This window comes from Monodon monoceros, unplaced genomic scaffold, assembly GCF_005190385.1.
Source record: "Monodon monoceros isolate NGI ecotype Baffin Bay Population unplaced genomic scaffold, NGI_Narwhal_1 Super_Scaffold_16, whole genome shotgun sequence".
In the NCBI taxonomy this organism is placed as follows: Eukaryota; Metazoa; Chordata; class Mammalia; order Artiodactyla; family Monodontidae; genus Monodon; species Monodon monoceros.
The window spans coordinates 3,153,659-3,225,747 of NW_021703772.1; the positions used below are offsets into that span (position 1 = coordinate 3,153,659).

General features: G+C 41.9%; 2 protein-coding genes across 11 annotated transcripts in view; both read right to left on the bottom strand.

The window, feature by feature from the left end:
- Positions 1 to 16,100: 16,100 nt before the first annotated feature.
- RBM44 (RNA binding motif protein 44) lies at positions 16,101 to 35,366 on the bottom strand. Its single transcript, XM_029225599.1, has 14 exons — positions 35,297 to 35,366; positions 30,876 to 32,461; positions 30,528 to 30,586; positions 28,897 to 29,073; positions 28,080 to 28,263; positions 27,962 to 27,984; positions 27,746 to 27,830; positions 25,065 to 25,179; positions 24,356 to 24,484; positions 23,603 to 23,682; positions 23,426 to 23,499; positions 21,191 to 21,482; positions 16,360 to 16,505; positions 16,101 to 16,224 (listed from the first exon to the last, which is right to left on the bottom strand). Exons 1-14 carry the CDS (start codon positions 35,364 to 35,366, stop codon positions 16,101 to 16,103), a joined length of 3,144 nt encoding a protein of 1,047 aa, XP_029081432.1.
- Positions 35,367 to 55,882: 20,516 nt separating this feature from the next.
- The window catches only part of LRRFIP1 (LRR binding FLII interacting protein 1), a 142,430-nt gene continuing 126,223 nt past the window's right edge, over positions 55,883 to 72,089 (bottom strand). For 8 of the 10 annotated variants that reach the window (XM_029225252.1, XM_029225254.1, XM_029225256.1 and 5 more), the window contains 2 exons: positions 71,714 to 71,855; positions 66,841 to 69,826 (listed from right to left, as the gene is read on the bottom strand). In XM_029225252.1, coding sequence (XP_029081085.1) covers positions 68,127 to 69,826; positions 71,714 to 71,855 — 1,842 coding nt within the window. In that variant the 3' untranslated portion in view covers positions 66,841 to 68,126. Of the gene's footprint in view, positions 56,744 to 58,368; positions 58,474 to 59,564; positions 59,645 to 60,262; positions 60,381 to 61,935; positions 61,986 to 66,840; positions 69,827 to 71,713; positions 71,856 to 72,089 lie in introns of those variants that run through there. The other 2 variants (XM_029225261.1, XM_029225262.1) reach the window with 1 other exon arrangement.

The window sequence follows — 72,089 nt, forward strand, 5'->3', positions numbered from 1 at the left end:
CTTGGCTGTGATGCGCCGCTCGGGCCCACGGGGTCCCCTGCTCCCCTGCCGGGACTTGGCAGTGGATCCTGCTTGAATGAAGCTGCTTAGCGTCTGTGTTTTGAACGATGACTGAAGTGATGTCTTAGAAAACACTAAAATAAAACAATCTTAGGGAAAAAACTTCTTTCTCCACCGACAACAATACCGTCATTATGTTACAAAGAATAAGTTCTTGTTTAGGTTGGGAGCCTCCTCTTGCTGCTGTGTTGACATAACCCTCCTCGCTAAGAACAAACGCGTTCTCTAGAAATGTTACCCAGACCCAAGGTCATCCATCCTGGAGCAGGGAGGGCTGGTGCCAAGGACATCCCTGTAGGGGCTCCGTGTGTGGTGGTGGTGGTGGTGGTGGTGGTGGTGTGTGTGTGTGTGTGTGTGTGTGGTGTGTGTGTGTGTGTGTGTGTGTGTGTGTGTGTGTGTGTGTGTGTGTAGGGCTGGTGGCTGGTGGCTGGGCCTGGCGACAGGACAGAGCCCCAGCAGCATCGTGATTTTCTCCATCTGCCAGGAAGAAAGTGAAGAGCCAGGGGCGGGCGGGGCACAGGGCCAGGATAGGCGCTAAGGCCAGAGCAGCCGCCCCATCTCCCCTTCACCCCTCCTAAGGCTGCAGCGTCTCCTCCTCGGGTCTTCCCGGAGTCCCCAGCAGAGCAAGAGGCTCTTGGGCAGGGATCCCACAGCCCTCAGGCGTGTGCCCTTCTCAGAGCCCCGTGAGCCTCTGCCACATATCAGGCACTGTTCTGCAAGGGACACGGCTGGCTCAGATGTGATGGGGTTACAGGATTGAAAAGTTCACCTCTCGGGGCTCAATCTAGGCTCAGTCAGGCTCAGTGAGAAGAGGTCCTGCCTGCCTCTGTCAGCTTGGACAGGTGCCCTACGCCCAGTCCCCCGAGGTTCCTGGGATGCGATCTGGCACCCGGCACTCACATCCAGCCGAGAGGAGAGAGTGAGAAGGCTCCAGGAGAAGACGGATCGCTCAGTCTGGGTCCCGTGCTCCTCCCTGAGATGAGCCTGGGGGGGCGGGCTGGGGCCGGGGCCCTCTGAGTGGGGAGCCCTCCGTGCCAGGTGGACCTTGGGAAAGACGGGCTCTGTGCCCGAAGGAGTGGGATGCTGGTGGGCAAACCCGCGGGGCTGCACGGTCGGTAGCTCAGCATCTTCACACCGCATGGGGCGCCCACATCGCACACTCTGCCAGACAGCACGTCTGAGTAGAAGCTGTGAAACTGCTTCATCCTGGGAGAAAAAAATCAGGAGGAACAGACTTTCCGAACTAGCTGTTTGCCTTAAGTAAGGATTCCACCTACAACATTTCCTTGACGTGTTGCTACCACCACTTCCAATGAGGGCATAAACATCTCTCAACAGCCCTGGCCTGGGACTGACACTACGCACACCGACTGGCATGCACCTATGGAAGTAAGACAAAACCCAGAAACTTCTCCCTGCACCTAAATAGAATAGAGAGGGTAATAAACAAACACACCAGGTCGATTAGCAAAAAGAATCCTTCCGATTTGGACTCCAGGATTAGAACCGCCTCCAGACGTCAAACAGCACGGTAACCTGCAGTTGTCACATCGACTGCATTTCCTGTGACGCCCCGGTCGGTTCCAAACAGTTATACTTGCATTTATACAGAGCCACATATTTCAATAAATATAGCAGCCTTGCAAGAAAAACCCCAACCGCCCCCAGCATGCCAGGGAAGGTGCGTGTTTCCCAGGACAGATGACAGATGAGTTCATAGAGGACAGTGTCAGCCAGCCCTCCTGAGTAAAGGTGGACTCATAAAAACAGGAGCTTACAATGAAGTCATCATAGACTAACTCTGGGTCCTCTGGAAACGCCCTTCGTTTCTGATTGATGAAAAACAAGAAATGCCACCTTGCTTTTCTGGGTAGCAAAATCTTCATCACCATGGAGATCTAGCTCACGTCACCACTTGGGAAGAAAACTGTGTGCTCCTGTAATTCTTCTAATTACCGCTGGGCTCCAATGACACTAATTAACGGATAACCTCATAAAGCTGTGTTTCTTTTTCCAAGATGTAACATTAGCCAGACCTCTCAGAATAATGCTAAGATTCTAGGATTTTAAACTTCCACCAGAACATGTATTATTTTCTTGGTAAGCAAGGAAGGTCTTTATGTGTGACCGTGAAATAGTGTTTTATTTATACAAGCTTTAGAGGGTGCAGTTTCTGGACAGCTGTAAAGAACATTTATTTATTTTAAGAAATGAGCCAACACGGCTCTCTAACTTGCTAAAACATAAATGTTCATTTCTTAGGAAACTAAAACGGTGAGTTCCACATCAAGCCCATAGATCCTAATGCAAAAGAAGAGAATAATGTTATTATAAGACTGGGCTTTTCACATAGCTTCAGCCAAAACACTTAGGTGGCAAGATCAGCTTTCAGATTACACTCTACTGAAGCAGATACTAAGGGTTTTAGGCAGATCCAACAGTCCTTGGCGAGGTGTGCGAATAGGGAGATCGGAATTGCAGCCCCTCTCGTCCCAGACAAGCCCCACGGCCCCAAGCTGCTTCTCCAGCAGCTACAAGGCAGTGTGGTGTCACCCCTTCACCGAGAGGCACCTCGCAGCAGGTGCTTCAGACCAGCGTCATCTGTGCGGCAGCCAGGACACAGGTTTCCCGGGGCCACTGGATTCTTTCACTTTAAAAGACCTATTTAGTTTTTATTAAAAGGTAACTAACTAAATACACGAAATGAGTCCAGCAGTTAAAGCAGTTTAGGAAGGTTTCTCAGCATTTTGTGAGAACATTTTGGACAGGGAAGTGAAGATGACAATTTCTCGTGAAATTTTGCTAAGGCTGGTGCAGGTTCCTGTCACCACGGGGTTTCCATCTAGTCCCTCAAAACAGAAAGCCGAGCGCGTCCCGCCCCCTCACCAAGGGTCCCTCTTTGAACTTCTATTAGCCAGAAGTGACAAGTCAACAACAAACATCAACAAGCTGTGGCGATGTCCCCGAAGAGAACAGAGAACATCTGCAAAGGAGGCTTTACTGGCAGATCAGCAACTGCTGCCTGTGACAGTCAGATTCTCAGTTTTAACTGAGTTTCTAGGTCAATGGCCCGTGGTCTGATTCCGAAACCCTGAAACGGCCGCACCCGCAGGGCAGAGCCGGGAGCAGAGGTGCGGGAAGGGGGGCCGCGCGGCCGCTGTTTCCTCCTGAGCCGAGAGCTCCCGTGGGGCCGGGGTGGGGGGGGAAGCGCCCGCCCCTCCAGAGCCCACGACGCCTCCGAAGCCGCCCCTTCCCCCGAGGGAGGCGCCGCCCGCGGCCGCGTCCCGAGCCGGAGCCGGGGTGGCCGGGACCCCCGCCCTACTCACCCAGGAGCAGCCAGAGGCCGCGCCGCGGGAGGCCGCGCAGGCCCCGGGCCATGTCCGCAGCCGAGTCCGCCCGTCGCGCGCCCCGCCGAGGACTGAGCCCGCCGGGCGGCGCGCCGGGGGCGGGGGCGGGAGCGGAGCGGGCGGGAGGGAGGCGGCGGCAGTGCGGCCCGCCGGGGATGGGGGGCGGGGGCGCCGGGACCCAAAGGGAGGGCCGACAGCGGGGGAGCCGGGCTGGCCAGCACCTGCCACTGGGGCGCCGGGGCAGAGGCTGAACCTGCGAGGCGACCCGGCCCTCGGCGAGTAGCCCTGAGAGCGCGGAGCGAGCGCCGGGCCGGGATCTTTCCCGGGCGAGCGCACACTCGGGCTCCGGGGAACGCTCAAGTGTTTGACAAACAGACACTTGTTTAACTAGGGCGGCTCTTCTAGACAGGGCATCTCCATGTCAACCCGGGCACCATCCCTCCTCCTCTCCCTGGGTTACAACCGCCCACTCCTACCTCGGGGGTGTGCTCTGCAAAAGGCCAAGGTGCAGGCACTGGGGATCCTGAGAGGACAAAACCAGTCCCGGGGCCTGAGGAGACTCAGAGTAACCAAAAAAGGACCCATAGGTCCAATGAGGAACTGGAAAGACAAGATGAGGAACAGGGTGCGGGCGCAGGGGAGGAGGTGCACGAAGGTCCTGGGGCTGGAGGGAAGAGGGCTCTTTGGGGTGACAGAAAGGTGGCCCTGGTGGACTTGCTGCCGAGAATGGGTGGTGAGAGGCAGAGGAGGCTGGGAAGGCCTCATTCTGACTCTGAACTTGTGTAGAAAGAGAAAGGGCTCCCTAGGGTGACACATGAGAGACCCGGGAAGCCTGAGGAAGCACAGATTTCCCCAGCTTGCTTGCTCAGACCTGACCTGGGAAGCATCAGCCCAGCATAGCTGAGCTGACCTGGGCTCTCTAAGCTCTTCTGGCGGCTGGAATTCACCTTGCAGTGGTTCCTTCTTGTAACAAACTCTTCCAAGAACTCTGAGCAACTGAGTAAACTTACGCTCACGCTAAGGAATCAGCCACCGCCCTAGGGAGGAGGAGAATCACCACCCCAAGAGCAACTCACACCTCCGTGGCTGAAGCTTCATACACGTAGCAGAGCGCCCCGTGAAGGATTCTGTGGCCAGTCCGTGTGGGCGGACTCAACACTTCCCTCCGCTGAATGAAAGGGAACAGGGCCACCTGCTGTCCGCTCAGAGAACAGGCAGCAGCTGACAGCCAGGTGGTTGGGAAGGCACTCAGGGCCAGCAAGCCTACAACCTGGGGGTCCCAAGTGTCCTGATAGGGGTCTGTGTCAGATAGTGGCGGAGGCCACATGCACTCTTGAGTAGCCCCTCTTCCCAGACCTTAGGAAGATACACCCCAGCGGGTGGCCTGGCCTCTCACTTTATTCATTTAAGAAACATCTGAGTCCCAACTGTGTGCAAGACTGTGCTGCATAAACAAGGCAGGTCCTGCGCTTCAGATGGTGGATCTAGTGAGGAACGTCCAGATCTAAGTAACGTGAATGCTGTGACACAGGAACCACACGTATGGGGCCTGGTGCGCCTGGCTCAGCTGCAGTGTAAGAAGCCTTGAGGGCTGGGTGGAGGAGTGTGTGAGGGGCTGCAGGCCAGAGTAAAGAGCCAGTGACCGGGGACCAGGCCAGGTGGGAAAGGCGCGGTTACAGGAGATGAGTGGGGCCCAGCCCAAGCCTGTGAACCCTATACTGGGGACAGCCAGTCACTGGTTAGGGAGAAGAGTGGGCATCTCTGCTGCTCTCAGACTCGCCCTCCGCTCACCCTTTTGAGTCACCCTTTCCACCCTTGGCCTGCGGGCCTCCCTGCATCATCTTCTGGTCAGCTCCTTCTTCATTACCCCAGGTACCTTCATTAACCTGGGACCCCACTGGGGTCAGCAGGAACCATTCTTTGCAACATATTCTTTGAGGCTCAACTGCAACAGGAGGCGTGGGCTGAGCAGGGGAAGCCCTCTGCCTTTTCTCCTCCATTTTCTCACACTCACCACCCTAACAGACACATGTACCTAGCAAGACAAAGTGTTATTTCTCAAGTTCATGTACTTAGGAAGTTCACAGTTCTCTTGGGAATGCCAAAGTCAAGAGGTATACACACCATGGCGCTTTCTCCCCTAATGGTTTTCTTTTCTGCACCTTGGGTCTGGGTAAAAGATGTCCCAGTAATTACGATGGGTTTTCCCTTCTGCAGAGGTAGGAAAGTGGGACAAACTCTTTAACACTTGTTCCTGTAGCTGTGACACGTATCTAAGAGTTGACAATTTTGCCCTGGCTAGATTTTGTCTGATGTATCTGTATTTCTAGCTGGTAGCATGGAAAATCATTCCTCTCCCTGGGCACCTCCATCTATATGGATGTTAGGTTAAACAATGGAAGAGTTGAGAAAATGGCCAAGTGCTTTACTGTGTGCACAGTAGGGTTAAAGACACAATCTAGATAGTTCAAAAAGACCTGGTCAACTTCACTAAAAATCCAAAATTAAAGAAGGCTTCTGTTTCCAGCCATGATGAAATAAGAGGGACTGGATTTACCCTCCCCACTTCAACTAAACAACTGGACAAAACAGATCTGGACCACAGGAGAGGGATCCCTATGAGATGGGAAACAGCTCTATTACAAATACATAACACAACCACACTGAAGGCGATCAGGAATAAAAGACAGAACCTAAGTAAGTTTAGAGAATGATATTCTGACTGCACACTCTAAGGATAAAGACAAAAAGAACTTTACACAAATGCTGTACTCCAGGTAGTAAATGTTTCTCCCAGGGTCTGACTTAGCAATGCTGTCATGATTCGGTGTGTATGCTAGGTCTGAATAAACAACTACAGGTGTGTCTGGGTGCACAGAACCCAACCCAAAGAAGCTCCTAACGCCTACAGCTGGAATCATTTGAGCGACAAAATAAGCAATGCTAGTGCTGTAGCTCACAGAACAAAATGAACGTCACTGAGTCCATATTGAAATAAGTAACTGAATAAATACGTGGGGGAGAAAGGACAGGTTTTCCTTACGGAACAATTCTAAGTAATAAATGTAGAAGGAAAGAAAGACATACAAAATCATCACTAGACAAACACCACAAGAATAACTGTTTCAGGCAAGATTGGCTGATGGATGCTAAACCAGTGAGCAAAAGTTTTAGGAGAAACAGATACTGACATACTATCAAAGATCTCTCTCAATTACGAAGGAAAAATAGTAATACAAATAAAATACAGTGGAGGAACCCAACAGAGGCCGCCATAACCAAGTGATGAAGGATAATATCACCTGCAGGAGATGGATCATGTACCCCAGATATGAAGTACTGAAGACCTCTTCTGTGGTATTCTTTATCAAAAAATGCATAACCTCAATCTCATCAGGAGAAAACAGCTGATAAATCAAAATTGACAGGCATTTTATAAAAATAGCTAATCAAATACTCATCAGAAGTGTCAAGGTCATGGAAGACAGGAAAATAACAGGAACTGTCCCAGACTGGAGGGGATGGAGAAAACACAATAACTAAATACAATGTGGGACACTGGAGTGGGTCCTGAAGCAGAAAAAGAACATTAGGGGTTAAAATTGGTGAAATCTTAAGATCTGTGGTGAGTAGTATTGCACCAATGTTAATTTCCCAGTTTTGATAATTTTACTGTGGTTATGTAAACTGTTAACATTACAGGAAGCCCAACCAAGGGCATACATGAACTCTCTGTACTATTTTTGCAACTTTTCTGTAAATCTAAAATTGTTGCTAAGTAAAAAGAGCGTATAACAAACACTTAATCTGAACACTGCTTGTGTGCCTATTTCCCAGAAGTTCTCAGTGAACACTGTAACCATCCCTACTTAGGAGAGAGAGTGTGTGTGTGTGTGTGTGTGTGTGTGTGTTTGGCGGGGGAGGGAATCAGGGAGGGAGAGGTAGGAAGAGAGAAAAAAAAAGAGAGAAAGAGAAAAAGAAGCAAGCAGCAGGCTCTTGATCCAGTTATATCTGAATTAATTTCTGGAAGTGTCACTTATGTGAGTTAAGTTTACTTTTTTTGTGCTTTGGCTAGTTTGATTTGTGTTTCTATCATGTGTAATCAAGTGCCCCCTAACACAGCAACTTACGGCCTGCTTCATTCTAAGAAATTTTCAGGCAGGTTATAGACATTCATAGAAGAGAAAAAAAAGATAATCAAGAAAGGAGAATGAAAGCAAAACAGCAAGATACTACAACAAAGTCAGGGTAAAGTTACAACACAGAAAGATGCATCACTGCACACTGCTTGATGACTGCACTACCGGAAGCAGCAACCCTTGACGCGCTCTTATATTGTAACAAGTACTGTGGCAAACGCTTTACTTTACTCCATGCCTAGGAGGGCAGATGCTTCTTGTATCTCCATTTTACACACCAGACAACTGAGGCACAGGGAAATTATATAACTTGTCCAAGGCTAAACACAGCAGACAAACTTGGGGCAGGAATCTGAAACAAGAAAATCTGGCTTCAGAACCTGCCTTCTTAAACAGTAAACTGTTAGAAATGATGCGCAAGTCTGGCCCTCAGCTTCCTCGCAGGAACACCGAAGTTGTTTATAACGATGTCCATAATATACATAATAATGACATTAATATACATAATAATGACATTCTCTGATCTGTCAGGGGACTATCGCTATCAACCCTAAGTATCACGATGTTATTAAGATAAAAGTTCTATATAAATACGAAGAGGTGGTGGTTTATTTAATACTCATAGCTCACACCTACTTTATCCCCAAGAAACAAAATTCAGGCAAAGATACACTGAACCTATAAGCAATCTTATATTGTTCCTAGCAGTTCCCTAGAGGTAACAATTATAGCTTTATTAGTTTTCTATTGCTGATGTAACAGATCACCACAAGCTTGGTGGCTGAAACAATACAGATTTATTATCTCATACTTCTGTAAGTCAGAAGTCAGAGACAGGTTTCACCAGGCTAAAATCAACATGTCGGCAGGGCTGCACTGCTGCTGGTAGCTCTAGGGGACAATGTTCCCTTGCCTTTTCCAGCTGCTAGAGTCCACTTGCAATCCTTGGCTCCTAGCCACCTTCCTCCATCTTCAAAGCCAGTAACAGTGGGTGAAGCCCTTCTCGAAATGCCATTTCTCCGGTTCTCTCTTCTGCCCACCCAGATAATCCAGGATCATCTTCCCATCTCAAGGTCAGCTGATTAGCAACCTTACTTGCTTCTGTACCCTTAACTCCCTTTTGCCATGTGACGCATTCACAGGTTTGGGCATGAAGACTGGTCAGCTTGGAGGGCCATTGCTTTGCTGACCACAGGAGCTAACACTTATTAAACATTTTACTATATGCCAGATAGATACTTTGCAATAAGTAACAATGATCAATAATGAAAAAAAGTTAAGTCAATATATGCAGAACTCTGGCTGAAGAACTATTTTTTAAAAAAGAAACTACCTGTAATATTGAGCTTCTCAGTTACACATATTATCTCTTTGGACTAGAATTAACATTGGCATTAGGCAGAGCCAACTGGGAATTTTTAGTCCCACTTTTTTGGTGATAGTCTCAGGGTATTCTACAACATTCCAGGTCTCTGGTTATCTGCAAACACAATTACCTGTATATTCTATTTGGTACAGCTAAAGTGCTCTTTGGTGTCCCAGTAATACAGTATGAAAGAAAAATGCTTCTGAGCAATAATTAAGTCTGCTAAAATTATCTGAAACTTTGCTGGCTGAAGATATTTGGAAACCTGGATAATTTGACCAGTCTTTTAAATTCTATAACGATTTAATATAATTAACCAATGTCAAATTAGAGATCTTAGAGAATAAGATAAATATTGCTTTTTCACTTGCAGTTCCAAAGATTCATGAATTTCTCCAGTTTCTACATTTTACTTGGGAAGCTTAATAACAGTGATCAATTTACATGGTCATGGCTAAAATCCTTTTGATCTTAAAGTTGCCTGATCTTTACATACCTTTAGGTTTTGAAGAGGACATCTTTATTTCAAAAAACCTCAGTTATAATTTCATATGATCCTTTCTATATTTTCAATTACTAAATTGAATTCAGTAATTTGGTCTCCATGTATTCTAAAAGAGAATTCCACTGAATTAAATCCTTTTAGAGACAAACGACTAGAGGTATACTTCTCATGGCTGCTAGTATGTTAAAAATAATGTCTAATCCATGTTTCAACTTTATTAAAAAAGGTTACTCTGAATGTAGCCTTTTAATATAAATAACCGTATGATTTAACAGATAGGAAGCAATCTCCATAATTCTAGGATTCTACTAACTTGATGTATGGCCAAAACTAGAGAATCATCTACTAATTTGATGATTTTCAAGTTTCATTTAATCGAGTCCTTTAAAAAAAATTTTTTTAATTAATTAATTTATTTTTGGCTGCCCTGAGTCTTTGTTGCTGCACACGGGCTTTCCCTAGTTGTGGTGAGCGGGGGCTACTCTTCGTTGTGGTGCCCGGGCTTCTCATTGCGGTGGCTTCTCTTGTTGCGGAGCACAGGCTCTAGGCGCGCGTGCTCAGTAGTTGTGGTGCATGGGCTTAGCTGCTCCGCAGCATGTGGGATCTTCCAGGACCAGGGCTTGAACCCATGTTCCCTGCATTGGCAGGTGGATTCTTAACCACTGTGCCACCAGGGAAGTCCCCCCTCAATTTTTTTTTAACATCCTGGAACCCAATTTCTGCTAGACGTTTGGACTGGGTCTGGTAATAACCGGAGACAAATTAATATATGAAATAAGCCTAAAAAGTCCATGAAAGAGGAAAAATTTGAAATGCAATAGTTTGATCTATAGCCTTACTGTCCATTCGTATTCCATATAAACACTGGTAGGTAATTTACACTTGGAAAATGCCACCAAACCTGCAGAAAGTATTAAATTTTACTATAGATTCTACCTTTATTAAATATAAGTACACCAAATATAAATGTTAAATGGGTAACTTTTAATCAAGCAATACCAACTAAATATTGAATGCTCTAAACATTGTAAACATCTGAAGAAGAAAATGCACATTTGTTCATCTTACTACTAGTAAAACTCCAACTTTAAGCAGTATGTTACTTTTAAAAGTAAAGCAATTAAAGAAATTTATGTCATCAGATAAAGCATAAAATTAGGTCTTGAAAAGTGTTCCAATTTACACTCTAACCTAATATAACAGAACTTATTACAAAATGAACATAACATGGTGACCATTTAAATTTAAGTACTTTACCAAAGTTCACTCTTCCTAGTGAAAGCAGGGAAAATACATCTAAATGTTTAATACTAAAGTCATAAAAATGCATTAAATGTATCACAACAGTAATTTAATCATTTTGGAAACTTAAAAATATACATATTCCAAAATGTATATCTATAGACTCAGTTTATTTGCTATCCTATGGTCCAATATAAGAGTCTTAAGACAACTGAAAAGTGGAACTAAGAACTTCAGGTAAATTATATTTTTCATGTATGAAATAATAATAAACCTTTTCTTGGTCAATATTTAAAAAACTGATTTAACACAAAGTTTTAAAAATGACACCATTTCTGTTTCTGATCCAAAACATACTGCTTTAAGTCTCTAAGTAACAAGTTTGAAATATAAAGTTTATAAACATTAAAAATTATCTTTTAATTATATATAGAGAGATCTTTATATTGTAGAAACAACAGTTGCTAGATTTTAAGAGAGGGCTATATAAAGTAGAATATTATAAACAGCTAAACCCATTTACCAAGCCTATTCAATTGCATCATTTTGCTGTTACCACAATTTTTTCCTAAGTGCTGGAGAACATTCTCTGCAGGAGGGAACTCATGCTTTCCAAAGAAATTCTATAGGTGAAGAAAAGAAGGAAGAAATCAACAATAAAATGTGCTATGCTAAATCTAAAATTCCAGAAAAGTATATAGTTATCAGTACATTCTACTACGAAACCAACCATTGTAATTAAACCGATTTATCATATAAACAAACATCATATATACTTATTTACCATTAAGTTCTACCCCTTGACTAAGCATATCACTAAACTCAGTAAATACTCAGGGAAGTGCAACTGTTGGATCATGTGATAATTCTAGTTTAATATTTTGAGGAAGTGTCATACCATTTTCCACAGTGGCTGCACTATTTTACATTCCCATCAGCAATGCACAAAGTTCCCAATTTCTCCACATCCTCACCAACATTTGTTATTTTCTGGTTTTTTGCGGGGATACCAGCCGTCCTAATGGGTATGAAGTGGGTATCCCATTGGGGTTTTTTTGTTTTTTTTTTAATAAATTTATTTTTGGCTGTGTTGGGTCTTCGTTGTCGCGTGTGGGCTTTCTCTAGTTGCGGCGAGCAGGGGCTACTCTTCGTTGCGGTGCGTGGGCTTCTCATTGCGGTAGCTTCTCTTGTTGCGGGGCACACAGGCTTTAGTAGTTGTGGCACGTGGGCTCAGCTGTTGTGGCTTGCGGGCTCTAGAGTACAGACTGAGTAGTTGTGGCGCATAGGCTTAGTTCCTCCACGGCATGTGGGATCTTCCCGGACCTGGGCTCGAACCCGTGTCCCCTGCATTGGCAGGCAGATTTTCAACCACTGCGCCACCAGGGAAGCCCCCCCACAATGTGGTTCTGATTGCATTTCCTTAGTGACTAGTGATAATGAGCCTATTTTCCTGTGTTTATTGGCCATTTGCATTTCTTTGGAGAAATGTCTATTCAAATCCTTTGTCTATTTTTAAATTGGGTTTTTGTTTTTGTTGTTGAATTGCATTTATTTATTTATTTATGGCTGTGTTGGGTCTTTGTTGTTGCGCGTGGGCTGTCTCTAGTTGTGGCGAGCAGGGGCTACTCTTGGTTGCAGTGCGTGTGCTTCTCATTGCAGTGGCTTCTCCGGTTGTGAAGCACGGGCTCTAGGCACGTGGGCTTCAGTAGTTGCGGCATGTGGGCTCAGTAGTTGTGGTGCACGGGCTTAGTTGCTCCGTGGCATGTGGGATCTTCCCGGACCTGGGCTCGAACCCGTGTCCCCCGAATTGGCAGGCGGATTCTTAACCCCTGTATCCTTTCATTGCCGTAAGTCATAGCCATGAGTAAAACTATATACTGAGTCATGTGAGTTCTCCTAATGAATCACTAAGCCTAGGGGGTGGTCAATTTATATGCTACTATTGTCATACATGTTAATTATATTAGACCCTATAAAATACCATTATTCTTGTTTTATACAGTATTAGTTGATATAAACATTTTGATCTTCAGTACACCTGCATCTCTGACCTTTCATCTAAAATCACTTTCCTTCTTCCTAGAAAACACTGTTTAGTATTTTCTTTAATACAATGGGTCTTCTAAGTAACAAATTATCTTAGTTTTTAATTGGGTAAAAATATATTTATTTCATTTATTCTTGAAGGTTCTTTTCCTGAGTATAGAATCCTAGTTGGTAGAATTATTTGGTGGCTTCTGTTGAGAATCAGGTGTCAGTTTAATTGTTGCACTCTTAACGTAATTTTTTTTCCCTCTAGCTGCTTTATAGATTTTCTTTTTGCTTTGAGTTTTCAAGAAGTTTTTTGTGTGTGTGTGTGTGCATGTATTGCCTTTTATTTCTCTTGTGTATCCCTTATTCATAAAGCTTTGGGGCTCAATACATGGTTTTGATTGACTTTCAGCAGCTTTGCATGGTGGTCACAAGGACCATATTCAGGCAGTTTTTCTAATGCACTGAAGCCTTACCTTCCCTGCTTGGGATTTGAAAGGGCTTTACTACATTTCTGGCTTAATTTTTTTCATCATTCAAAATTGTTTTTCAAATATTGTATCTGACCAATTTTCTCCCTCTTCTTTTTTTGGTTAAAACTCCAAGTTGCACAAATAATTAGGCTTTCTTGGTATGTCTTTATGTTTCTTGCATTCTCTTTTGTGTTTTCCATCCTTTTACCTCTGTGTGTCATTCCATAATTTTTCTGACCTTTCTGATTCTCTAATTTGTCTAATATGCTGTAGAACCTATTAACTGAGTTATTCATTTAAGTAATTCTATTTTTTATTAATGGAATTTCCATTTTAAAAATATTTCCAGTTCTATACTAGAATTCTCAATCCTGTCTTTTGTCTCCTTGAGCATAATACATCTGAATTAATTAGCTTTTGCTGTGTAACAAATCACCTTCAAAATTTAGTGGCTTGAAACAATGACCACCTACTATTTAGCCTCTAATTCTGCCAGTTAGCAATGGGCTGGACTCATTTTGGTGATCTGTCTTATCTTGGTCGGGCTCACTCACGCATCTGTGGGCAGCTGCCAGGCTGGGTAGGCTATGTGCTCATCTACGCTAGACTCTGTCACATATATGGGCAGCTGGCTGTAGGCTGGAATGTCTTTGCTATCCTCCAGGTACAGTTGGTCCTCCATATCCGTGAGTTCTGCATCTGCAGATTCAACCAACCTTGGATTGAAAATATTTGAAAAAAAAAATTCCAAAAGGCAAAACTTGAATTTGCTGTGTTCTGGCAACTGTTTACAGCATTTATATTGTATTTACAACTATTCACATAGTATCTACAATTGCATTAGGTATTACAAATAACCTAGAGATGGTGTGAAGTATACGGGAGGATGTGTGTGGGTTATATGCAAATATTAAGCCATACTACATAAGATATTTGGGCAACCTCAAATTTTGGTACCCGTGGTGGGTGGGTGTGGGGGGAGGTCCTGAAACCAATCCCCCACGGATGCTGAGGGGTGACTGTAGCCTCTTATCCTCTAGCAGGCACCCTGGGTGTCTCTATGTGGCTGTAGCAAATTTCCAAGAGAGCAGAATGATCAAGGGCTCTTGAGGACCAGGCTTGGGAATGGTATAACTTGTCAAAGCAAGTGAAAAGGTCGGCCCAGATTCAGGGGGTGGGAAAACAGACTCCACTTCTTGATCAGAGGAGCTTCCAAGACACACTGCAAAGGGGCATGGTTATAGGGAAAGGAATAATTGTGGCTGTTTTTGCAAACAATCTATCACATACAAGTATGGTTTTTAAAAGTGTGTCTGGGGGATTCCCTGGTGGCACAGTTTAAGAATCCGCCTGCCAATGCAGGGGACACTGGTTCGAGCCCTGGTCCGGGAAGATCCCACGTGCTATGGAGCAACTAAGCCCGTGCACCACAACTACTGAAGCCCGTGCGCCTAGAGCCCGTGCGCCACAACAAGAGAAGCCACCGCAATGAGAAGCCCGTGCACCACAACAAAAGAAAGCCCACGCGCAGCAACGAAGACCCAACATGGCCAAAACTAAGTAAATAAAATAAATTTATTTTTAAAAAAAAGTTTGATAACTCAATTAGCTGGAGTCCCTGTGGGTAATTTCTATTACCTGGTGTTCATGCTAGTTTTCATTCATGTGGTCTTATTTCATTTATGATAAGGTATTTTTGATTGTATACTCTTATTTACAAAATTATTAGTATATGCAAAAATTTTGGTAGAAACAATTTGAGGCCTAAAATGATACTACCTTCTTCCAGAGGATTCTTACCTTCATTTCTTCTAGGTGCATGGCAGAACTAGTAACCCCAGATCATCTCAATCTAACTTAGGTTCTGAAGCTGACTTACAGTCCCTCAGAGGAACTATCTACTTCTGGTTCAAAGTTACTCCTGGAGTAGAGTAACCCATTGGTGTCCCAACTCTACTGCTGAGGCCCCACCCCCCTGGCTTCAGTGCTATCAGAAGGGTCCCTTTAAACTCCTAGCTGCCCCGCCTGCAAACAGTATTGGGGGAAAGTGGTCCCAAACAATGGGCATATTTCCCTGAGACTAATCTTCTCTTACACTGGCCAGATAGTTTATGGTATCTTGACAGTTCTCCAGTGCCTTCAAGCAGATGTCTTTATATTTATTCAGCTTTTCTAACTGTTCTCCATGGAAAGTTGGTTTTACTCACCTGGACAGCTATAACTGGAAACAAATCCCCAACCATTATTTTATAAACAGGGATTCTATGTTTGTGTGTGGTAATTTAAAAATACATACACAAATTCTTTGATACACCTTTCTTCAAAAGCGTGGGCTGCACGTAGTGACTTGCATCTGATGGAATGTGGCAGAAACGACAGAGTGTGACTCCTGAAGTTAGGTCACAGAAAATACTGCAGCTTCCATCTTGCTCTCTCTCTCTCTCTGATGGCTCTTGCTGTGAAGAAGCCAGGTGTCATGTTGTAAAGACACTCAAGCAGCCCTATGGCAAGGCCCATGTGGTGAGAAACAGAGGCCTCCTGCCAACAGCCATGGGAATGAGCCGTCTTACAAACAGGTCTTCCAGTCCCAATCAAGCCTCCTGATGACCACAGCCCAGGCCAACATCTTGACTGCAACATCACGAGAATCGCTAAACTAAAACCACCCAGCTACGCCATTCCTGAATCCTGACCTGTGAACTCTGAGATGATAAATGTTGCTTAAGCCCAATAATTTTGGGGTAATTTAACATTACCCCAAATAGTTTTGCATTAATAGTTTACAAATACAGTATGCTTGTTTTTAGCTTTTACGTTACTTTATTATTTTCAATATAGTATTTTTATTTGAAAAGAAAATGGAATCCATAGCTTAAAATGTTTACTATTTAAATATGAAAGGTATGACTGACTTACCTCTTGTTGCTTCTTTTACACCTAACAGGAAGCAGAGTTTTCCAAAACACAGGAAGTCATTCTCACAATAGCATTAACAGACAGGCCACTGAGAGAGCCTTTATGATGCATTCTAACCTCCTGAAGAGCGTTTCTAATGTGATCTCTGTGCCAAAGGAAGACACGCATGAGCATCTGCCCTCTCCAAAGCAGCACATTCTAGATATGGCTAAGGTACTGAAAGGAACGGTAGTTTACTTACAACTTATAAAACCACTTAAAACGCAATTGTAGTCACTACCTGCCAGCTTTCGGATGTAGTTCAGCCAGTCTCTCCATGATCTTGGTAAAGCTACGCAGGTTCGATGTATTTGGAGGTACAAATTGAATAGGTGCATCAGGTAGTAATTTAGTGGATCCAATATGTTTACAATTCTTCTTGACACCCTAAATAAACATTTTTAAAGTTTTATTTAAGTCAGTAACGATTACATAGAAATAATCCAGCTTATTCTCAATTAAAAAATTACAAATAGTAAAATCAAAATTCCTAAGATATTTATGTTGATTTGGGATTAGTTTTTCTACCAAGTAATTTTACTTGAGATGTATTCAGGGCCATTTATTTAAAAAATGCCAAATACATGATGAAGTATAATATATGGGCTATGTCGAAATTAGCTTTTCTCAAACAGGATTCTCATCTGATCCACAGAACACAAAAAATGATGTTAACTATTTTCTCAATTTTCCCTAAGATAGGACATAACTATTCCATTCTAGATGCGTAGGAGAGAGAGTCATTTGCTATATACAATGGATATCTTAGGCTTAGGACATGAAGGCTGAATTCTCTTACCCAACCTGACAGAGAAAGGCTGGTCTACATAGTAATTATATGTACATATTTATATCATATATTCTATCTTATTTACTAAATGTTCAATGTACACAAACTATATGCCCAGAACATGCTGGAGTGGGGGTGGGGAAACTAGTGCTATAAAAAAGAACCTCCATCACTTATGTATCTTATAATTCAACTGAAGAGAAATGATCAATTAATTACTATTAGCCATGCAAGTAGGATATAAATTATATGAAACCACTGTACATCCCATAAAAGTTCAACAAAGGAGGAGCGGATACTTTCAAACCTAGATGAAACGTCAGGGTGAGATATACAAAATATTAGATCTACATCAGAATAGTACATATTTTACTTATTTGCTTATTGCCTTATCTCCTTCATTAGATTTAAGCTCTGTAACAGCACAGATTTTTGTCTGTTTTGTTCATTGCCACTTTCCCAGTGCCTACAATAGTGTACACAGTTGGTATACTGTTTATTGAATAAATAATTTTGGGATACAATAAGTTTAAATAGTAGTTGGAACCACAGAGAGGATGGGTTTCCCAAGAAAGAGCCAAACTGCTAGTAAATAACAGTAGCTACTATTTACGGAGTACATTCTCCATGACAGGCACTGTTCCAAAGAATTTTCTGAATTAAACTCATTTAAAGCTCACAACATTTGTGAGGCAGGAACACTTACCCCCATTTTATTTTTTATTCTTTTAAGATGACTTTATTTATTTTATTTATTTATGGCTGCATTGGGTCTTCGTTGCTGCATGTGGGCTTTCTCTAGTTGTGGTGAGTGGGGGCTACTCTTCGTTGCAGAGCATAGGCTTCTCAATGTGGTGGCTTCCCTTGTTGCAGAGCACGGGCTCTAGGAGCGCAGGCTTCAGTAGTTGTGGCACTCGGGCTCAGTAGTTGTGGCTTGCGGGCTCTAGAGCGCAGGCTCAGTAGTTGTGGCGCACGGGCTTAGTTGCTCCGTGGCACGAGGGATCCTCCTGGATCAAGGCTCGAACCTGTGTCCCCTGCATTGGCAGGCGGGTTCTTAGCCACTGTGCCACCAGGGAAGTGCCTATCCCCATTTTAAAATAAGGAAGCTCAGACACAGGGGGCAGTAACTCGCCCAGCCCATGAGTAGGTAGCAAAGCCAGGTTATGAATCTGTTGTTCTTAATCATCACTACCTCTTATTATAGATGATATTTTCTAAATGAATGAACATAATGAAAAAATGTTGAGAATCTGAGAAGAAAGGTGACAATAAACTGCTAGAAAAGTAAGAGTATAGTTTAACAAAGACAGCAGTTAAGAGCTGCCCTGTCCACACACTCTAAGACAACATACTCCTACCCTAGCCCACGGTGCCCTATTTATTTATGACACATAACCTTCCCTCTACCAACTCCATGACCTGCTTCCTCAGCTAACAAGACCAAGAGTGGTGTTACCTGAACTCATGAACACCAAAATCATGGGCTGGATCAGATTTCCTGTCTAAAGAATGTGGAATTGGAACAGAGCAAATGAGTTAGTCAAATGATGACAGGAGCTTCAACTGGAAAGTACTGTAGAGTTAGAGTTTAGCAAAATAAAGCCTAATGGAGGAAGAGAGAAGTCACGAGCAGACAGAGAAAGCCAGTGTGCAGAGAGAAACAGGAGGATGGAGCTTACAGGCATGCAGAGGCAAGAAACCAGGGGCACTACCTGAGAGAGGCAGGGAGGAGGCACAGCTCCCAAATTTCCAGCTCAAGCGCCCGTAGCCTGACTACAGTTTGTTTCCTTCCTTCCTATTGTGGATTGAGGTTATGCACCAAAAAACCCATCCTAAACACAAAGTGTCACTGAGATGAAAGGAAAAGAGATGAAAGGAAAAGAGTTGAAAGAAAGGAATGACCGGCACCAAATAGGCTAAGTGGTCAAAAAGAAGGTAGACAGGGCGAAAGACCAATAAAAACGTCATTAGTGACTATAGAAAGAGCACTGTAAATAAAATTTTAGAGACTTGGGTCAGATTATTAGGATGAAGAAGAGAAACAATCAAAGAAGCCCAGACATTGGGTATAAACTACTTGGTTGGGAAGTTTGGCAGGAAAAACACAGAACAAATAAGGACGGTAACTTCAAAAGAATGAAAAGTCAAGTGAAAATGTGGTTCGGATTAAGAAGAGTTGTGCATAACTGTGAGTGGAGAAAGGTCTGTGAGTACAGAAATGGCACTAATGGTACAGAAAAATAATGGGATAACTCCAGGAATTAGGAAAGGATGGGGTAAAGGACATAGGGAAAAGAGATCCCTTTATCTTATTCTTATGGAAAAAACCAAAATTCATTTATTCAACAAATATTTATTCTTTCATCCATTTATTAAAAAGGAATTTTCTCTGATCTGTAGAGTCAAACTAATTCCAGTAAAAATCCAAGGACTTTTCTAATAGATAGTGACAAGCAGAATTATGAAATTTATACAGAAAGGCAAAGAGACTAGAATAGCCAAAATAAATTTTGAAGAAGAATGAAGTTGGACTTCCTATTTCAAGACTTACTATATAGCTATTATGATCAAGATAGTGTAGTACTGGTGGAAAGTTTAAGAGATAGAAGAGAACAGAGAGTCTAGAAATAGATCCACACAAATATGGTCAACTGATTTTTGACAAAGGCACAAAGATAGTTCAGTGGAGACAGGATAGGCTTTTCAACAATGATGCTGGAACAATTCCATACACAACACAAAAACACAACCAAAAAACCAAAACCACCTCAATTCATATCCCACACATTATAAAATTAACTCAAAAGCTTTGTGACAATGGGTTATGCAAAGGTTTCTTAGATACAACATTAAAAACACAAGTTAAGGGACTTCCCTGGTGGTGTGGTGGTTAAGAATCTGCCTGCCAATGCAGGGGACATGGGTTCGATCCCTGGTCCAGGAAGATCCCACATGCTGCAGAACAACTAAGCCCGTGTGCCACAACTACTGGACATGTGCTCTAGAGCCCGCGAGCCACGACTACTGAGCCCGTAAGCCACAACTACTGAGCCCGTAAGCCACAACTACTGAAGCCTGTGCACTGCAATTACCAAGCCCATGTGCTGCAGCTACTGAAGCCCATGCGCTCTAGGGTCCTCATGCCGCAACTACTGAGCCAGCATGCTGCAACTACTGCAGCCCGCGCACCTAGAGCCCGTGCTCCACAACGAGAAGCCACCGCAACGAGAAGCCCACGCACTGCAACAAAGAGTAGCCCCCACTCGCCACAACTAGAGAAAGCCCGTGCGCAGCAACGAAGACCCAACACAGCCAAAAAAACCAACAAAAAACCCCCCACAAGTTAAAAAACAAAACAGCGACAAACTGCAATTGGTTAAAAATTAAAACTCCTGCTCTGAGAATGACACTATTAAAAGAATGAAAAGACAAAGTACAGGCTGGGAAAACGTATTTGCAAAGTACATACCTATCTGATAAATGACTTATATTCAGAATATTAAAAAACTCACAGAACTCAGTAAGAAAATGCATAAAGCTAAGTGAAAGAAGCCAGACTAATAAGGCTATATAATATTCTACTCACAGGAGATTCTGGAAAAGGTAAAATTATAAGAACAGAAAACAGAGCAGAGCACAAGAGAATGTTTTGGGAAGATGGAACTGTTCTATACCTTGATTGTGATGATGGTTACATGCCTGTGGCATATGTCTAAACTCATAGACAGCAAAAAGAGCGAATTTTACTATATGTAAATTTTAAAAAATCTATGGAATGCCTATAGGATGCCAGGCATTTTGCTGCGCAGTGGGGAGACAAGAGTGAATAAGCCAACTTTATCACCTTCCATGTGGCATTTAAAACTTCAATGTGGTAAAGATGAGAGCATGCATAATAAAATGACTATATTTTATGGTTTAAATAATTATGAGATGAGGTTAGCTGTGAAAAAAAGAATGATGAAAGTGTTAAGTAGCTACTTATAGAGTAACACTATCCAAGAATAAAGAGATACAAAGACTGAAAAGCACTGGCAGAGGGCCTAGTTACAGAGAAACGTTGTCTCTGCGGCTAGGCCTGTAAAGATCTGTGCTTCCTCCAGGGACAACTGGGGTTGTACAAGAGCAGGTTAGGGCGGATCCAATGTTAGGCACAATTCAGACTAATGTCCTTATTCCCACTTCAAGACTGCTGTCCTGGAGTTATCTGTCCTACAAAGCTACTTATCGCAGTATAGTGGATATATGAAGACCATTTAAGGGCTTGATCAAGAAAACTAACCTTTTGGTCAAAAGCGAAAAACTCACTGTCTTGCTCAGATCCCAGCTGCTGCCTCGGCCTAGTTCTAGGCAATCTAGAAACAGAGGAGGCTGAGTTGACTTCTTTGCTGATGTTTTTCTCCAAATTACTGAAACTAACTTTATTTCCACTTTTGGACGAAAGTGGTGATGTATATTCTCCAGGAGTTTTGACAAGCCGCACATTTACTGATTTCCCATTTATTTCTGTACCATTCATTTCCTTCACAGCCAGCTTTGCATCATTGTTTTTTTTTAAAGCAAGAGATGCATATCTAAAATATAAAAGCAGAAAACCAAAAGGTTCTTTGTTAATGACTTTAAATGGCCTCAAACTTCATTGTGTAACTACTGGCTAGCATATACCTTTTATAAGAATAACTGCTCTTAAAAATAAGTTACTATACTTACCTTGGGATCAGGAAGAATATTAAGATAACTAAATACAAAAAATTAAAGATGGGAAATAAAAGGTAGTTAGTATTTCTTCTGAATTATCACCTGTTAATTTTATATTAAAATGTAATGTAGGGCTTCCCTGGTGGTGCAATGGTTGGGAGTCCGCCTGCCAATGCAGGGGACGCGGGTTCGTGGCCCGGTCCGGGAAGATCCCACGTGCCGCGGAGCGGCTGGGCCCGTGAGCCATGGCCGCTGGGCCTGTGCGTCCGGAGCCTGTGCTCTGCAACTGGAGAGGCCAAAACAGCGAGAGGCCCGCGTAACCAAAAAAAAAAAAAAAAAAAAAAAGTAACATTTGCAAAGCTGATATATGACACAGTTGTACAGATTAGTGTTCTCGGGACAACTGGTTATCCATACCAAAAAATTAAAATTAATCCCTATACACAAACATAACCTCCAGATACAGAGAAGACATAAAGGTGAAAGGCAAAATTTAAAAACATTTAGCAGAACACAGGAGAGAATGTCCTTATGACCTTGTAGTGAAAACATATGCAGTCCAAACAGAGTTGGAAAATCTAACCAGAATTTTAGCCATAAAATTGAGAAAGCTGGGCAAGAGCCATCCTTCTGAAAGTGCCAGCTCCAGATAGTGCCAATGGAAGGCTATACACCAAATCTGAAGAGCAGCTGCCTCCAAAGGATTGGACTATGGATCAATTTTTATAACCTCCTTACACTTTTGTATTTAACTGTACTTCCTAAATTTCCACACAGAATGTATAATACTTCAAAGTAATAAAGAACCATAAAGTTTCTTTTTTTCCAAAGGATTCAACAAGACACTAAAAGAATCTTTCACATCAAGTAATACTCCTAGGAGTACAACACTACTTTAATATAACGAAATATATTAACAACATATTAATTAATAGGTCCAAGAAAAGCATATGATCTTAAGTGAATCCATTTAACACAAAATTAAACACTTATTTTTAATAAATTTCAACCCAACTACAAATAGGATCCTTTTTTAATTTATAAAGATTTTCATATCTGAAATAAAAAGCTATCATTTTTTGTGATAAAATAGTAAAGGCATTTCCATTAAGCTATCACCATTCTTATTTGATACTTTTGAATGTTCTGATGTCACAAAACAGGAGGTTAACAACACACATACTGGAAATGACTATATGTAGATGATATAGCCATCTACCTAAAAAATAAAAAAGCATCAACTAAAAAGTAATTAAAATAAAAAATAATAAAATTAAATATAATTTTCTGAGTACCTACTATATGCCAGCCTTTATTTCTACTGGTTTACTTATTTATCTCATAATAGTTCCACAGTAATGCTATGTAGGTACTATTATTATCCTCACTTTATAGATGAAGAGCCTCAGATACAGAAAGGTTATTAAGTAACTTGCCCAAATGTATTCATCACGTTACTGACGAAGCTGAGACATGAACCCAAGACACTTGCTGTAGAGCCCATTCTCTTAACTAATGCACTCGACTGCCCCCATGAAATGGTATGAAACAAGATAACTGCAGAAAAATCAATAACTCTCCTATATCTCATTAGTAACAAGTTAAAAAGTATAATGAAAGAAAGATCTGATTGAGAACAGCACCAATTAAGGACTATAGCTATTTGTCAACGTGTATCCCTCTACTAGGCTGGGAAACCCCTGCGGGAATGGCGCCTGGCTTAATCACCACTGTGGTTCATGTTCAGTACAGAACAGACCTCTGTTAGAACCTAGGGCATACCCAGTAAATGTACATTCACTGAATCTGGGAAACATACCTGTAATTAGGAGAAGAATCATAAATTGAAATGTCAGAAATTTCATATTTCTGGAAATGAGACCTTAAATCAGCCTAAAAGAAGATAAATAAAAGTTTGTGAAAGGTAGAAAAACAATCAAAATATGAACAATTAATAGATTTGAAAGTGAAGCTCAAAAAATAAATCCTGGCATACCTCAGACACTGAAGGGCAGAGCCCACCAACATGTATCAAGTAACCTTTATCTCTTCGTAAGGGTTCAACATTCTTCATTTCTGCTTGAAGATAAACATACAACAGAAGGTAATCATTATTTTATCAATATTTTTAAGAGAAAATGTGAAAATTGTTAAGTATTTCATTTTTTATTATCAAAAAGATTATTATAAAGTTATTAGCAAGTACCAGCGCTAGGCTGAAGATTAAGAGCTTGGAGTACAGTGTCAAGACTTCTGGGCTTTAATCATATGTTAAAAACAAAGAGGTTGGACTGATTGATATTTAGTCTCTTGTGACTCAAAGATGGATCAATAAATAGGTAGTCCTGGCTGTCTGATGGAAACTGAGAAGCTTTTTCTGTTCACTATGTACCCCACACCTGCGAAGTGCCTGACGAGGGTTTAGAGGAAAAGAACGCCTGAAGGAATACTGATGTTGGACTAGAGTAGGGAGAGAGAATGATGGGCCTCTATCTACTAACTAAATCTTGGATTTAAGCTTTTAGCAGACAGTTTTCTGGAAGAGAAATGAACATTTTAAACTGATTTACTCTTAAAAAAAAAATGACATCCAAATGGCCGATTTTCTCATTTTTCATATTTATAAAGAAATACAAACAGGAATAAAATATTAAAACAGTGCAATCCCCCAAAATAATACAGAAGAAGATAAGCACTATTTTATAAATGAGCTAGGTTAGGATTTCTTGGTAAATTGTTAAGAACCAACCTAGTGTAAACTTCGGATCCTCTTTGTCTTGTACTGTTTGATTTTCTTGTATTCCTGAGAAGTCAGCTCCAGTCACGTTCTCTTTAGCATCAAACCAGTCTTCACTTATTTCTCGGTAATTTGTGGAGTCTGAGAAATTGAACACACTTAGCAAGGAACTATGTACAATGTTTAACCGTGAGAAGTTATCTGAGTGACCTGCTTCCCAGTTTTACTTTAATTAACACTGATTCCTAGCTTATTAAAAGCCTTACTTTTCTAATTTTTAATTATCCTTTATTGAAGAAGAGATTTATCTTTATAGACAGAATAACAATGAACATCTTTAAAAACGGGTTAAGCCGTACCGCAAGTCTTTATTTCACTAAAAAAGGATCCTTCTCTTCTCATTGAGGACAAAACTAAAAAACAAAACAAAAAACCCATACAATTTACAGAGATACAAACTGGACAGAAAAAAGAATTTTCAAAATGGAAAACATGAACCAGAAGAACAAAAGTCTGTATTATTATTTGGCATTATCAGATATATTAAGTAACCTTAAAGATATCAAGTAGATGTAATAAGAACATACTTAACATTCATAATCTGAATGATGCCATTCAATTAAAAATATTTACTTTAACTTAATAGATGGGCACGAGGGGTATTTTAAATCTTATTATCTGCTTTCTGGCAATGACACAAGACAAACATTTTTATACTGACCTTTATCATCAAGTTTTAGTTGACTAAAGTCTATATCTACGTCACCATTTTTTAAACCATCCTCTTTGGGTGATGTATCTTGTTTAGGATGACTATTGTCAGGTAATAGAGACATCTGAGAATTAAAATAATAAAAACAACAATAATAAATAAGGAGTAACAGTTATTGCACTCTATGTGACAAGCATGCTTCACTGGCATTATTTACCCTCACAACAACAAAGGCTATGGGACAAAATCATTATCGACCCAGTTTATGGGTGAGCAAACTGAATCTAAGTAACCTGTTGCTTTATGTCTGTCACACAATGAGAATTATGATTTGAAACTAGTCTATGTATAGTGACTGTATGCGCTAACACCACCATTATTTAGCAAAGTGTGGCATCCACACACTAGAAGTACCTGAGATGATTTTTGGAGCTGCACATGTAAGTATTTTTCACATTAACATCAACAGCTATATATTTAATGTGTGCTTATATGTACCTTTCATTTATGGGGAGTGATATTTCTTTCTCATACATAATAAGTTACTCTTCACAGATAAATTTTTTAAAAGAGGAGAATCATTTAAAAAGTACAAATCAAATAACATTACAGGTAATACCTGGCTATGAAAAATTGTGAAGATGGTACATAAGTAGCTGAAATTTAGAAACACTACACTATACAATGCTGGCTTTCATGAATAACTTAATTTAGTAAGGTGGGTATTAAAATGTAATCCTAACAAAGTAGATATTGTTTTAGAGCCAAAATTAAGATTATAAAAATGTTATATCTGCATCTTTTACTTTTAAAAAGATTTATTATTCTGCCCAAATAATCAGGTTACACCATTGCTACCTTTACAATGATGAAAAAAATAAAAAAGTAAAAAAACAAAACCCCTCCAGAACGTTATATATCATTAAATGGACAAGTTGTTTAAGCAAACTATGTAAGAAATTTGAAGATATAAAAATCTGGTTTTAGACCTGTTAATTCTTTGTGGATAACTGAGATTTTGTTTTTTTAAAGAGCAGAACAATGGAATAAATAATTTGCTAAAATAATTTACTTTTAATCATTTATCTTAATAGAAAGGAATATAAATCAATTATTTATTTCACTTTTGGCTTTGGGATGCATCTTATTCTTTAAGACTACCCAAATAATAATATAACCTCAGGGTTAAGACTAAAGTCAGAAAGTAGAAACAAACTTCAGGGGACCTCCCTGGTGGCGGCCCAGTGGTTAAGAGTCCGCCTGCCGATGCAGGGGACACGGGTTCGTGCCCCGGTCCGGGAAGATCCCACATGCCACGGAGCGGCTGGGCCCGTGAGCCATGGCCACTGAGCCTGCGCGTCCGGAGCCTGTGCTCCGCAGCGGTAGAGGCCACAACAGTGAGAGGCCCGTGTACCGCAAAAAAAAAAAAAAAAAAAAAAAAAAGAATCCGCCTACCAATGCAGGGGACATGGGTTCGAGCCTGGTCCGGGAAGATCCCACCTGCCGCGGAGCAACTAAGCCTGTGCACCACAGCACCACAACTACCGAGCCTGCATTCTAGAGCCCGTGAGCCACAACTACTGAAGCCCGTGCCTAGAGCCCGTGCTCCGCAACAGGAGAAGCCACCGCAATGAGAAGCCCACGCACCGCAACGAAGAGTAGCCCCCGCTCGCCACAACCAGAGAAAGCCTGCGCACAGCAATGAAAACCCAACGCAGCCATAGATAAAAATTAAAAAAAAAGAAACAATCTTCAGTTTTCCTACTCCATTGATAATGGAATATAACTCATGTTTCTCTATCACTTCACAGTTTGCAGAGTGCTCTTACACAGATTGTCATCTGACAAACATTTCCTTGGGGGAACAAGAGAGATTAAGAAAACCTACGAAAGGCACTTAAAAATTATTTTCATCATTTCAGCAAAGGAGGAATGAAAACTTTGCCCTATCTAAAATAAATGGGATATTATTATTTTAATTAATTATTTATTTTTGGCTGCATTGGGTCTTCGTTGCTGCACGTGGGCTTTCTCTAGTTGTGGTGAGCGGGGGCTACTCTTTGTTGCGGTGTGTAGGCTTCTCATTGCGGTGGCTTCTCTTGTTGTGGAGCACGGGCTCTAGGCGTGTGAGCTTCAGTAGTTGTGGCTTGTGGGCTCTAGAGCGTGGGCTTGGTACTTGTGGCACATGGGCTTAGTTGCTCCCCGGCATGTGGGATCTCCCTGGACCAGGGCTAGAACCCGTGTCCCCTGCATTGGCAGGCGGATTCTTAACCACTGTGCCCCCAGGATATTATTTTATACTATCTCATGCGATGAAGGCATAACCATATTAGTTTTTACTACATTGCATTAACACGATGGGGGCCAAAAATTATGATTTGCCAGAGACACTCAAGGTTTATACCAATCGTCATGTTGAACTATTAACATCACTACCTTTTTTCATCCTCAGAAGTCTCCTGATTTGATGATAAATTATGTGGTCATCTTACCCAACATATACTATTGACATCCGTTTGATCAGGACATTACGCTCCTTCTAATCAGTTATATCCCTCAAATGGCAGTACACAAAATAAGCCAGCTGAGTGAAAAGAAGGATGCGAGAGCTTCTAAAAATTATAGTATACTTTGTGCAAGGCATAAGATTAAAGATTTACACTTGATGAACTACTCTAAAAAAATCTCACTTGAGAGAGTGTCTTTTTCAGGCTTGAAGAACCATCAACATCACGTGTACTTTGATTATCTAGTTCAGAATCTGCTCCTGAAAAGCTAAACAGATAAACATTTCATTAAAGCATTTATCAATGTTCTGAATAAGGACCAAAATAGAAAACAAAGTTAACTGCATTAGCAATGTTTAAGATCTAATGAATTCTAAATTAGATGAAAACATAACTTACATATGTGATTCTTCTTTCATTAGCTGGAAAGAAAGAGAAGGGAAGAAAAAGCTTTTAGCGTAAAATGTTTCCTGTCTAAATGAAGTAAAAATTTTATTCCTAAAACATAAATACATACCCTGGAAGCAAAAGCAGAGAAGGTAGATAATAATTTTGATTCTACCGATAGTGGAGGCAGCTCTTCCAGTGGTATACCCTTGTTTATCTTTTCTTTCAAATTCACATATCTAACTTTCAAGTCTTCTAAAACTGTCAGCAGAGCTGATCCTAATTCTTTCTTAGTAGAATTACTTGATAAATTCCTGTTCAAAAGTTACATTCACAAAACTAAATTACTTAGGCCAAGCCACCCATTTAAAACTAATGTCAAATTATACACTTAATTCTAACTCTACTAGATCCCTAAAATGTTTTCTTTTAAACGTTTAGTAAAAGAAAATGAATCACAGAAGATGTGTTTTTCCAGGGGCAAGATAAGCAATCCTTGGTATACATATAAGCCGGACAGAATGTGGTCGAATGTCACGAAAAACCCTCCAACTGACTTCATCCGAACTTGGACTTTATAAAGAAAGCCTGAATCTGTCTTTTTACTGGATTCATCATTCCAACATGCACTGTTGCCTCTCCAGGAAATTACAATGTACTACTTTTTAAAGTCTATTACCCCTAGGCCAGTTAACAAAGCCAGTTATAATCCACCCCTCTCCTGCCCTTTAAAAATGAAAACTAAAGAAATTTTCTAGAATAAACTTAAAGTTAGTGATAAATTTCTAGGAAGATACAGATTTAAAATTGACAATCACCTATAACTATAAATAGAGAATAACCTTTAAAAATTGTGAGTCACTATGATGTACGCCTGAAACATATAATACTGTAAATCAACTGTAACTCAATAAAAAAGCAGATAATAAACAAGCCCTAACAATCACCTATGTAGTCCTTCTCTATTTTCCATTACAAGTTTGTAAATATCACTGCAATGCTGATGACACATTTGATAGTGAACATTTAAAAGGTGCAACTCTGCTTTGATGGCTCTCTGCATTATTTGCTGACAGCACTTTGATGGCAAATTCTTCTCCATCTCTTTAGAAAGTTGAGGTTCCCTTTGAAATAAAAAAATTGGATTAGGTAAGATTCCAAATATTTTTCTGTGTTGATGACATACCTCCAGAAACAGATTTAAGATTTCTTACATTTCTCTGTCAAGTTTAAATCAATTTCTACTAAAGATGGAAAAGGCTGAAGAAAACAAGGATGTCAAGAGTCAATGCTAAATATCTTCTTTTTAGGACTTCCCTGGTGGAACAGTGGTTAAGAATCCGCCTGCCAATGCAGGGCACACGGGTTCGAGCCCTGGTCCGGGAAGATCCCGCATGCCATGGAGCAACTAAGCCCGTGCACCACAGCTACTGAGCCTGCGCTCTAGAGCCCGCGAGCCACAACTACTGAGCCCGCGTGCTGCAACTACTGAAGCCTGCGTGCCTAGAACCCGTGTTCTGAAACGAGAAGCCACCACAATGAGAAGCCCGTGCACCACAACGAAGAGTAGCCCCTGCTCACCGCAACTAGAGAAAGCCCGTGGGCAGCAACGAAGACCCAACGCAGCCAAAAATAAATAAATAAATAATTTATTAAAAAAATAAATATACTCTTTTTAGAATTCAAGAGAGTAAATAAATCTCAAATTCATACTTCATTTTACCAAGAAAAGAATTCTAAAGTAAAGTACTAATTTATCCAGAATCAACAGATTTTTCAACCTAAATCAAGCACTGGCCAGCATTTTTAAAAGTTATAAACATTCTGGAGGGAAACTGTTTTTAAATGTTATCTTTTAAACAGAAAATAAAATTTACATTTTTCTTAATAATAATAATACTTATGTTATTAGAAGCAAATATTTTGCTGTTATAACAAAAAGCTCCAAAATCACTACCTCTTTGAATGTTAATAGTTCTTCCCTTGCTAATACTGGCCACTTCTAACTATTCTCGATACATCTGCCTCTGGAAACCAACTCTTCTATTTAATTTTATAGGACTGGATACCAGATCAAACTCATTAGAAGAATAAAGGATGAATGAAGGAAAAAGCAAATGATCTCAGAGCATAAAAACCAATTTGACTTCTCAGAGACTTCTCCCTTTCCTCTCCCCCACCACCTGGTTCTCCATGGATGCAAAGTAAATTATACAACGAATTAAAATATCCCAGTAAAAGTATCTGTTTACTTCTTCAAATATATGATGTTTTCCAAATGTGCTATTTTGTTTTGGACTACAGGGGATTAAATGAAAGAAAACGAAAGTAATAAATCAGTGTGGGTTTGGGTTGGATAAATAAAGAAAAGATGCCATGAGTTTTTCTGAAGGAATTATTCAGACTGAAATCTCAGTAAGTGGAAAGCTTTAACATTCTACATTGTTCTAATATTTATTTCTTTCAAGACAAATGGCTGAAGCAGACGATCTCTTCAAGTCACTCCTGGCTATTATTCTATATGGTTAAGTACCTACACAAAAAGCAAATTACTATTTTGATCATATGTCTGACTTACCTTTCAGAATGTTTCTTTAAGTCTGTGAAGTCAAATGTTTTCCTTAATTCCAGGGAATCCTGAAAACATGATTTAAGATCAAATTAGACATATGCGACAAACAATAATACATGTTGTATCTGGTAAGATGTAAAATCCAACTTCGAACTGACTTTGTGGCAATAGCTGCCAACAGAGAAGAACAGAGTTGGTAGCAATCTATTCACCTTTTTCCTTCATCCAGCATTTTCTCACAAAAGCCTCAGAAACCCCTGATATAATTCAGTGAACCAAAATATTTACATTAGCCTACAGTGCCTCTATTATTAAAGTCAAATGAATTTTTATTATTAATCATATTGGTTTTACCTTATTCAGGAAATTTCCCTTAGGTTTTAAACTGTCAATGGAGACAGATTTCCCCAAAGGTCCTTTTGTCACAGCCACCTGTGGATCTTCATTATCTTGACTGTATGCCCAATCTGTGTTACATGCCACACTTCGTTTCTCACTTTGCCACTCATCAGGCCATTTTTTATTTCTCATTGTTATCTCTGTGTTGCTTGATGTACATACTACAGAAGATCTTGTGCTCGTCGCCCTGCTTGTTGTGAAACAAGCCCTAAAATCAGTGCTAACATCTACTGTTTGATTAACTGTGACTGTACAACTTGCTACATCTGTAACTGATTCGGGACATGGTCCTTCCATATGGTGAAAGCAAGCTTTATTTGTGGTACTGCCATTAGCAGCTCTTAGGGAGCTACCTTCTTCTATTGCCTGGTTATCTCTGATTGCAGACCTTGGTAGAGTAACAGAAAAATCTAAGGCTGGGTTAGGGGTGTTTTCTAGGCTTTTATAACATGCAGAAATTACTGAATCATCAAAAATAGAGGTCCAGGAACTTTGACGATCTTTATAGGGCTGGAGTAATGTCTCTAAAACTTTGTCTTGTGGTAATGTGCTTGGATTTTCAAGGTGCTGTAACATTTTTTTCTCAACAACTGAATTTCCACAAAAATCTTTACTTTTAGTTACTTGAGACTTCACTTTGCCAGTATAAATTTTAGTTTTTAATGCTTTCTGAGGGTTCAAGAAACCACTCTTAGATTGAGATTCCTGGTGTTCAAGAGGGCTACCCTTTAGTACAATTGCATCAAATACTGTGTGGTACATTAAACTAGTGTCTTGTTCCATACACTTTCCATGTTTTGGTTCATGATATTCTCTTAACATAACAGAATTCTGAAATTTGGAGACATGAGGTGAACCTTCTTGTCCATAAACATCAGCTGAATCTAAAGAGGTGCTAGAATTACTTTCTAATTTAACATGATTATCTTCTAGATTGCTAGCACAATTAACTCCATAACCTGAACTTCTTAGTCCCCAAACTTCCAGATTAGATATGTTTAATGTTTTCGTTTGGTCAAAAGATAAGTGGTTATTTATATATTCTTGTTCTTCTGCACTGTGATATTCCTGCTGTGAGTCATCATCTAGATCACGCTTTTGCACATCTTCAGAATCATCATCTGAAATCTGGTAGATTCTTTCCAAGCCAACAGTCGTATCACCTTGGCGATGCAAAATATCAAAAAACACCTCCTTCCTTTTCTGCATTTCATAACCGAACTCTGAATGTGAATGAATAAGGCTTGCACTCTTCAGTTTTGGCCCTGAGTGATGTGTAGAGTAGGTTTCGTTCAGGAAAGCGCTGTCAATCCTACCTTCAAGCTCACTTGACTGAGAGTGAGCACTCTCCATCTTAGTATTTGGACTCACAGGAAAAGATGGCTCCAACAACTCTAGTTTGTCAATATTGCTGATTTCTTTGTCACTAGCTCTTTTTTCTAATGCCAAGGAATCCCAGTCATAATCAAGAAAAGTCAATTTGGCTTCTTTACAACCATTAGGAGATAACAAATTTTCTTTTCTACGATTAGAAGGCTCATCTGATTAAAATAGAAAAAAGGATAAAATGTTAGCAGAAACATTGCAGAATTTAAACACAAGACCTTAGATGTAATCTGGCCTAAGCTCTTCCCAATGGAGGAATATACTTTTTACACTGTCCATAACAAATATCCCTAAATAGTTGCTGCTATGGACTGAACTGTGTCCCCCTCAAAATTCCTATGTGTTGAAGCCCTAACTCCCCATGTGGAGACAGGGCCTCTGGGAGGTAATTAAGGCTAGATGAGGTCATGAGGGTGGCACCCTCAAAATGGGATCAGTGCACTTATGAGAGAAGAGACACCACAGAGCTTGCTCTCTGTTTCTCTCCACCATGTGAGGACACTGCAAGAAGGCGGCCATCTACAAGCCAGGAAGAGAGCCCTTACAAGACCTGACCATGCTGGCAGCCCCATTTGGACTTGCAGCTTCCAGAACTGTGGAAAAAACCAAATATCTGTTCTTTAAGCCACCTCCATGGTATTGTGCTATAGTAGCCCCAGCTGACTAAGACAGGAGCTAAGATTCTTCTTGAACTCTTTCAGTGGCAAAGCATTTACTATTTAGATATACTACTTACTATTACTATTTGTAATCTCTGGGTGCCTCCTAGTGTCCTAATATCAACCTTAGGCACTGCAGAAGTAAGACGAAGAAGACATGGGTGCTGTACCATGCTGCTGATTAGCAGGTAAATGCTTAAGAAAGGAGAAGTAGACGTCAGAGAAAACTGTACATTTAAAAAGTGTTTTGAAACAAAATAGTTATTTTAGGCAAATTAAACAGCATACAAAGTTAGCTGGGTGAAAAAACATGGCATTTTCAGGAAATTATAAGCCAGCTTGTCTGGAGTGAAATAGCTCTAAGGGAGTGAAAGGAGCTGTGAACAGAAAGAGGCCTTTTATGAGGTGTTAAGGAGTCTGGTTCTTATCCTAACACGGAGGACCACTGAAAGCTTCTTAAAAGGGTAGTCATGTGAATGCAATTGAGTTTAGACACCTCTGGCAACAGTAAGAATGAAGGCTTGAAGGGGGAGACTGAAGGGAGACAGACCAAGAGTACAGAAATGGGACTGGAAAAGAAGAGACTAGTATAAAAGTTCCACAACTGACAAGACTTGGTGATCAATTAGAAATGGTAGATAAGGGAGAGAGAGATTAGTGGCTTTCAAATACATATTTTTTTTCTTTAAGAACACAATCAGAAACACGTTTTATATCAAGATCTAGCATATATGTGTCTGTGTAACAAAAATTTTACAAAACAGTAATTACTCCAATTATGTCCAAAGTATTCTGCTATTTTCTAGTCTATTTCATTTTATTAAAAAAAAAGCTGATCACAATCAGCTAAGCTGACTTCATGACTCAGCAATTAGCTACCACCTGCTTAAATATCTTCCTAGGATAATGCTAAGGGTTACAGCTTGGTATTACAGATGAGTGGGAATATCTGGTGCTAAAGAGATAGGGACTTCATGAAGAGGAGATTTAGAAGATGAAGAGGAAAAGCAAGGGGCTGGGGAGGGAGGTGGAGGGAGAAGATAATGAATTCAGTTCCAGGCAAGTGGAGTTTAAGGTTAGAGATAAAACACCCAGATGTGAATGTCTAATAAGCTGTTATAAATATGGGGTTGGAGCTAAGGACAGTAGGGTCAGATACAATTATAAATTCATGTGCTGATTGTGTTTTTCTTAGAGATTTGTATAGGAGTTCATGATATATTCTGGATACTAGGTGTTTGTTTTTCACATTTATAATATAAGTGACTTTCCCCCAGTTTACTGGCTATCTTTTTTTTTTTTTTTTTTTTGCAGTACGTGGGCCTCTCACTATTGTGGCCTCTCCCGTTGCGGAGCACAGGCTCCGGACATGCAGGCTCAGTGGCCATGGCTCACGGGCCCAGCCGCTCCGCGGCCTGTGGGATCCTCCCGGACCGGGGCACGAACCTGCGTCCCCTGCATCGGCAGGCAGACTCTCAACCACTGCGCCACCAGGGAAGCCCTATTGGCTATCTTTTAACTTTTTATAATATTTTGTCATGCCACGGGCTTTAAGATTATTTAGTTAAATGAATCAGTCTTTTCTTCTCTGACTTCTGGGTTTGTCTCCCTGGCCTTCCCTACCACATGATTATAAAAGTATTCTTCTATAACTTTCCAATTCTTTGTGTGGGTGTATGTGTGTAACATTTAGCCCTTTCACACTATGTAGAATTAATGCTTCTCTCTAGCATGAGGTAGGACTCTAACTTAATTTTTTTCCAAAAAGGATCGTCAGTTGTCCTAATACCATTTGCTGAAAAATCCAGTTTCCCGTCTGACTTGAAATAGCATTTTTATCACATTCTAAAGTCCTCTTAATAGTTACAACTACATGTATTCATAAGCATATAAAGGTTAGTCAACTTGCTTTTTATACCCTTGTTGATTATTCTCTCTTCTACCATTATGACAGAAAGAGAAATTTTAGATCCATGTGAAGAAACAACATACACAACTTCGGTAGCAGAGGTCAACCTGCCCACTTTCTACTTATTACCCTGAAGGCAACTGTACCTGTCAGTACTTCCTGAAAGCCCGCCTGGACAGAAACCCTCTCTTCTGGCTCACCTTCTCTCTCCTAAATCTTCCATTTACCTGAGAGATCCTATGTAGGCTGCCCATATTTACCAAAAATCACCTGAGTCATCTGTCAAGATAAAAACATGCTGAATCTTACCTTACTGGTAGGAAGGCTTAAGATGTAGCAACACTGGAGAGGGAACTATCAAGTCTAATTACATTTAATACCTCTTTCCACCCAGAATAAAGCCAACTGGACTAGCTTCTCACCTTTCTGGATGTTTCCATTACTGTGGTAGCCTTTACCAGAAGCTGTCTCAACCACTTCAGTGGCCTGCATCACTCAAGGACGTATATCCTAGAAGAAGTATAAATATTGAACTGTTATTATACTCAGTATTATATTTTAAAAACTATTAGAAAAACAAGAATCTGACAAAGTAGTAATTATAGTCAAAGATTCTAATATCAAAGGCCTAATAAACGAAACTTGTAAGACATTTGAATAACTTTTTTTAAAATTAATTTTATTTATTTATCTTTGGCTGTGTTGGGTGTTCATTGCAGTGCGCGGGCTTTCTCTAGTTGGAGCGAGCGGGGGCTACTCTTCGTTGTGGTGCACGGGCTTCTCATTGCGGTGGCTTCTCTTGTTGCGGAGCATGGGCTCCAGGTGCGCGGGCTTCAGTAGTTGTGGCACACGCGCTCAGTAGTTGTGGCTTGCGGGCTCCAGAGCACAGGCTCAGTAGTTGTGGCGCACGGGCTTAGTTGCTCCGCGGCATGTGGGATCTTCCCGGACCAGGGCTCAAACCCGTGTCCCTTGCAGTGGCAGGCAGATTCTTAACCACTGTGCCACCAGGGAAGCCGTGAGTAACTTTTTTAAAGGCGTGGACAGCTACATAAAAGACTGTATTATTTAAACAGACAAGACATATTCTTCTAAAATTTCCAAGGAACATTTAAAAACCGTGTTAGACTACCCAAAAAGTCTTAATCCAAAAAACAGAGTACTAAAGGCTACAATGTGACCCTATTTATGTCAAACCCAGAACAAAAATGTTTCCAAAACAAATTGTAGACTTATTAAAAACTAATGACATGATAAGTCCCTACAATGAAATATCTTTCAGCAACAGAAAGGAACAAACTACTGATATATGTAAACTGGTGGATTAATCTCAAAAACATTATGCTGAATGAAAGAAGGCAGACAAGAGATCACATCTTGTATGATTCCATTTAAGTGAAATGTACAGAAAAAGCAAATTTATAGAGACAGAAAGTAGATTAGTGGCTTTGTGGGACAGGGGATGGGAAGAGGGGTTAATGGTATCATTTCAATTTTAGCATATGTGCTGCTGAAGCGAGCACAGGAAGGGTTAACTGTAAATGGGCATAAGGGATTTTATCAGAGGGATTAAAACATTCTGAAACTGACTTATGGTGTGATGGCTGCACCACTTGATAAAGTGACTAAAATCACTGAACTGTACATCTGAAATCAGTGAGATATATTTCAATAAATCTGTTTTTAAAAAGTTAATGACAATGGTTCTTTGAACCCAGCTACTACATGAGGAAGCCCAAGCTGGTCACCTGTCAGAAAACCAAGGCACCCTAATGGACACATGAGTGACCCCAGAGAAGACCAGCAGAAGAAATGTCCAGCCAACCCACAAAATCATTTTGAGCCTTCTGGCCTCTAGTTATCATCACTGTCTACACCCCTAAAAAGCTGAAGTACTTGTCAAGGGATTCTGGTGACCAGGTATTACAAAGGTTCCTGATGAGTTTGGGGAAAAAAAAAAAGAACTGATTTTGTTCTAATTCTCAATGAACTATTTCAATCGATGATCCTGAACAAATCCCTAAGTTTACTTTCTCTGTTCTACAATGAGAAGACATTATAAAGCAGAAGAACTCACTCCTTGGAGACAGTCTGTCTAGCTTTGAAACCTGATTTAGACAATATTAACAGTGTGAAAAAAATTAATGACAATGATAACATGGGACTTCCAAAATATATGGGACCTGCCCAAAGTTATAGCCAAAAGAAGTCATAGCTTTAGATTCTTATTATTCAATAAAACTAAAATAAATGATTTAATAAGCAGTCAAGAATCTAGAAAAGAACTAAAGTCTTTATTTCAAAAAGTTGAGAATAGAATTATTTAAGACAAAAGAAAAAGTGACCAATTTAAAAACAGTAAAAATGATAACTAAAACCAAGAGCTATTCTTTGAAAAATGAATTAAATAGATAATATCAGACAAATCTCACTGACAGTACTGAAACAAAAACCAGCAATGAGAAAAGAAGCATTTTAACAAGACATAAAAATGTACTTTTAAAAACTGAAATTGCTATATACACCTTTGATGGCTAATTTGCAAATTTAACCATAACAGCCAATTTTGTAAGAAAATAGTTTAAAAAAAAACTTACAGAGGGCTTCCCTGGTGGTGCAGTGGTTAAGAACCTGCCTGCCAATGCAAGGGACACGGGTTTGAGCCCTGGTCTGGGAAGACCCCACATGCTGCAGAACAACTAATCCCATGAGCCACAACTACCGAGACTGCGCTCTAGAGCCCGTGCGCCTACAGCCTGTGCTCTGCAACAAGACAAGCCACTGCAATGAGAAGCCTGCGCACTGCAATGAAAGAGTAGCCCCCGCTCACCACAGCTAGAGAAAGCCCGCACACAGCAACAAAGACCCAATGCAGCCAAAAATAAATAAATAAATTTATTTAAAAAAAAAAAAAACTTACAGAAAAAGCTAAACAGAATCAACCATAGAAAAAATTGAACAGGCCATCAAAGATTTATCCTATAACAATTCCTATCAAGCCTACTAAATTCTTAATTCATCTGTATAAGCAAAAAAGTTCTAGGTCAAGTGAACAAAACTCTAACCTGAGTCATAAAAACAGAGTGACGGCCCCTCAATCAATTCCCAGACTTGTGTCAGTGTACAGACCTAGAAGCCCTTGGATGAAGGGGAGGCTGGGTCTCTTCTTCAGGAAGAACCCCAAATACACTACTAAAAATACTCTTCCCTAAATGGTCCCTAAAGCCTTTTACCGGGGTAACTGTACATTGGGGAAAAGAAAATAATCAGGGGACTCCGGGAGGGCTCACGCCAGAGAGTGCTTCCCACAGCTTCTGCTGCCGGTGTCTTGTCCCCGTGGTGAGCCACAGCCACCCCCCACCTCTGCGGGAGACCCTCCAACACTAGTAGCTTAACATTTTAGGCAGAAGAGAGATGTGAAAATGCCTCAAGATAGATAAAGTCTTGGCCTGCTGGAGAAATTCAAGAGTACTGTGTGATGGAAAATGAATATGGACATGATGGCTGGACCTGGAGCAGCTATCTTGAGCCAGCAGGTAACCTTGGTAATGGAGCTACATATGAATGAGCAATCACACATAAGGTGCTGGATCTCTGAGGACTCTGTGGAACAGACTTACCATATCAGTATTAAACTACTTATCTCTAAAACCTTTCCCTATCCAAGAAATAAATTTTCATTTTACTTAAAAAAAAGAAAAAAAGAAAATAACCACAACCTTTCAGGAACACTGGCTCTGAACTGACACTGATTTTAGGAGACCCAAAACATCACTGTGGCCTTCCAGTCAGAGTAGGGGCTTATGGAGGTCAGGTGATCAATGGAATTTTAGCTCAGGTTCATCTCACAGTGCGTCCAGTGGGTCCCTGAACCCATATTGTGGCTATTTTCTCAGTTCCAGAACGCGTAATTGGGAAAGACATACTGAGCAGCTGGCAGAATCCCTGCAGTGGTTTTCTGACCTGTTGAGTGAGGGCTATTATGGTGGGAAAGAGCAAGTGGAACCATTAGAATTGCCTCTACCTAGGAAAATAGTAAATAAAAGCAATGCCACATCCCTGGAGGGACTGCAGAGATCATCCAAAGATAACTCTTCTCCTTTTGAGAAACAGCTCTTGGCCTGCTACTGGGCCTTGGTGGAGACTGAACACATGACCCAGGGCCACTGAGTTATCATGCAACCTGAGCTGCCTGTTACGAACTGTGTGTTATCTGACTCACCCAGTGCGCACAGCAACTTTCCATCATCAAGTGGATCTGGTACATATACATATGTGATCAGGCCCTAGCAGCCCTAAAGGCACAAGTAAGTTACATGAAGAAGTGACCCAAATGCCCATGGCCCCCACTCCTGCTACACAGCCTTTTCTCTCCCAGGCTGCACCTATGGACTCATGGGGAGTTCCCTATGATCAGCTGACAGAGGAGACGACTTGGGCTTGGTTTACAGATGGTTCTGTGTGATATGCAGGCCCTACCTAAAAGTAAGCAGTTGCAGCATTACCAGCCCCCACCCCTCAAGGGCATCGCTGAAGGACACTGGCGAAGAGAAATTCTCCAGTGGGCAGAACTTTGGGCAGTGCACCTGGTTGTTCACTTTGCTTGGAAGAAGAAATGGCCAGACATGAAATTATATACCAAACCACTGTGGCCAGTTGGTTTGGCTGGATGGTTGGGAGCTTGGAAAGAACATAACTGGAAAACTGGTGACGAAGAAATTTGGGTATGTAGATAGACCTCTCTGAATGGGCAAAAGACGTGAAAATATTTGTGTCCCATGTGAATGTTCACCAGAGAGTGTCCTCAACAGAAGAGGGTTTTAATAATCCAATGGACAGGATAATCGATTTTGTCGACGCCAGTCCGTCTCTTTCCCCAGCTACCATGTCAACACCCCGCGGGCTCACGAGCAACAGCACTGTGGTGCCAGGATGGAGACTCTGCACGCACTCAGCAGCACGGACTTCCACTCGCCTAGGCCCGTCTGGCAAACTGCCAGCAGCAGAGGCCAGTACTGAGTCCCCAGTACGGCACCGTTCCCCAGGGTGATCAGTCAGCTACCTGCTGGCAGATTAATTACACTGGGCTATTTTCACCATGGAAGAGAACAGTGTTTTGTCCTTACTGGAATCGATGCTTACTCTGGATACAGATGTGCCTTCCCTGCATACAATGCTTCTGCCAAAACCACTATCCATCGACTTTGAGAATGCTTTATCCACTGCCATGGTATTCCACACGGTAACGCTTCTGATGAAGGAACTCACTTCACAGCAAGAAGAAGTTGGGCAGTGAGCCCGTGCTCAAGGAATTCATTGGTCTTACCATGTCCCCCACTATCCTGAAGCAACTGGCTTGACAGCACAGTGGATGGCCCTTTGAAGGCTCAGTTTCAGTGCCAGCTAGGTGACAATACCTTGTAGTGCTGGGGCAAGGTTCTCCAGAAGGTGGCATATACTCTAAATCAGCATCCAATATACGGTGCTGTTCCTCTGATAGCCCCAGGATTCATAGAACCAGGAATAAAGGGGTTGGAAATGGGAGTGGCACCATTCAATATTACCCCCAGTAATCTACTAGCAAAATTTTTGTTTCCTGTTTCCACAACATTATGCCCTGCTGGCCTCAAGAGGAATGCTTCCACCAGGAGACACGACTCCACTGAATCAGAAGTTCAGACTGCCACCTGGACACTTTGGGCTCCTCACGCCTCTGAATCAACAGGCAAAGAAGGGAGTAACAGTGTTGGCCAGGGTGACTAATCCTGACTACCAAGGGGAAACTGGATGACTACCTCACAATGGAGCTAAGGAAGAACATCTGCGGAATACAGGAGATTCCTTAGGGAGTCTCTTAGTATTACCATGCCCTGTGATTATGGTCAATGGAAAACTAAAACAACCCAATCTAGTCAGGACCACTAAGGCCCGGACCCTTCAGGAATGAAGGTTTGGGTCATCCCCCAGGTAAAAAGAATACACAACAGGTAGTAGAAGAACGCAGTTATAAATACCTGCTACAACTACGTGACAGGCTGCAGAAATGAGGACTGTAATTGTAATGAGTATCTCTTCCTTATTCTGTTATGTATATGTATATATACATCTATTAAGTAAATACCTTTGTTTCCTTTCCTCTCTTATTCCCTTACTATGTAACATAAAATGTATTGACCTTATCAGTATTTAAGCACTGTCAACTTTACATAACAGCATTTATGGAGAAGAGTAAAATCACTCAAAATTTTACCTCCTCTTCTGAGGCCAAGGGATTAGCACATTTTCAGTTGTATGCATGATAGCTGTATCATATTAGGTGAAATTATGATCTTGTAATTGTCTTTATTTGGAGATTAAGCATGGTTTAAGGAGATGCGTATGGGTGCCAAGTTAACAAGGGGTGAACTTGTGATTGTTAATTTAATGTGTCAACTTGAATGGGCTAAGGGATGCCCAGATAGCTGGTAAAAAAATTATTTCTGGGTATGCCTGTGAGAGTGTTATTGGAAGAGATTAGCATTTGAATTGGTAAACTGAGTAGAGAAGATCACCCTCACCAGTGCAAGTGGGCATCACCCAATAGGTTGAGGGCCTGAATGGAGCAAAGAGGTGAAATAAAGGTGAATTTGCTTGAACTGGGACATCCACCTTCTCCGGCCCTTGAAAAGGTGACCACTGCTTTGCTTGGAATCTCAAGCTCCTTGTTCCATGGTCTGCAGTGTTCTTCTGGGCAGGAAGTCAGGCTACCCCAGGGCTCATGTTGCAGGTCCTTTCTTTCAGAAATCACAGTCCTGTACTGTCCATTATCCGTCTGAAAACAGTTGTTTCACACACGTGGCCTAGTTTTCAAGTTGTTTTATGGCAACATGGTAAAACCAGTCTATTACTTCATCATGGCCAGAAACCTCATTATGCTTGAGAGTATGTTTTCTGACTACAGTACAATTAAGAATAACAAAAAGGACAATAACTTCCCAAATATTTGAAAATTAAACAACACACTTGTAAATAATTCATGGAGAAATGAATATATCAACAATGGAAGTTAGAAAATAATTTGAACTAAATGATTATGAAAATACATCAAAATTTCTGAGATGCAGCTAAAGTAGTGCTTACAGAGTAATGTATAGCGTTAAGTGCTTATATTAGAAAAAAGGTTTAAAATTAATGATCTACCTTAAGAAACTAGAAAAATTAGACAAAATTAAACCCTAAGAAAGTAGGACGGAAATAATAAAAGAGAGGTAAATAAAAAAAATAATTATAAAAAACACATCCGAAGTTTTTTAAAGAGATTAATAAAATGTATAAACCCTTCACAAAACTTATCTAAGAAAATGAGAAAACACAAATTACCAATATCATGCATGATAAAGGGGACATCACTACAGAACCTACACATTTTAAAATGATAATAGGGGATATAATGAACAACATGATCTGATAAACTCTACAACCTGAACATACTTCCATGAAAATACAACCTGGATGCAAGAAGAAATAAACCATCTGAATAGTCCCATATCTCTTAAGAAATTAAAACTGTAATTAAAATTTTTTCCTCACAGAAAACTCCAGATGTAGATGGTTTCACTGATGAAGTCTACCAATCAACTGAGGCAGAAATAGAGTCAGAATTCAATCCTAACCAAAGTCCATTAGAGAAATATGGAGGAGGGACAACTTCCCAACGTTTTATAGGTCCAGTAATATCTTGATACCAAAATCTGAGGACACTGCAAGTAAAAAATAAAGAGACCAATACTTCTTATGTAGAAAGACTCATACATCCTAAAGTAATTTTTTGCAAAACAAATCCAGCAACACATAAAAAGAATAATGCATTCTAATCAAATGAAGTTTATCCCAGGAATACAAGGTTGGTTTAACATTTGAAAATCAACTTATGTTATTCACCACAGTAAGAGAATAAAGGAGGAAAATCACATGATCATCTCAATAGATACAGAAAAAGAATTTGATAACATTTATTAAAACTTAGAACCAGGGACTTCCCCGGTGGTCCAGTGGTAAAGAATCCGCCTTCCAAAGCAGGGGACATGGGTTTGATCCCTGGTCGGGGAACTAAGAGCCCACATGCTGCAGGGCAAGTAAGTCCGCAGGCCACAACTACTGAGCCCGCAGGCCTCAATTAGAGAGCCTACATGCCGCAAACTACCGAGCCCACACGCTCTGGAGCCCATGTGCCACAACTAGAGAGAAGCCCGCACACCACAACGAAGAGCATGCACACCGTAATGAAAGATCCCTCATGCCGCAACAAAGATCCTGCAACTAAGACCCAACACATGCAAAACAAACTATATAAATATTAAAAAAAAATAAAAAACAAAAAACCAAAACCCTTAGAACCAATTCATGGTAAAAAGCTCTCAGCAAACCAGAAACAGTAAAGATCTTTCTCAATCTAATAACAGGTATCTACATACAAAAAAGCCCCGGGCTTCCCTGGTGGCGCAGTGGTTGAGAGTCCTCCTGCCGATGCAGGGGATATGGGTTCGCGCCCTGATCCAGGAAGATCCCACATGCCGCGGAGCGGCTAGGCCCGTGAGCCATGGCCGCTGAGCCTGCACGTCCGGAGCCTGTGCCCTGCAACGGGAGAGGCCACAACAGTGAGAGGCCCGCGTACCTCCAAAAAAAAAAAAAAAAAAAAAAAAAAAAAAGCCCCAATTAACCCTAAGGCTAACATCATACCTGATGGTGAAAAATTCAGTAACTTCTGTCAAAAACAACACAGTTATTCTCTCACCACTTATATCTGATGTACTAGAGGTCCTAGCCAGTGCAATAAAGAAATAAGAAGCATACATATTGGAAAAAAAGAGGTAAAACTGTCTTTATTCACAGACCATATGATAACATACAGGGAAAAACCAAAGGGATATTCAAAGAAACTACTAGAACTAATAGGTAAATTCAGCAAGATTGAAGAATACAAAGTCAATGTACAAAACACAAATGCACTTCTATATTCCAGCAAGAAACAGCTGGAAAATGAAAATTTAAAAACAGTATCACTTACAAAAGCATAAAAAAACATGAAACAGTTGGTGGTTAAATGTAATGAAAGATATACAAGACTTTTATATTGAAAACTACAAAACAATGATGAGAGAAATTAAGGAGGAACTAAATAAATGGAGAGATATACCATATTGTCAGATCGAGAGTATTGTTAAGATCTGTTCTCTACAAATTGAACTATAGATTCAACACAATTTCACTCAAAATCGCAAGATTTTTTGTTAGCAGTTGACAAGTTGATTGCAAACTTACATGGAAATGCAATGAACCTAGAATAGCCAAAACAATCCAGAAGAAGCAATTTGGATGACACATATTTCAAGATTTACAAAGCTACAGTATTGGCAATGTAGTATGTTAAACTAATAGATTAAAGAACATATTATGAGAGGCAAGAAAGAGAGCCACTTGACTTTTAAGAAAGGGATAAATTCAATTCAATGTGGAAAGGAAGTTCTAAGGCATATCCTATAAATGGTACTGGCACAATTAGATTTCTGCAAGGGGAAAAAAATACTGGGATCCCTACCTCACATTATACCCAATAACAAAAGTGAGATGCCTCATACTTCTGAAGGTGAAAACCAAACCTATAAAGTTTGTCAAAGAAAACATAAGAGAACATATTCACGACGTTAGGGCAGGCAAAGATTTCTTAGATCACAAAAGGTGTTAATAAAAAAGTTGTTAATTTGAACTTCAGCAAAAAATTTTTTTTGAATTTGTTTTATTTATATTTTTATACAGCAGGTTCTTATTAGTTATCTATTTTATATTCATGTATATATGTCAATCCCAATCTCCCAATTCATCCCACCACCACCACCCGCCCCCCGCCACCTTCCCCCCTTGGTGTCCATACGCTTGTTCTCTACATCTGTGTCTCTATTTCTGCCAGGCAAACCGGTTCATCTGTACCATTTTTCTAGGTTCCACATATATGCGTTAATATATGATATTTGTTTTTCTCTTTCTGACTTACTTCACTCTGTCTGACAGTCTCTAGATCCATCCACGTCTCTACAAATGACCCAGTTTCGTACCTTTTTATGGCTGGAACTTCAGCAAAATTTAAAAACTTCTGGTCACTACTGAAAAGTGAAAAGACAAGCCAAAGACTGGAAGAAACTATTCACAATTTATATATCCAACAGAGAACTCTTACATAGATTATGTAAAGAACTTGCATAAATAGAACCTTTAAAAAAAAGACAATCTAATAAAAAAAGTGGACAAAGTAGTTGGACACTTACTTCACATGTGCATAACACAAAGCATATGAATTGCTCTTAAGTGTATAAGCAAGTGCTCAACATCATTAATCAACAGAGAAATGCAAATTCAAACCACCAGATACCACTTCACACTCACTAGAATGGAAAAAAAAAGCCAAAACCTGGTAATACCTAATATTGTGAGGATGTGAACAAACTGACACTCACACATTGCTAAAGTGAATACAAATTGTTAAGACCACCTATCTTGGAAAACTGGCAGTTTCTAAGGATTGTTAACCACATAACTACCCTATTACCAAGAAATTACACTCTAGTTTCAGGAATAAACACCCTTCTCTACAGAATCATTCTTTAATACACTATTCAATAATGACTGAACCCTTATTTGTTAAGTCTTATGCTAAGTGTTGAAGACATGAGTTCTTGCCCTAACAGTTAATGATAAGCACACAATAAATAAGCAATTCCCAAAAGTCATGTGGGAGGATGGGAATGGAGCACATAAATCTTATTGTAGAGTACCTTTTCTCAAAGTTGCCTGACATATGAATCACTTGGGGCACTCTTTAAAAATACAGATTCCACAGCCTAATTTGGAGGCCAGAAATAATAGGAAATTTCTATAACCTGAAGATTTAGGGAAACATAAAAAGACCTAACCTAATCTAAGGCCTTCATGAGAAAGTGTCCTTTAACCTTTAACCTGAGATCAGAAAGAAGAGCAAGGAGGCATTAGCTGTAATACGGATTATCGTATCAATTTAGTATTAGATTTTTATATAAAGGATATAGTGTCACACACAAAATGCATTTGGAGTTTTTAAAACTGAGAGTTGTATTTAAAAAGCAATTAAAAACTAAAATTTTGGATTTCACAGATAATTAAGTAGGAAATAATATAGCATGCTTGCATTGACAAAGGTAAGGGAAAGCCTATAAAGAAAGTGACATCTATAAGCTAAATCATGGAGATCACGTAGCGGCTGGCTAGACTAAGGAGCAGGGAAGTGAACAGAGCACCTCAACCTAAGGGGACAAATATGGGATGGCCCCAAGGTAAGAGAAGGGTAAGAAGAAGGGACAGGATAACTAGACTTATGTATAAAAGTGAACTCATTATTGTTGATGGTACACTCATTGAGCTAGGAAACTAGGAGGAAGAATACTTTTCTGTTCTTTATATTATTTTGATTTTGGGTAGGGAACAGTGGTGATGATGAGTTCATTTTTATACATAGTAAGTTCAAGGGCCTATAACAATTTGAAATAGATATACAGATGTAAAGCTTAGGAATTATCTGGACTGGAAATATTCAACTTTCAACTAATGTTTCAGAAATTCTTTTTAGCTGGTAGCTGAAAAGATTTGGCCCAATATCAAGAGCTTAACAGCCTTTTATTTATTTTTTTACTGCGATAAAACTGGCTAGCAGTCGTTAACGTTTGGGGTTATGGACTTTCTGAAGATTTGATAGAAGTCTGAGAAAATGCACATACATACACATATAATTTAAAGGATTTATGGACTTCTATACTACATTTAAAAACTGCAAGTTTGGACTTCCCTGATGGCGCAGTGGTTAAGAATCTGCCTGCCAATGCAGAGGACACAGGTTCAATCCCTGGTCCGGTAAGATCCCACATGCTGCGGAGCAACTAAGCCCATGTGCTACAACTACTGAGCTTGCGCTCTAGAGCCCACAAACCACAGCTACTGAGCCCTGGTGCTGCAACTACTGAAGCCCACGCGCCTAGAGCTCGTGCTCTGCAACGAGAGGCCACCGCAATGAGACGCCCGCGCACCACAATGAAGAGTAGCCCCCCCTTGCTGCAACTAGAGAAAGCCCGCGCACAGCAACGAAGACTCAAAAATAAAAATAAATAAATAAATTAATTAATTAAAAATAAATTTAAAAAAAAACTGCAAGTTTGTAACTCCTGGCTTAAGAGATTTTATTTAAGTCAGTAAAGATCCTACTATAGGAATGCCAGGTAAATGTTTAAAATAAAGACTGGGTATAAAGAAAGCTAGTTTATCAAAATAACTAACATTAAAATAGATAAGGGGTTTTCTTACTTTTTGGCCTCTGGTACTCTTCACATTCTTAAAAAGTACTGAAAACCCCAAGGAGTATCTGTTTACATTGGTAATATCTATTAATACTTATATTAGAAAGTAAAACAAAAATTTTTAATTTATTCATAAACACATTACTTAATATAAGTAACACTTTCAATTTTAAAAACATATATTTTCCAAAAAATTAGCGAGAAAAACATATATTTTGCAAATCTCTTTACTATATGCCTTTACAAGCTGCAGCCTCATTCACATCTGATTCTGCTTTCAAATCTACCTTCAATGTTTTGCAAGCTTCATTCTTAAATATGAAGACACCCAAGTTCAAGAACTTTGACAAAAGGAAAAATTTTAGTATAAGAAAAATACTTGCAAATCATATATCTGATAAGGCTCTATCACCCAGCATATCCAACAAAAAGACAAACAACACAATTTTTAAAATGATCAAAGGATCTGAATAAACACTTTTCCAAAGAGAATATACAAATGGCCAATAAACATACGAAAAGATGCTCAACGTATTAGGTAAATGCAAATCAAAACCACAGTGAGATACCACTTTACACCCACTAGGATGACTATTAAAATAGACAGTAAGTACTGTCAAGGAAATGGAGAAATTGGAACCCTCTTACAGTGCTGTTGGGAATGTAAAACAGCACAGCCATTCTGGAAAACAATCTGGCAGTTCCTCAAAAAAAAAAAAAAATACAGAATGACCATGTGATCCAGCAATTCCGCTCCCAGGCATATACCCCTTTTTATTCTGCTCTCCCAGCTCTCACTCATCAAACTATTCTCTCCTGTGTTTTCAATCCCGGAACCAAACCACAAGCTGCTCTCCTCCCTCTGACACCTCCCTCATCCCTACCAGGTATTGTCAGTTTTAACCCCTGACGCATCTTGGTCAAGAGACCACTTACTGTTAACATGGATCCAGGCAATAACCCCCTACCCGGCCAGAATAATCTTTCCAGAATGCAGATCTGGTCAGTTCACCCCACTGCTTAAAACTAAGCAACAGACTATCACTGTTCTTTGGATAACGATTAAAGCTTTAGTACCATCTGCAAGACACCCCCCCCCTCCCACCAACCAAGGGCCTGGGCTCTGCAGGAACCTTGGCACTTCGTGGGTTCCAGATGCACCGGCCACTGTGCTTCCTCACACAGGTTGGGCCACGTGCCGCACCTCCGCCTGCCGCACCCGGGCCCCCCCCAACCACCTACAATTCCTGCTCAACTTTCAGACCTACCCCCAATATCCGTTTTTTAGGGAAACCTTCCTGGCCCTCCACACAACATCAGGAACGTCTGCCAGTTTGGAAAACATCCCACCCTTCTGCCGTCCGTCCCACATAGCAGGGTAATTAACTAATGTCCAGCGTCCGTTTCTCGCTCTGGACCGTGGCTGGTTGCTGCCGTACCCCGCGCCCGCTGCACAGGCCCCATTCATATTTGTTGCAACGATACACGCGTGAGTGAATTCCCACCTTTCCCTGGAGAAATAAACGTCAGGTCCCGCAACGCAGCTCGAAAAGAATTAGGCGCGCAAGTCCGCCTCGGCGCCCGCGAAGCGAGGCTGGGGGACCCGCTTGGAACCGAATGCAAAGGTACCACATTGGGGGATTCTGGAACTCCAAGGCCCCCCGACGAACGCGCAAACCCTGCGGACCACGGCGGCGCCCCCGGACCCTGCCCGCTTCCCCTTCCAGGACCCGCTGGAGGAGGCCTCGTTGCCCTCCTTAGCGCCGCGCGGCCCTCGGCGCCGACGGGCCCTTGGCGGGGACCTGCCGCCACTGGGCTTCGCTGCCCCGTCCCCCACACTCCCGGCCTCCGCCCTAGCCTGACCACAGCCGCCGGCCCCGCCAGCCCGACTCCCCGCTCGTTGTACCTTGGAACCGCGCTGTCGCCGCAGCCGTGCGTATGGCGTCCCGTTTAGACCGCAGCCTCAGAGGAAGTGGCGCTCCTCGTGCAGCCGCGGGTCCCGCCGGGTAACGGTCGTCCGCGGCCCGCCCACTGCCTGGCGGGGCGCTTCCATTGGCCGGCGCGCACAGGGTCGGCTCTGTGATTGGCCCGGCATGCGGGCGCAAAGGCGGGAACGGAGTCGCCCGCTGGGATTTTGCATTTCCCGTGGGCGGGGGGCGGGGGAGCGGGGAGAGGTCTGGCCCGCGGGCTCATCTCGCAGCGACGCCCAGAGAGGCCTTAACTGCTCTGCAGCCCGCGACCTGTGACCTTCGACCCGTCTGGACGGCGCGGCTGTGCAAAGACACTGGAGGAAAAAAGTTGGGCGGCGCTCCCCGCCACCGCCGGCAGGGGCCCAACTGGCCCCTGGTTTGGGCCCGGCGCCCGCCAGGTCCCGCGCCCACAGTGTCCGGACAGCCGGCCCTAGGCTACCCTCCTTGGACAGCTGTCCCCACCGACACGTGTCCCTTCTTCGTGTCTAACACAGCGTGTCCTCCCTCGGGCAGTCTTTTTACAATATCATTAGCAGGGCCGGGGCTAGGGTGAGAGAATGAGGCATTTACTTGCCTTGGGCGCAGAATTTAAGGGGGCGTCAAAAATCTCGATAATCAAGATAAGTGATATTTTAATGCAGTCGTTGAAGGCAATCAAAAGTAATGAAAAATCCAAGATGGACAAAATAGCCCCCAAAACACTCCTAATTTTTCCTTCTGCCTCAGGCTCTAATATGGTTCCTCAAGGGACTGTTATCCTGTCTTTAAAAATGTTCATTTTTTTCATCATGAATTTTTTGCATGGATTTTGACTTTTGCTTAAATCATGTTTAAAATTGTTTCAGGTTGCATTAAAATCTTAGTTTTTTGATGCCATCTCCAGATACTCCCCACTAGCCCTGGGGCAGTGGGGTCCTTGCTTCTGGTAGTTTCTGGTGTCTGTGTGTGTAGCCTGAAGCACTGCGTTTGCTGCCAGGCAGCTCTTACATAATTGATTTGGGTCTTACATAGTTTGGATGTGAAGTGTGACGTTTTTATGAAATCTGTCCATCTCTTTGTGATTTAATGCAGTGATTTTAACCCCATTTCAGGTTCAGAATAATGGTATTTACACAGTAGTTTTTACTTGTTTTTTTTTTTTAAGTCAGGACAGTGGTTACTTTTATTATTTTTTTGAAGTAGAGTTGATTTACAATATTGTGTTAGTTTCTGCTGTACAGCAAAGTGACTCAACTATGCATATAATATTCTTTTCTTATGGTTTATCATAGGATATTGAATATAGTTCTCTGTGCAATACAGTAGGACCTTGTTGTTTATCCACTGTATATACAAGAGCTTACATCTGCTAACCCCTTTACGTGCCTTCTATGATTTGATTATTTTAACATTTCCTTTTTTTATATCTTTTAAATATTTTAACATTATTAAAGTCACATGTATTTAATGTAGAAAATTCAGGAAAATGTAAAGAAGAAAATAGAAATTCCCTATAACCCTACTTCTCACAGAACCTCACTTTGGAGGCTACAAACTTGACATTATTATGCTGAATTAGTCTTTTACTGTGTTGTAGAATCTGACTTTTAAATTTTATTTATCATTTTTCATCTGTATTAAGATTGAGCTGTAGCAGGTAGTAGACCATGAAAATTGTCTGTATTCTCTGTTCTGCCCCCATTCTCATAAACGTTCTCAAACTCTCATAATGAGTTTGGTCAAAAACATTATGAAGGCTGTGATCAAAGTTAGTAACATAACAAGAAGCATATTTTCATTAATGAAAGGTTTAGAATCAGTCTTGTTACTTCCCCAACCAGTGATTTAACCCAGGCCCCCTGCAGTGGAAGTGTGTAGCCTTAACCACTGGACCGCCAGGCAATTCCCAATGTTACTCTCCTTTTGAAAGTTGGGAAAATCATCTGTTTTCGTAAATTTGGATAACTGGCCTCTAGGCCTCTGAAAGAAACAGGAATGGTGGAACAAGGAAATTTTGATGAAGAAAAAAGCGAGGAGTGGTTCAGTGAATTAAGCTATGGTTTTGCTGATGGGCTTGTAACGTGGTGAACACGTTACACCTGAAGAACACATGAAGACCCTCGAGGTTGGTCCTCTCAAGCAGAGATGAGCCTTAAACACCCAAATCTGCAACTTCCAGGGCCTTCTGTAGAGGAAGAACAGAATCTTTCTCTCTGGACTGTGAAGTGTCGAGATATTGAAAAGCATCGTGGGATGCTGGGCTGCATCTGGAGGCCGACTTGGGAGCAGGGGACTCAGGCTAGGAACCCACACACTTGTGCCTGACCCTGTGGCTACAACAGTGATTCCTAAATTGTGCTCTGCAGAGTCCTGGTCCCAGAAGGCTCTGAAAAAAAAAAACAAAACAGGTTCCATGATCAAACAGTTTGGGAAATTGTACCTAGTCCATTTCCCTCTTAAGGAATCCCAGTGACATTCACAAGTAAATACTCCTCAACAAGCAAACCCATTGAATGTTATAACTGAGTGTTACCGAAGAATATTTATTTATAGAATTCTCTTTACTAACATTCCTAGGAATTAGTGGTTAGAGTTGGGAAACACTGGACTTACAGTAATAGTAGTAGTCAGAATAATGAAGAAGCAACGTGTGCTGCCATTTCTTGAGTGTTGTGCAGCAGACACTGTTCTAAGCATTGATCCTCTGGTGCTGAACAAGACCCTGGCCTCCCAGCAGAGCAGAATGGTCACAGGGGCGGGCTGGAATCCTATTGCTAGTTCTATCTAGGGCCCTTCATTTCATAGTTGTGTCCCTTCAAGCAAGTTGCCTGATTTTTCTGTGCCTGTTACCTTATTTATAAAATGGGGGCAGTAAGAGTGCCCACCTCAATGGATTATTGCAAAGATTAAATATGATTGTAGATGTAGGGGAGGTAGTGACATAATCAGATTTTTAAAAATTTTACTCTAATAGATTGGAGGTGTGAAGAGCACTGGAACAGAGAAGGCCAGGCAAGGGTAGTTTGCCAATGATAATGGCCTGGTCCAGAGGAATAGCTAAGGTGACGGGGAAACATGGATTTGTGAGGTCTTTAGTAAGTAGAATTGATAGATCTGTGTGCTTGAGATCAGAGTGGAGGTGGGTGAGGGAGAGGAAGGGGTCAAAAGTAACACGTGGGCTTCAGACTAGGCTGGTGGCGCGACTGATGCTGCCTTTGTAGCGGTAAGAATCTGGGGAAGAGAATCATGCAGCTGGGGCTGGGGAGTGGGAGAGGGACAAGGAATTCAGTTTATATCAGGAGACCTGGCTTTGTAAGCTGAACGGGATTTTGTATTTCTATACTCTGTTTATTGTCTTTTGTAACCTCTCATTAAGTAACCCTTTCCTGATGCTCCTCAACGCCCTTTGCTGGGCCCTCCTCCTTCACCCAACCCCTGTCAGGTTGTTCTTGGCTCTTCCTGCGCCCTCTAATTATTTACACTTTCTCCCTAGGCAAGTCTAGTCCCAAGACTAGAAAATCCCCTCTTTGCTGATGACTCCCAAGTCTACATCTCCAACCTGGGTCTCTTCCGCAAGTTCCACACTCAGTTCTCTGCCATCCTGGAGGGATGCAGGATGCCTTCCAGTGGAGGATGAGAGATGGTAAATAAAACAAAATCCCTTGTGTGATAGACAGTGATAATTTGAGAGAAATGAATCAGAAAAGGGAACGGGAACTGTTGAGGGCTGGCAATTTTAAATAGGGTGGTCGGGGAAGCACCTCACTACGCTACGGCACAACTGTTCTTACGTTTCGTTAGCTTCGCAAGCTTGATGTGGCCTAAGTGGAACTCCTAAGCCGTCCTCTTTGACTTACTGTTTCTGTAGGACTACATTTCACTTTCACTGTTGCATCAGGTAAGATCTTACTGTTACGCTGTAGTGTGCATCTCAGGCATGGGGGTCGTTTCTATTATCACACGTGAGCCCATCTGCTTGGCGTCAAGAGACTGATTCTGCGCGAATGATTTTTTTCTAGGTGCTCCTATAATATTTCAATGTGTTTGACTATTTCATGCAGATAGCATAAGTTACATTCCTACGTATTGTCATATTTGGTATGTAAATTGAAACGCTTAGGTTTTTTAAATTATTTTTTTATTTTTCGGCCACACCATGTAGCATGTGGGATCTCAGTTCCCTGAAGAGGGATCGAACCCGCGTGCCCTGCAGTGGAAGGGCAGAGTCTTAACCACTGGACCACCAGGGAAGTCCCTGTTTGTTTTCATTATACTTACATCATTTTTCTAATTCTAAAATAAGCATATGGACAAACTTAGATTTAAAACAAAGACAGGCTACCGATGCAGAATCGAGTGGACATGTAGAAGCTAGTACTATGGCTGAAAAAGTAAAGAAAAAAGATCCTGGGAGGAGGTGTGGTGTGAATTTCATGATGAATACTGATTTCAGTTTTCTGGGAAGAGCAAAATGAAAGCGTGCTTTGTTACATAAAAAATGTTTAAGGGGCTTCCCTGGTGGCGCGGTGGTTGAGAGTCCGCCTGTCGATGCAGGGGACGCGGGTTCGTGCCCCTGTCCGGGAGGATCCCACATGCCGGGGAGTGGCTGGGCCCGTGAGCCATGGCCGCTGAGCCTGCGTGTCCGGAGCCTTGCTCCGCAACGGGAGAGGCCACAGCAGTGAGAGGCCCGCGCACCCCCCCAAAAAAAAAAAAAAAAAAGAAAAAAGTTTAAAGATAAAGCTGACAATATTAAGAGAAATTTTCAGCAAATACATAGTATGATGGTTTAAAAAATATGTCCACAGATTCTTTGATACTCTTTCCTTTAATATCTAGGGATGCTGCTCTACATCCTACGATGCTCAGGACAGACACCCAGCACCCAGGAGTGATGTGGCCCGGGACGTCAGTGGTGTGAGGCTGAGAAACGCTGGGTTACAGGGATGAAAAAAGCCAGCAACAAATTCCCAATAGCCACAGGAAAAGTTTTATTCTATGAATTTAAAAATTGTGTTCTACCTTCCTCTGGATGAGGAAGTTTGTGCAACATGGATTTGCTGTGTCTGTAAGGACTGGCACAAGAGGTACCAAACTAAAGGTTTGACTTCCTTCAGAGCCACTGATTTGAGAAACACCATCTTCCCAGGGCTGGTGAGACAAGCAAGAGTCGCTTCTTCACCAACTGTGAGATTCCCCAGGCTCTGGTTTCCTCATCGGTGATATGGATTTAATAACAGCATCTACCTCTCTAGGGTTTTCATGAAAATCAAATGAGTGAAAATATGCATCTAACTACCTGCCAGGCATGTCTAAATGATATATAAGTGTTTGCTGTCATTAGTGTTATTTGTGAGCCAGATGGATATTTCACTGGTTAAGCATGTTTGTATTAAGGTGTTGTGGAAGGAACATTAGAGGTAAGACAATGAAGTAAACGTTTCTCTTCTGCTGGCTGGAAGGACACTGAAGGAAGTGTCACTGCAGGAGCTCCTCTTTCTTGTTCCTTCTGTTGTGCTTTCTTCCTCCTTGTTCACGGGGCACCTGTGGTGAGCAATTCAGGTCACCCGGTGGTGCGACCCTCAACCAAAATTTCTCCTAGTCTCGGCCCAAGTTTTCCTGTCTCCTGATGTCAGCCCTCTGTCACCCTGTAACTTGTCTGCCCCTAGTGGGTAGTGGCCCCAACCCCTCCAATGAGGTCTCAGTCCCAGTTTGTCGCATTCTCGGGTTCTTTAGATCCTCTTTCATCCGTAGTAGTTAATCCCCTATTATGAGTTAATCATTCTTTATATTACACTTTCCCTGTTCCAATTACTGGGTGGTTTCTGTTTTTGGAGCGGACCGATACACTGCATTCTTGAAACAACTTGGAACGTTTAATGCTCATTAAGTAGAATTTCAAACGAAGTCTTTTGAAACCAATCATCCTAAAATTTGTTCTAACAAATCTTAGGTAAATATAGAAACCTGTGGGGAGTTGGAGCTGCCCTGGGATTAATGCAGAGCAGGTTTCCACATAAAAACGTTGTTTTTTGAATATGCGGCAGCTATAGCACGTCTGTGGCACTGACGTGTGGATTAAAGATTGGATAGTTTTATCTATGGAACACTCAAGAAGAAGATCTGAATATCCTCGGCACAAGGAGACCGAATTTCTCTTACCCAGTGAAATGCAGCTTTGCGTATCCCAGATCCAGACAGTGCTGGGGGACGGAACTTCGTGACCTCTAGCACTCTGCTGGGAATGTTTTCTTAATTATATATAATTAAGAAAGATGGAATAATTATATATTCCAATTCATGTCTAGCAGTCCACAATGGGTATAGTTATGGATGATGTCATCTTGGTTTGCACTTGCTAATAGCCTGAAAAGCTGACCGGCTGAACCAGCCTTAAGTGAAACCCAACGTATACAAAAGAGTAACTGAAAATCAGCAGGTAGCCCAACGTCCTTTACTTTTGTCCTTGGAGTTACTGCCTCTACTCTGGTCTGTCACTTCTTCAGTTTACTTTTTATTCTAAGACTGCTGATTCTTATAAGTGTTCTATTCTTATTCACTGTGAATATACCTTCTTTTTTAAATAGAGAAAGAAAAGTGCATTGATTTGATATGCTAAGAAAAGAAAAAGATGATCCAAAATATAGAGAACAATTAGTATGACATAAAGAGCTTCTTTCTCAGTGGGAAAAAATAAAAACCGTATTGCTGAAGTCTTTCAACATTTCATTTTTTAATTTTTCCAACAGTACACTCTTTAAAAGAAGTTAACAACTTCGATTCCAAACATAAGGATTCAGTAATGCGAATGAAAAGCTGTCATTTTCAGTGAAGCTGTTGCCTAATTACCCTGGAAAAAAGTATTCTTTTGATTGAACTGATGCAAAAATCCCTTAGAAAAGCTTCATTGTTGCCTGTAAAGAGTCTTCTTAAGGTCACTTTTACTTCTAGACCATCCCCCTTGTTTCTAGTGAAAGAGTTTTGCTTGGTAATGGCTTGTGGTTCCACAGTGTTTTGTGTATGAAAAGCGTAGACTAAGAGATACTACTGAAGTCGCTCAAATTGTAGATTCTGCCACAAAAGGAAGTCCCAACACTGAAACATTTCCCCTTAATGTTCAGCAAGACACATGAAAAGAAAACTCAAGTCCCACTTTCATCTTTACTTTGATCACCATTTTAAACGGCATGAAGAGGCTGCTGCACCGTCGGAAGCAGAGCTCCACGGCCCAGTGTGCTTATTAAATGGCCTGCAGGTTCGGAGCGGCCGCCCCAGCCCTGGTTGCGGTCTGCAGACAGAGGCATCTGGTTGCTGCTGGGGGTCCCGGGGCTGAGCCGGGTGCTCCCCAAGGGTGTTCTCTCGGAAGCAGGGGAAGAAGCAGTGCTCCCAGACAGCAACAGAACAGCGTGCGAAACAATGCTCTCCATCCGCCCGATCATTTCCTGTTCAGAGCTGCCCTTTACTGCTGGGACAAGAGGACACTCCTGTTGGCTTTCATTTTTTCCAGGCGCTTCACTAAGTGGCCGTTGCTCACCTCGAGCTCTTCTGTTTTGTCCAATGCAGAGCGAAGCTGGAAATAAAGGCAAAAGGCAGTGAGCTTGGATTCCAAGCCTACTGAAAATCAAGTTACGACCCAGACCCACCGAGATTCTAAAAATACACATATACCTACACGTGTGTATACGTGTATTTCTTAATTTAAAAAGGAACACAAGGCACAAGATTCTGGCCTCTTGAGTAACTAGGGAACCTTCCTCTTCTGAAATAGCTAGACCCCAGACAGGGCGCAGTCTTGGGGATCGTGACAGTCTCACGGAAGGTGAGGCAAACGAACAAACAAGCGCTGAGAAAGACCAGCTGGAGGAGGTGATCCCCACAGCCCCGGGCAGCTGGCTGCTAGGGCTCTGCAGCCAGAAACCGAAGTGGGAATGCCTGAGGCCAGGATGACCGTGCCCAGGAACCAGGGCCACAGAGCCTGGGGGGCACAGAGCCTGGGGGGCACAGAGCCTGGGGGGCACAGCAGGAGCCACATCAGCAGGGAGCTGCACGGACCGGCAGGCAGTGAGGCAGAGTGGAGGTGCCCGAAGGCGGAGGTTCACAGCCCTGTGCTTGTGGAGACATGCATCATTAGAACAGAGTCTGCAGTTCTGCTTCTGATCCAAAACCCTCCAGGAGGGTGGGCGGGGTCCTGAGACAGGTTAAATGGCCCTGCCCTGCCTTTCACCAGCAGAGGCAGAAGCAGAAGCAGGAGCAGAAGCCCTTTTTGTAGAAATTTCCCCAAGTCAGGCCTGGAGTATAAATTCAAGTATATAAATTCAAATCAATCATAATCTCATAAAACACCAAACACATGGTGGGACAAACCATTTGAGTCAACAGAAGCAATAAACAACAGAAATAGATCCCAAAGACGGAACAGTTTCAGTCCTCAGTGTGGAAAGCAGAACAGCGTGTATGAAATCGTTAAAGAAATAAGGATACAATCAACAAAGGAACCATAAACAAGAAACAATCAGGAATGAGAATACGAAACAAAAGGAGGTGAAATGGAAGATCTACAAAAACTGTACATTATGCAACGGGAGGTAAGGAGATGGGGAACGGAAAAGACAGATGGTAGAGAATTGCAGAGGGTCCGTGAGAAGATCTGGTATCCTCTGATCAGAGTCCCAGGGGGAAGGTGGAGTCTAGGGAAGAGGAGTTACTGAAGGAGATCGTGGTTGAAAATTTTCCAAAATTTATTTAGTAAAAAGACCTCACAGATCAAAGAAACGCAACATATCCCCAGCAGAACAAATAGCAGTAAACCCACATATTAACACATTAGAGTGAAGTGTAGAAAGTCAAAGGCAAAGAGAATGGCAGAGCAGCTAGAGAGGGGTAAAAAAAAAAAAGATCACCTAAAAAGAGTTAGAATGACAGATTTCTTAGCAGAAGCCGGAAGATGGTGGCATGATAGCTGCAATCACCATAGACAGACAGAAAAACCACTGACAGGTGATTCTGGCCCTGAGCTCCTAATTGGCTGAACTACAATTTCCTTTACGGTGTGAGCACAGCCCCTTCAGAGAGGTTTGGGCAGATGTGACAATGAATGATTCGGCCGCAGATTTCCCGGCGGTAAACCTTCCCTCTGCTCTCCCAACTAGAATAGCATTACCCATTCTCTTCCTAGAAATAGCCTAGAAAATTTACCTCTCTTTGAAGTTTCCGTTTTTCAGCCTTAAGTTCATCTTCTATCTTTTCAGCATTTTCGGCAGCCAGTTTATAACGTGATACTTGGCTTTCTAACCTTATGACCTGAGAGGAGAGGAGAAATCATGTGTATAAGTTGATGGGCCTGTTTTTTTTTCCCCGATTGCTTTACTATATTTGAGATCAAAAGGTATAACTTGATAAAATGAGAGGAGACACCATGACAATAGTTATGATCTAGCATTTGGGACTATTACATAGGTTCTAGCCACGCAAGCTATTTGTTCATATTTATAAGCAAGCCAGTACTGACACCTATCAGGGACTCATTTCCTCCCTGACCCTTGTCCCAAGTGTGGTTCCCGCCATGCAGACCCCATGACACCATCTCTCCCCGATGTGGGTCGATCCTGCAGAACCAGGCTGGTGAGGCAACGGCTCCACCAGGACCTCAGCTCCAGTCTAATCTCTCCCGGGGTTGGGGGGTGGGGAATCAGGAAAGGGAGGAGAGAGGCAAGGAACTCAGAGAGCAGGGGTGACGGAAGGCGGCTCTGGGGTGGCATCTGCGGCCAGAGACTCAGCCTGCCCTCAAAGGTGTGCTTCCGAACACGCATTGCTTTCTAGGTGCGCTTCTCATCTTCGTCTCTACAAAAATTCCAAAAAGTTCCAGCCACATATACCCACAATGGAGGGGGCAAGAGTACGTGCTTGTTATCTCTCCCTTCGGTTAGGACACAGTCTGTCCCAGGGCCCAGCACGCTGGAGGCATGAGCGCCCCAAATCTAGGGACCAGAGCGAGCCGCTGGGCTGGGATGGAAAGAGGGAAAATCCAGGCAAAAGGGACATCCCTGCATGAAGCGTTTTGTAATTAACCGATTTTTTTTTTTTTTTAAAGAACAAACTGTCAAAAAAAACCCTAACCACATTAGGTACTTTCTGCAACTAACTTTGTCTATAAAGGATTAGTATCGATTATAACAGCCCAGATCCTAGTTATGACCTCTCCCTCCCCACGTCCTCTCCTTGTAGGAAATACACGGAGAGACTTGCTGCCTTGTTTACCCCCCTTAGGACCTTTTTTTGGTTCTAAAATTCTCTGCTTCTTTTTGTTCTCAGCCTTCAAGCCTTTCTAGCAAATAAAACTTCAGTTAATCCTCAGTCGGGCGGCCAGTGATTGCGTACAAGTGTGCACGTACATTTTGTTCTAATGCAGTTATCTCTTGCTCAGATTTTGCAAGTTTAAATTTGAGGTCGCTGATCTGTCTGTTGGCATCCCCTAAAGGTTGAAAGAGAAGGAAAATCTGTTAAGCTCTTGGGCTTTGAAAATGTTAAAACAATGGTTACTGGGAACCAAGCCCTTACTTTATAATCGTCTTGCCAATCTGTAAGTCCTGGCCTGTGGCCTCACAACTCAGGAGGCGCTCTTTGTCCGCAGCAGGGAGAGCGCCCTTGAGCAAAGAAGGCAAAGAAATGGTAGGGGGAAGGGGGAAGGGGAGAGAGATTGGGTCTGCTTTTGTCCCCGTAAGCCTCCTTCTAGTCTACTGGCACAGAAAAATACCTTCTGATCTCCCCATACAATCAGCAGATCCAAAGACTGTATTCAGCGTAGTAAACGTGGTTTCTAGCAGCGCGTCAGCTGGTGGTACCTTGGTGTATGTTTTGGGTCACCTGTTCTGTTTCTTAGGCTCAGACAGAAACATCCTTGCTCTGCCCACCTGCCCGTCCTTGTTCTAGCCCACAAGGAAACATCTTTGTGCTTCTGTACTCAGGGCTTTTGGGGGGGCGTTGGGAACACCGGCCGTTCCTTGCCACGACAGTTTATCTCCTCCCGCATTAGTACAATAAAAATCGCACATGGCAAAGGGATCTCTTCTACACGAGGATTGACATTTACTTTGTAGATCCATCACGTGCACGTCCGTCCCGTTTTGTAAGACCCCATCTTCCGGGTGCAGACTGTCTAATCTGATATTCCTCTGTCTCTCTTCCAGCTGCCCTTTGAGTTTCTTAATCTGCAAACATCCACCAATAAAGCACGTTAATTTCTCGATTCTAAATGAGATGAGAGCCTATGAGAAAGGAAGCTGCATGTCACGTAAAAGCCCACACCCACTAAGCACAATCCGATGTTGCCTTGCAGTTACTCCGTGTGTCTCGAAGAGGCCAGAGAGACAGGGGTTCCGTAATGAAGCGGGAGAGAGATGTAGTAAGACATTACAATCCACCAGGAAGATGGGGGAGTCTCTCCCGTTTCATAAAGGAACAAACCCAAATAAATAAATGAAAAACCTTGTGCCAGTTAGTACTCTTCTTAGAAAGTAATAGTAGTATACAGGATGAAAATGGAATTCTATTTACTGTAACAGGCATGCATTATTTTGTAACTCTGGGTGAGAAGTTATTTCTAAGGTTGAAGTTCCTCTCGAATTCAGGAGGAGATTTTCCATAAAACAGTTTTGAGTGTTTATCTACAAGTTCATAAATCAGTACACGATTCACCTTTGCTCTATTCACTAAAAAGCCAGGAAGGGCCACCTGGAGCCTTCCAAGTACAGCAGTGCTGTCCCCAACAGAACCCAAACGGGTTGTAGGTTTGCCACCTGCAGAGAGCTGGCCTCTACATAGCTTTCTTCCCTCTGAGAGAGACACACGCACACAGAGTAGCTGGAATTGCAGTTAACAGCCGTGACTGTAGAATCTTCTGCTATGTAATGGGGTGTCTCCCAGCCCTTGTTCTGTTAACCTCTGATCTCTGCGGACTTCTTGGAAGTCCCCCCCCCCACACACCGACAAGAACAGAGCAGACCCCCGTGACATACAAACCATCAGTGCGTGCTGTTTTAAGAAAACAAGTACAGAATTACCATGGGCATATGTTTTTAAAAGATCACAGGCACTTCATGAGAAACCTCCCACCACATTTAGTGCCTTACCCAATTTTGAAAGAAATTTTCAAATCTTGTAAAAAGCGAGGCAAATACCTTTCATGAGGCTTACGCGGGAAAATGAGAAAAATCGAGCTTCCTTAGAAAGTGACTGTGGAATAACTTAATACTACCCTGCATATGAAAAAGACCCAATAGGACAACTGTGTAGTGTTTCTTGAGGTAGAAGAGGTCAAGGAAGGTAAACTATAGTGAAAACAACTTGGATCAGCTGTAACAAAGAAATACCTGCCGGACAGGTGTGCTGACCACTGAGGGATTACAAAACTGACTTTTACAGGCCAGTGGAAGAGGAAGGGTGTTGGAATGTCTGGGGAACACCCTTGCCTCTCAATGCTTAATCTAGGCCTTCTACATAAGTCTTTATTGTAAGCAGCAATCCATGTAGCATGTACCAAATTCAGACCATGGCCTTGAATCTTTGGGACAACCTCTCGAAATCTGGTATGATTTCTAATGCTTTACTTGGATAAGAACATTAAGAACACTGGTTGGCTCGGTAATTATTTTCAGCCACGATGCATCAGGGGTTTCCTGATGAAGCAAGAAGCTAGAATGGGAAGGTTCCCGGTTTCAGGTGCCCCGTTTTCCAGAACTCGGAAAGTAATAAAAAGATCGTTACCTGTTCCAATAAGCATTCCCGTTCATCAACGAGCTTTTTCAACCTAATATCTAAAGAAATCAGAAAGATACAGGTTTAGGTGACTCCATGGACTGCCCCTTTCAGCAGACTGCTAAACTGAAGAAGGAGCACTGGGGTTAGTGAAAGTGATGATGAAGGTATTATACACGTACCACGGCGAATGAGGCCACACACAGGACGGGGGAGGAATTCAGCCAAGGGGGGTGAACTGCGTCAACCTCCCACACATGCTTGTCTCGTCAGGGCAGCATCCGGCTGCATGCAAACAGGCTAATCTTCTACTCTGGGTTAGCATGCAAGAGCTCTAGGGCCAAACCACACTGCAACACAAGATCTCACAAGGCTTCACGGTTTAACATCATTAGCAAGGTACAAACACACTGCGAATCGGGGTCAAATATCACCAGCATTTTCATTAGCCTTGACTTTCCAAGTTTCCATCCCACGAGTGTTGGTCTTCCTCATTTCTCTCCAAGACTCACCAGTGTCAGAGTTCTGACTGTGCTTATGAACCCTAAGTGTCCTGACAGCACATCCGGTAACCCACTTTGTTGCTATTCTTTTGAGGAAGAACGCAGTAATAACTTAGGTTTCTGTCATTCTTCCCACCCCAGATACAGAAGTTTGCATGTACGTAAGCACCTAGCAATCCCCCAAACAAGTCTCTGAAGGGGCATTGAGTAATACATTCTCCAGACTACAGAGAGGAAACCAAGACCCAGGGAGGATTTTAGGGGCAAAATCCTGCACCAGTTTCAGGGCAAAATCAGGATGATGTGATGGTGGTGGGTGCTCATGTGTGCTGTGCCCTCACTGTGTGCCAGGCACTGTCCCAGCCACTAACACCACCTCCCGCGAAGCCCTCCAGGTGGGCAGTGCTGCCACGTCCCTCTTCCACAGATGAGGACCCAGGCCCAGCAGCTTTCCTAAGGCCCCAGGGCTGCACCCCTAACCCCTGCACCCACTGTTTTCCTAAACACAGCCCTCTGAGTCGGACCGGACTCCCGGCCTGAGGCTCTTCTTCCCGAGGCGGCAGTGCTCTCACACTGCCCAGGTTTTGATTAGCCGTGTGAAACGGAAATAATTCATACAAAACGCACCTTTGTTTTCATTAAAAAAAAATCATCTATCCACATTCTAATCCGAGTTACGTGTTTTCGCTAATTGTTTTTCCAAACATCCTTAACTGCTATTTTGAAAGGCACAATAACAACATAAATGAAAATAGAAAATGTTACGTATAAGATACATTTATAATCCTTTTGAGTTCCATTTTAATTTACATACAAACTGCTTCTGACAGATGTTTTATTCTGTCCCTTGCATAAATGCACCCAACACTGAAACAAAAATTAAAAATAAATTGAAAACCTGGCTCTCTTATTCAATATCACTTTTCATTTTTTCTTGTATATTTTATATTCCTACATACAAAAACCACAGGCATCATAAGAAACACTGAATATAGCAGAAAGTGATTTGAGGCTCACATATCTATTTACAATTTTATTATTATTTTTCTATTAGAAGACTTCAAATTTCTTAGACAGCAAGTAAAAAAAAAATGTTAAAATGTAATAATAGTGCTAACAATAAAAAACAAGAGCAATCTGACCTTTAGTCTTATAGTGAAAATATGAAAAATGGAGAGAGACAAATGGAACTTTTAAGGAAGAGAAATTTTAAAGCAGAAGTGGAGAAGATTAAATAGTTTCAGGAAACTGGAAAAAAGAAAGAAGCAAAATTGTCTGACATAAAGAAAATAAGCACTGAAATAAGAGAAAGACAGACAGTATATATTATCACTTATAGGCAGAATTTGAAAAATAAGACAAACGAATGAATATAACAAAACAGAAACAGACTCACAGATGGTAACTAGTGGTTACCAGTGGGGAGAGGGAAGGAGGGAGGGGCAAGATGGAGCAGAGGATTAAGAGGTACAAACTACTATGTATAAAATAAATAAGCTACAGGGGTATATTGTACAGCACAGGAAATATAGCCACTATATTATAATAACTTTAAATAGAGTGTAATATATAAAAATATTGAAACACTATGTTATACACCTGAAACGAACATAATATTGTAAATCAACTATACTTCAATAAAAAAAATTCAAAAAAGAAATGAAAATGAGTACTGCTTTTTTTACAGTCTTAAAAGTCAACAAGTCTAACCTGTGAAGTGAACAGTGATGCATGACTGGTAATTACCGTGATACTGAGCAAGAGGGCTGCAAACCTACACTCACTAAGCAGCCCTGCTCACCGTTGGTCTCTAACACCCAAACGATAAGCATTAAAGAAAATAAAGTCACACTGTCTCGAACTCAGAGTTTTCTTTTACACTGGGAAGTTAAAATCAATTGGCAATCAAAGTTATTTTAGTAACATTGTTAAAGGATTACATTTTTTAAAAATCTGTTTTTTATATATTAAATTCCACCACACCTTCTGGTGTGAACTTTAGAGACCCGCGAAACAAGAAACCAGAAAAGTGGCGAGGCCATACAGACAGTCACAGGGGCAGCAAGCAAGCACCAGGACCCCCAGCCCCGCTCCAGAGGGGCTTGCGTGTTGTGACTGCGTCTGTCCAGGCTGCAAAGGTCAACCACCAGCAACAACCGTGGTCACTCAGCACTTACTCTCCAGTGCTTTACTGGGTCTGATCCACACCACCACTCTCAAAGGCAGGTTCTAACCCCAATTTCAGAGAGTAAAATGAGACACGGGAAGGGTAAGTAGCTTACTCATAATAATATATTATCAGGAGGATAATTTTCATTCTGTGGGTTAATTTCACCCAACCCTGGGCCTCAGGCCTCCTCTCCCCGTTGCAGAGAAAGTCACCTCCCTCCATATTCACAAAGATAATGATCAGAAGACTGACATCTCAAGAAATCCACTGAGTGTGGTCCTTTCTCTGCTCTCTCCTTGCACTGACTTAATTTGATTATAATCCGTGTGGTCAGTTTTCATCTTCCCCAGGGCTAGCCTCCCACGCCAGGATCGCCCCTGCTTCTGGTAAAAGGCAGAACAGGGACAGGCTGCTGCTTCAGGTCGGCCAAACAGCTGAAGCCTTTCACGTCTCAAAAAATTCGTTCGTCTTTGATGTAAGAGGGGCAGAGAGGGTGAAAGGGAGAGCGAAAGGGTTTTTCTCCTGAAAGACTGTCCTCCCTGTATGAGGTCAGCACACTGGATAAGCACATATTCTGAATGGAGCACGCTCACATGCCCCTGCCTTTCCTTCTGGAGCCCGGACACTTGGAATGAATCTTACTGTTGCGTTCCCTTGTTTCGATGGCCGTGGTGGCATGTCATACAAGGCGGTCTCCTAGAAAAGGAATCTTATCAATGGAAAACAGGAACCCTAAACTGTCTAAACACCCAGAAGCAGCATTCCAGGGTCCTAGTGACAGTGGAAATTCAAATGTTCAGGTCATTAGGTTTTCCATTAATTGGAAATACTCAATGTTATACAAAGTAGTCAATGCAAGATACCCCATTCTTAAACACTCTTTTCAAAAGTTTTACTGCTTCCCAACCTTTGTATGTTATAAAATAGCCTATAATTCAAAATTCTCAGTCACCTTTCCCTATTTTTTACAGAAACTCATAGTTATACTTACATACTTTGGAAGGAAGATTAACATTTTACATACAGTAGCCACGTTCTGGTTTGGGGTTGAAAAATATCCCAGCTTTTTGATTTAAAGTATCAGTGATCGATGCTTTTCTCTGCTCGGCATTATAGTGAAACCTCAGTGGTCCAGGTTCCTCTGGGGCTGGGGCTGACAGGTCACCTTTTGATTCTTTTCTGAGTCTGAAGTGTTTGACATTGCGATCTTTCCAAATTGCCTTATATACTTCCACGCCTTCCTACACTGAATATACCAAAGGTAACCATTTCTTGATAATTCAGGGGCCTTTACGTGCACATTAATTACTGTGTGGGGCCGTAATATCATCTCGCCCTCGGAGCAGGGTAATTGATGTGCATAATGAAGGCTCTTAGATTATCAGGGATGGTTTGGTTCTTCAGAATCCTTATCTTCTTTTTTGCTGACTTTCCAATTCTCTGCTGCTTCCACTAGAGGTTGGGTCCTATGTGCTTGTTCATGGGCAGAGCACCTTCCATATAGGAAGTGATCTTACATGTTTATTGATTAAATGAGGGATGAACACTTGAGACTGCTGGCTGGCTGGCTGGAGGGATGGGAAGCCTATAATAATGCCCTTAAATGTGCTGTTGAATAACATGGGAAAGAAAGGAAAGAACTTAAAATGGTTTGATGATCTCACCACTGAGTGAGTCTGGCTGTTGAATCGCTTCCCCAGAGGCCTTTAAAAGAAGGAAGGAGAGCTGTTCCCAATGTACATTCCAGTATGAACGCAGCTTTGCTCAAGTTATAGATACCAACTTTAAAGTCCTTTGCAGCCCTTGGGCTTGATTCTCTAGCAAGCCCCATAGTTTTCTGTTTATATGGCACAAGTGGAGAGAGCTGAGCAGTCCCATTATCCTCTGCTTCAGGACACTCATGCAGAAATAGTCAATGTTTATTTGAATTTCTCATCGAAACATTCTAATAAGCATTGGCGCCTGTAAGCAACGCAACCATTCTCAAGTGGGCTCTTCACCACAGCCACAGACCACAGGAGGTTCTATGCGGAAAGATCTTACTCAAGGATGGTCCAACACTAGTCCCAGTCTGGACGCCGGGAGAGAAGCTCTTCACTACTGACAATGGATATCACGCATGAGTCCTCCATAGAACCCCAATTGGGAACTAGCAACCCAGAAGCAGATAAAAGTAGATTAAAGATGATATTATGTAGCCACAGTCAGAATTCAAGTAGCACAAGAGTGATCACAGGCTTGTAAAATTATAAAATGTTTTTATTTCAGATTTTGTTGAGGTATCGGTCATTTTTGCACTCAATTATATCTTGTAACAATAATACGAAGTCATATGATCTCATAAAGTGTCAACAGCATTCAAACTGTACATTCCCCTGTCATTTTAATATTCTATAATGGTTTTTTATTTAACTTTACAATTATTTTTAAAATGTTTCTTTATATAGAAAATATATATCTTGTTCAGGAAGATCAAAACAAGAAATTTCTGTTAAGAATATACCGAAAAACAACAAATGAAAATATTTATACCAGATACCAAGTGATTCAACTATTTAAAATATCCCGTTAGAGTCTAATCAGAAGTTTGCACAAGTATAGCATCCTTTTGTCTTGCTCTACTGAATAATGATTAGACAGATACAAAGAGAAGTAATTTTAAGGTTAAAAAAATAAATTTTAGAAATGATTCTCCCTAGCCAAATACTGCAGTAGGAAATGCAATTACAACATGTATCTCTTCCAGAAAAGAATTAAAAAAAAAAAAAGAAGTCTTTGCATAAAATGACTTTGGTACATAATTGTCATGAAGTCAAAATCTCCTACAAAATAAATTCAGGTATCCTCAAGAATGAGATCTAAAAGTATTGGTCTGGGGTAAAATACTTATATGAGGTAAAAGCAAGTAAGCTATCCCTAGTGCTGTAAGATGTTTATTTGCTATCCCTAACATGATTAATTATTGTCCTAACATGCAAATCTCATCACTCAGTGACCTATGTGCTGTCTGGCCGTTTATGTACTTTTTAAATAAAATACCATACAGGTTACATTATACATTATCAAGATCAAATATGAAAGCACATACATTTAAATGAGACACCTTCATTTAAATCATACTCATAATGTGGAAATCTCAGGATACTATTTGGTCGCTTCAATTAGATATTGATACATTTGGTCAAGAATATGCACATTCGTATCAGCTTAAGGCCAAAGCTAAATATTTTGAGGCTGATTTTAAGCAGAAATAAAACAGTGTACATTATTGTTTGATGCTCTCGGAATGCTCTCCATTAGAACTAACTCCAATAACAGAAGTGTCCTTCTCATCTGGGTGATAACCTTAGTGATGAAATAGAAAGCTACAGGTAACAGTCTATAGCTTCAAGGATTAGATAACTTGGTGGATTGTCATTCGGTGCGCCTATACCAATCTGGAACATTTTCTGTGTCTCACCGGTGGAGTCTCTCACAGTTGGACTTGCTGTGCAGTCCTGGTCCCCCCCCTAAGACCCCGCCTCAACCTACGACAAGGTACAGTCCTCTTTGTTTCTGCCCTTCCCGTGTCCACCTGTCGTCTCTTCCTTGCTTTCTGAATTAAAGTCCCCCACCTCGCCTGCTGGTGCCACGTCATCATTTTCTAGACTAACGCTGTCTGAAACCTTCCTGACTGTGTGACCTCGATTTTCTGATGTCACATGCTCTCCTGTGCCTTTTGTTTGACAGGCATCGTTAATGTTCTTCGAGGGACCTTCGTCTTGGAGCAGGGCGCTGCCTGGCACTTCCTCATTGTCTGGACCTGGAGGACGGCTGGGAGCGGTGCCGTCTTCCTCAGCATCATCTTTTCTAGCACCTTCCTCTGATTCTTTATTACTGGCACTGGTGCCTGATGACTGAACTGTATTATCTTCAAAACCCAATGTGTCTCCATCAGCTACTGCTTTCCTTGTCCTAGTGTTTACACCAAAATCGTCTTGGTGAAGTCCTCCATCCAACTCAGTTTTAGGATTTTCTGGACCATCGGCGTTTTTACTGCTTCCTACCGCAGCGTCCTGTTTTGGGTTTTTAGTGACCTCATTTTGCGCTTCTACAACTGGCTTTTTGTCAGTAAGTTCTACCTGCTCTTCTTTCACTTCACTTAAATCTGGGTTTTGAAATGTTAACTCTTTCTGAACATCTTTGGCTTCTACAGGCGCTGGTGATTTTTTCTTCTTGTTTTTCTTTTTCTTGTTCTTCGTTTTCTTGGGCGACGAATCCGGTGCCTCTCCCTGTTGGTCATTCTTTTCCTCATCGGGCTCTTTCATATCTAGGGATTCACTTTCAGCATCTACCTTACTTGGACCTGTCGCCTCCTGAGGGCTGCTTCTGGCTTCTGGAGAACAAGGAATGGCTTGGACTTCCAGCTTGATTGGTTTCTCATCCCTTACTTTTCTTCCTTTACCCTCCCCTTCATTGTTCTCCCCACCTACCTCTGTGCTCTGAATTGGGACCTCCTTGGGCTCAGCTACTTCCTGGTTGGTGAGTTCTTTCTCTAAATCATGCCCTGAGCTTGGGTCCAAGCCTTCCAGAGCATCTACCTCACACTTTTCACGGTGACTCACTGTGTCATCGATACCCTTTGGAGGACTTGAGGCTACTGTGCCCACCTGCTCCCCCAACCCAGTGAGCCCTGCCTCCGGCACAGCCTCTGTGGGGTTCCCACTCTGCTCCCCAGTGTCTGCACTGCTCTCCCTTCCAACTTCAGATACTTGCAAAGGAGCACATTCCTGACGTGGTTCTATGCTAATCTCTTCCACGCTGGTTTCAAAATCTTCCTGTTTTTCTTTTTCCCACTCTTCTGCAGATTCTTTACTTTGGTTTTTGGTATCCAAGGCATTACTGCTGCCCTGCCCAATCCCAGGACCTGGGATTTCACCATCTAGTTCACTGTTTATGACCTCACTTGACTCAACCTGCTGTGTGCTTTCAAAGAAGGAAGTGTTTTCCAGAATTTGGCTTTGAACCTGTTCCTCGTTCTCAGAATTTACTAACGTTCCTGGGGAGGGGGCACTGTCTTCAGAGGTTTTCTGGTCCTCGGCATTGTCACCAGGATGTAACACCTCTGTGTCCACACAGTCCTTTCCTGGGTCCTCTTTGTGCTGTCTTTGCTCAGTGTTCTGCAAGATTTCTCTTTTCCCCTCATTCTCCACCATTTCATCTTTCACCTCCACTTCATTGGCTCTTCCTAAAAGACCATTGAGAAAATTGAAGGGACCCCATGATGTGGTTGACCACACAACATATATTACAATGTAAACACATGTTCTCTTTCCCAGCCAACCCCGCTCCTAAAGAGAGAGAGCCATCAGAGAAGCACACGGACAGAAGCCTTTGCCAGTTCTGTGCGGCAAAGCAGCCATCGCGTTAGCAAACGTTGGATCAGCGGAGGCCACTGCCACCATGTCAAAGGCAAGTGTGGCTGCTGGTGCCACCTGGGGTGAACTGACTTTCAAAGGTGAAGTTAAGTTTTAACAAATAAGAAAGAGCTCTGGATCAGGCAGCCAAACTCTCCAAGATGAGGGGATTCAGAAGGACGGAAGGTTCGTGGTCCCCATTCTCATTTCTGGATGCACACGGGGACCACTCCTACTTTTCCAGCTGTCATACTGCACTGAATATCACGCAGCTCTGAGAGCAGCTTTCACATAATTTTTAAAAGAACATCCAGGGCTTCCCTGGTGGCGCAGTGGTTGAGAGTCCGCCTGCCGATGCAGGGGACGCGGGTTCGTGCCCCGGTCCAGGGAGATCCCACATGCCGCAGAGCGGCTGGGCCCATGAGCCATGGCCGCTGAGCCTGCGCGTCCGGAGCCTGTGCTCCGCAACGGGAGAGGCCACAGCGGTGAGAGACCCGCGTACCGCAAAAAACAAAAACAAAAACAAAACACATGGAGACCACTTACAAAACTGACGTTTCTAGTTCTTTAAGTGTTCATTACACAACAGTTATCAAGGATTTATAAGATGTATATTTGAACAAGAGCAGCATGATAAATTCTAGCTGCTCAGGTAGGGAACATAAAGGTAGGATGGACATTCATCAGTTTATCTTCCCTCAGCAACTCTGACACAATGAAAAGAGCTGTGGTTCTTGAATAGTCATCAGGGTAATGAGGCACCTTCCCGGAAAGCCAGTCCTGGGAAGCTGGGGCCTACAGGTTTCTTCATGTCCATGAAGAACCTTCCAAGTGGAAACTACAGCCATGGTCCCTGACCTTATCCCAGCCTCACTGTGAAAAGCTGGAAATGGTTGCGAGCGAGGCCTTATTTGCTGGCTACAACTTCAGGCGGCCCACCACACGCAGAAGGTTTATCCCAAAGCCAAGTATATTACGACAAATATTAATTGGTGAATCTTTTCAGATATTTGAAAACTGTGTAAAATATTCCTACAATATATTGGGTTTCCCAATTTACATTCTTTCAGAAGCAAAAATGTGACATACAAAGGAACATCACCTCTGACAAAGGGGCAGGCGTTTTCAGACTCTTGCTGGTAAGGAAAGCCCTCCGCAATGACCACACTCACCACCCAGGGCTCCCCGTCCATCTCACCTACACCCAGGGCTACTTGTCCATCTGCTGTCCACAGGCACTTCAGACTCTCAAAACGCTTAATGGTGCACGGGATTTGCAGCACTGGCTTGCAAATACAGTCAACTAACTTACTTTACAGCTCTGCTATTCTGATCTTTTGACAATTCTCTAACAGAATAAGTCACAACGCCGTGTTTGGCACATAACTGAAGAAAAACAAATACAACAGAACCGTCAACACGGTCACTTAATTTTGAGATTATTTTCCTTGTATTCACAGTCTCGCTGGCAGCTTTGAGAAGCAAAAGAAACGTAGTCTTAAGCCATCGGTGGTGAGCACTGAACAGAGGTACATGCCAGACAACACACGTGGGTGATGGCATCGTTTGACAAGGAAGTTCCCATGAAGTGACAGAACGAAGGGCATGCTGGGTGATTGTTAATCGATCAGTGATGATTACGTCAACTCTGCCAATGCATGGAAGGTGAACCAGTGCTGACTGGAAGACACGAGGATCAAAGGAAAACAAGTACTTACCTAGCGTCCCATCCCCTGTTGCCTGGAGGGCATTTAACTCTTCCTTTGTCATCTTTGTAGAACCTTGGTAGCCAACATTATTTAGAGGGTCTGAAGTCTCTCCATTGGTAGCTACTTCTGAATTTAGGATTATTCCATGTTTCTGGGAATAAAAACAGGCTCATCGTAACACTCACTAAGTGATATTAGGTTAAACTTTATTTTATAAATGATAATTTTAAAAAAGCCTAATTTTTTCCTAAGCAGAGGAAAACTCTACAGAGACAGAGGAGCGCTAGGCTGCACCCCTGTAAATATTCTATCAACACACACTGATCTGGGATGTCTTCCTCCAAGGGTCCTTCCTTACATGTTCCCATCCACGTCTCAGTGTGCT

Coding starts and splice junctions, on each gene's coding strand:
- RBM44 (XM_029225599.1), bottom strand. CDS start 35,366: ATGCAGGCCACTGAAGTGGTTGAGACAGCTTCTGGTAAAGGCTACCAC. Junction 28,264..28,896: donor AATAGAGAAGGACTACATAG/GTGATTGTTAGG, acceptor ACTTTTGAACAG/GAATTTATCAAGTAATTCTA. Junction 21,483..23,425: donor GATTCTTCTCCTAATTACAG/GTATGTTTCCCA, acceptor TTTATATTTTAG/ATATGCATCTCTTGCTTTAA.